Source organism: Calliopsis andreniformis, chromosome 9 (genome assembly GCF_051401765.1).
Source record: "Calliopsis andreniformis isolate RMS-2024a chromosome 9, iyCalAndr_principal, whole genome shotgun sequence".
Taxonomy (NCBI): domain Eukaryota; kingdom Metazoa; phylum Arthropoda; class Insecta; order Hymenoptera; family Andrenidae; genus Calliopsis; species Calliopsis andreniformis.
In genome coordinates, this window is record NC_135070.1 from 7,207,277 (window position 1) to 7,279,365 (window position 72,089).

A 72,089-nucleotide genomic window follows, 5' to 3' on the forward strand; every position below is an offset into this window, starting at 1 on the left:
GGAACTCGTTGAATAGTTACGCGAAGATCACGATTATTTCGAGCGAATCTTCCCAAGTAGGTTCGCGTTGACGAGGTCAGGGAACAAAGTAAACGTGCGCCTGGTGCAATTAATAGCTCAGAGAATAGCTGAGCTCTACTTGGAGGCTTTTACGCGCTCCACGAAGACTGTTGTGTGGAACGGTTCATTCAAACATTTTTCTTCGTGATATTGTTCTTTCTAAACTCTAAAATTTATGGAACTCGAAGGTACATGTTTTGGGATAAACGAAAAACTATTTATGAGCTTTGAAGAGAATTATTTAATATTATTGATTAAGAGAATACAATTACCTGACGAAAGCTATCTTAATTGAATGACTTGTTTGAAGAATAGTTATTTGTTATTTGCAATAAATTTTGTCGATATTATTCTAATGTTTCGTTTATATTTGAAGACTTCTTTGAGTAGGCTCTGCAATTTCGAAATTCAATTAGTAAAATTTTTACGATGAATAAAGGTGTATCTTTCTGAGTATAACTCGTTAATTACGTTTTTTGGGTCACTGAATCACAGTGAAAAGGAAATTTTCAATTTGCAGTGTGACTACAATTCAGAGCTACTCTGAGCCAGAGTATGCATGTATATGGGTCATGGCAAGAGGAGGGAAATTCGAAACCAATAAAAAGAGGCACCAAGTGGCAGAGATCAAGAAATGATATAATTACTCTTATTAGTTACTTTACGAATGAGAACATTTTCTTTCTTTCAACTATAAAGGACCTCAGAAGCACTTTTGCATTGTTTTTCCAATATTCTTATGTAATATGCCTCTTCCTATTGTATTGTCACCACACGATCATCTCTTTATGCACGACTCAACAAGGCGTCTCTTGTGGCGAGCCGATCAGCTGCGTTTTGAGAAGGCGTTCATCCGGAGGAATCGCAAACAGTGTTACATAAATGCTGTGACACGTGCTCGAGAGCTCGTGTGCTCGTTTGTGACGTACGGTTCTCGCACACGTTATCACGCGAATGGAACCAACGCCCATGCACGAATTCAGCGACACTGAGGCGATTATAAAATTGCTACGTCCTGATCTTCCAAACTATTTCGGTCAACGAAATCGTCGCGTCGAGATATTCGTGGAAACGGGTTCTCTGCTAGTTCGTAAATAAATTGATAGTAGACGACTGCGATGTTATCAGCAGTTTCAAAGTTTCAGGTATTACAGCGGATGTAGAAACTTGGGAACTCCTGTCAGAACTCTTTTTATATTATCATAGCCAAGCATATCATAGCTTTTTATATTATCATATCGTAGCAAAACTTGAAAAGAATTCTTATTTTCATATTTTCGCAAAATATGATACAGTGGTAACTTTATTTTTAAATTTCTGAAAGCTAATTGAAGCAGTGATACAAGACTACTGAAGCAGTAATTCAACTGTCAACTCTCAGTAATAAGATCTAGAGGTATTATGAATATTTCAATATCTAATTTGCAACTAATAGATAAAAAATATCAATGAGAGACAAGAGAAGCGATGAAGAAGACTATCGATCGTTTGTAATTATCGATTCTAGAGACTTGGATTCGTGGCTCTATTCCAAAGGGGAGCTTGCAAGGCTTCCATCGTTGTGGATTACACAGTAATCTTCGACCAGACGCATCACTGCTTGGAGCAGTACAAAAAAAATGGTATTTCCTTTCTTATTCGTCGGGGGCTAAGTCAAGTTCAATAACTCTTTATTTCTTGCTCTGTGAGTCGAAAGGAGAAAGTATTCCCTTCAATTTCAATTCTATCGTAAAAAGAATAAGGGTAGTTTTATTTTGTTTCTGTAGTTTTAAGCTTCTTCATCAATATGGCAGCAGGAAGTAATCTTTTAATAATCAAATTAAAGGATTCCCAATTTGTCACGAAATCAATACTTCACTTCCTGTGATACGATTTTCCGCCAGGTGATAAGTCTGTCTGGCTGCGCCTTGTCTGTGCATGAAGCGACTAATCTACTGTCGATATTCCGGCACTCGTTTTTCTCGGTCGGTACATAGACCTTCAAAATAATTAAGATAAAATATTTACAAAGCTTTTGACACAAATACGAGAGACTACAGACTTAGATCAGTTTTTACATATTCGAAAAAATCGTGAATCAGTTTATCGTTTTTACGTCACATTCAACGTTATCGATTTTAGTGGTGGTATAAGGTTACAACGCTGCTAGTGGTAGGATTTAAAACTATGTATGCGAAAATTCAATTTTGTGCTCACTCTAAGGGTAGCAAATTTTTTGATTCCAGGTAAGGGGTGCAAACGACCTATTTTCGGACCAAGAAGAATCTCTGCAAATTTGAAGCGAAATCTCCATCGATTGAAATGCTCTGGTAAAGAACGATCTTGACAGAGTTTCTACATTAATTTAATTATATTTAAGTAGTATGAATTGAAACTATAGAGACTGCTCAAGTCAACTGATCTAACAAAACTTCAAATGATTATTTTCAGAAAAAAATTGAGAATTTAATCTGTTTCCATAAAAAACTAATACTAGTTTAGTTAAGTACTTTATTCGAACAGCTACCCAAATCATAAACGAAATCTGTATTAAAACTTATACATTGATCATATCAGAAGCATGAATAGATTGATTACAGAAACAAATTAGACTTGAAACTTCCAAGTAAATAATAAAATATTCACATAATAAAAGGACAAAAAACAGCAAAGAAAATATATTTCATTGTAATTCGAATCTCTTGTTAAAAACGAGTATCTATAATTCATATTACAAGTATATACGTAACTTCTCAGTTACGCAATTTTCCTATCAATTACAACAACGCCTATACCTTTTCTACCACTGACGTTGACTTCATGAATACCACTTTGAAATTTTCCAACAAACAGTATCCAGATTTCTAAACCAAAATTTTAAGGGATGTCAAAAACATTCTCAACCCTTTCTGTCAGATTCTCTTGTCTCTAAAACATCAACGCATAGGTCGTCTGAATGCTTGCTGTCTCAACGACGTTGACTAAGGGAAAACCAGGAGTTCTACATAATTTATCAATAGATTGTTTCGTAAGAACCAGACGTCGCGTGTGTGCGGGTCGGTTATCGAGTGAGTTGGGTTAGGTTGTCTCGTCGGGTGGTTGGGCGTCGGGGCGCAGGAGTAGAGCGTGCCAGGACAAACAGACAGACGTAGTCAGACGGACGTACCTTACCGTGGAAGGACTTCGGTCTTGACGAAGGCTAGTCCCTCGCGAGACACTGAACGACAGACAACGCAAAAATCGTGTTCCATAGTTCTCGCCACGAACCACCCCACGATTTCACACCTGGTAAGAGAAATCAACGTTCAAGCAACATCCACCTTCGCTTTTCGACGTCCAAGTGCTCCGAATCCCAAGGATTTTGGGCTGCCTCCAACGTCGAGGCTGCACACTCGACGGGATTCGCGGAAAAGTGATAGCTTCTTTTGAAAATTTCGACGTGGATCGCGAACCGAATAATCGACGATAAGATCTGTAATTTATGTTCCGTGTTGTCATTTTGATTTTACTCGGTTTTGTGCCAAGGAAGAGTCTAGATTCTTTGACCCAGATCCAGGGTAGATGAGTCGGTAAGAATGTTCAATGCTCGAATTTTTTCTATGTGATTTTTTAATGTGATTCAGTCGAGAGATGTTTGACTTTTCGAGAATTTTATGAATTTTCAGTTCGCGTGGTCTTTTGTGTGTACGATTTTTTATGTTGTCTTTCTGCTGAGATGATACAGTGATACAGTATTGAGTTACGTTATACAAGAACGTCGTAGAATTTACAACACTGAATTTTTAAATATGAATTTTTAACTGTGAGAGATTTTATAAAGAAGAAAATAATTGTAACTATTATTGGTCGAATATTCAGCTGTTGCAAGGATGAATGGCACTGCTTATGCAATCCGTAGTTCGAGCTACAATTCTAACATTTTAAAGAGTTTCAGTGTGTAGATTGAAAGTATGAGATCATTCACTCGTAATAATAATTAATGTAGAAATCTGTAGACATTATATATTTGCACAATGTAAGTTGCACACTTTGGAGTGCACTTCATCTAGCTCACTTGACACATCTTCGTGGATAATCGTTTAATGAATATTTAAAGAATAGGTACAGTAAATGGGGTATCAATATTTGCCACAAGTAGAATAACCAACTCGAGCAAAATATTATTCAGTTTTTAGAAATACAAACACTTTTAGGAATTCTATGCCGAGGGTGTGAAAGAACACAATTATTTCTAACGATTCTTCATTGAGCATTTGCTCGATAATTCTGGTACAGAGTGGTCTGAAAAATATCGAACCATACTACTACTGATGTATCACTGTGACCAATGATGCGTAGTTGAAATCATCTAGAATTAGTTCTACGCATATTCGGCTACACATCATTCATCAATCAAAAAATGTGTTTATGGTTGTAGGACAAGATGTATTTTTTATTTCTTTAGTAACTTAAATGACACTGACCCTATGATGTACAATATTTTACAATTATATGCACTGTGTAAGGGATTATTTCATGGATTATTTAGCACACATTGTGTGATAGTGTGAGAGAGCCTTTAAGAAACTGTGTCTATTTTTTAACACAGAATTTGGAACGTCGATCGTGATTGATTATCGATTATACCATCCATTCTGTTGGCACTCGCATCACCTTCAATCTCGACTTTCTTACGTGACTGTCGAAAATTTACGGATAACTTGTGCTATCGTCACACATAGGCGCCCTAAATCGTTAAACGAACAAACCTTCCTAAAATTCTCTTTTCACGATAAGTGAATAAATGACCTTACAAAAATTCGAATCTTGCACAAGATCATAGAAGTATTAACATTCATTAGGGAAGCCCCCATTTTATTTCCAATAAAATTTTCATGCTTGAAAATTTTTAATCATGGTGTCTTTCTCGATTTTACTGATTTAAAAGCCAGTTCACGTTACACTTTCTGCTCATAACTTATTTTTAATTCATATCACGTTATTTCCCATTGCGTCACGTTGTACAACCTCTGAATCATGCCGCACCCCTTCAAAACTGGGGTAAAAAAAACACGCAACAAATACTTAAATTTTATCAACTCTTTTTGTCGCTCACAGAAGTAAATAGGTTAATATCCAGGAAGCATCGATGCGTTCCCGATAACTATGCACACGTGACAATTGCACATCGCCACTGCAGGTGCTTCGAAGATGTTACTCTAGGATAAAGCAGTATTGCCTGTTCATATGCTGTCACGGTTGTTGTTATCAGTCATTGCTCCCGATCTATCTACTCGTTTCGTTCGCAACAATGTCGTGAATATCCAAGTTACACATAAGAAATGTCCAACAGAAAGCACACCATTAGTTTTTCGAAGCAAATTATTTGCTTTAATTTCTTCTACTGTGAAATAAAATCGAATGCATTGGGAACAAAATTTCGAGGGAACTTAAAGAAAAGAAAATATGTAATACCTTGATCTTAGAATAGAATAAATATTTTTGGAGAAGGTATAGTTCTAAGTTTTTATTTCTTCTTGTACAATAAAATTCGAGGTGAGGTTGTTGTGCTTTACAGAGCACTGACTGCTGCGTTTATGTTAGCGATTTCTCGAGCTTCAGTCGCGCTGAAAGGGTTTTTTATCCTCGAAAAAAAGATAGACAATGAAAGCCAGTGGAATGCCAAACTAACCAGCTGCCTGATTTCTTGTTCCCAAGTTCATTAAACTAGAGGAGTCATTTTTTTCAAGACGACTTCTACAGATTTGTTAAATTCTCAGATACAATCCTAAAACGATTTTTAGTTAATATGTATGTACTTACAACTCATTCCTGAAACTGTCATTTGGTACATACAAAGTATTTCAAAATTGTAGGTCGATCAAATAAAAATTGATAAGGGGTGAAACATTAAAAAATCCTTCTTCCTTGATTTAAAAAATGTTTAAAAAACTTTGAAGTGCCAAGATTTCGAATGACAAAGTAATACTAATTATTTCCAGAATTTTAGTCATGGAACAGTATGCAATAATTCCTTCGTAAAATTATTGACTCAAAATCTTATCTACAAAACTTTATGAAAATATGAACCCAAAACCCATTAATCTTTAAATTATTCTTCAATGGATCTCTTACTCTAATTCGCTCTGTACTATGTTTTTTATGAATAAGATAAATGCCCTAGTAGTTAAATATGACCTAATACCTAAGCACTCACGTTAATTTCATTCAATTTTAGGCTTGAATTCTGATGTATCAGGTAATCTAATTAAAAATAAAAACTAGTGTCATAAAATAGTATGCTCATAATTAAAGTATCAGGACATACAGTTTTATGTTGCTTCCTTACTGGGACGTTTGACATCTTCAGCATTTAAGTATTAGGACATTTACCTTACGACCATTTCTTTGACTAAAAATGTTACTGAAATTTTATAGAAACATAAACCTAAACCCCATTATATTGGTTATAATTTTTAAAGTATTTCATAATATTTGAATTATTAAATCCATCATTTTTAAACTATTCTTCAATTAATCTATTCGTCCAGCTCATGCTGTACTATTGTCTTCCATGAATATCATCATTTATATAGCTCACAATTTTCATAAAAATACTTAAACCAGGCACAGCCATCATTAACCTAGAGTAGACACGAGCGTCAAATCGTTTTTCAGACCGTCCTGGCGTAAAACAGTTCGAACCCGCTGATAATCCGCGTGACGCGAAGGTGTCGCAAGCTTTGACAACACGTGCACTCATTAGGGAGTTAACTTAGCCGTGTTACACGATGTACATCCACGTGCATATAAATGTCGGAGTCGAACACGCTCACCAAGTCGGATCAATAACTTCAGAAATGGGCACTTGCCGAGTCATACAGGCACGCTGTGCACGACCTGTTTCTGGCTCTCCCTAGAAAATGAGAATGGAAGTCTTTGACGTGCTTGTGGTCGTCATTTCAAAGTCTTCCCCGATCATCTTTCGCGAATTAAGCTAACGAACCCGATTTTAATAAACACTGACACTTGCTGGCTAAAGCTGACTCGAGATCAAATCGATCAGCTGTAAACGAAGCTGCCATTCGGATTTTCTTTTATTTTCCTAACAAGTTCCTGATTCACATTACTTCCATATAATATTCATGAGCTGTTACAAGTTTCGTTTCCATTTTCTTGGAATAAGAATCGATATAGCATGAGCAAAAGAAATAAAACTAAAATGGTTGACAGAGTCACGGTTGCGTGTGGGTTTCTGATAATTAAACTAAAAGGCATAAAAAATTTAATTTTCTGGAGATAAATTTCTAGTGTAGCTAATGTATGCATTATTAAATGACTTGTCCCTTGATAATAATATAGAAATTACTACGTGGAAATATTTTTTTAGAATATTCGGAACGTTGTTATTTCATTTCTATATTTGTCTCGTAAACACCAAGCTTCTAAATGTAACAAAAACACCGATGGGAAATTGATAAGTAGATGGTTAAAAGCTTCCCTCGTCGAGAAGGTAATGATCCAGATCGGCACGAAGCAATTGCGATAGAGGGGTGCAGTTATTTCTAACCAGACGGTATTCAAATCGTTTGTTCATTGAAGCGATATTCACACGAAATCCCATCTAGGTATAGATTTCTATCATGAGAAAGGTCGAGTCGGTGGAACAGGTGAATAGAAACCTGCCAATAATGTTTCTAGCCAGTTTCGCGTGTACATCGGAGAAACAACAAAAAAACTTGCGAACATTTCTCCGAATAAAGCGTCTGGAGGTTACACGAAGGTTACGCACAGTATTAGCGAAATACGAACGATAAATTACCCTTCTATCTCAAATCAGTCTTAATCTTATCGTTAACTCGCAAACACTATACTTTATTTCTTTCTCATTCGATTGAACTTGCCTTTACAACAGTTGGCGTGGCTAGATAAAAACCCTTACGAAAAACGTCGCGTTTAGAATGAACCGCGATAATTTCTTGGGGTTTGAAAAATGCTAAAAGAACTCTCAGTGTTCTCGTGTCACCGCCCTTGTTATCGGGAATCGGAATTTAGGCGTCACAGAGGTAGACTCATTTGTACCCTGGCATGTTCGAATCGGTCACGACAGTAGTAGCACCAAGAAAACACATGGCAAGCAGATTGATGCTAATTTCAATGCTGTAATCATGTTAGCACATACTTCTGGGCACGTACAAGCAGGTGGTAATTCGTAATTGGAGGTTGATGTTGTTGCACGCATTCTAGGCATTTGCTCCAACAAGTAGTTCGAACGAATCGGGCAGTCTCTTCGTACGATATTTCAGTCTCAACATTTTGACAGAACTCGAATGCAGCCTGTTGCAACCGATTAATTACCTTAGCGACAATGACATCATTAATCGTGCTTAATCGAACATCTGTATTCGAGTACGATGACTCACGCATCGTAAAGGGTAGTGGTTTGTTCATTCAGTGCAGCTCACCGATCACAATGTAGGCCTGTTCGGCGTTCATTCGCCATCACGCAGAACTTTCTAATTTCTTTGACGCAATTACCGTCGCTGACACGCAACAGGTTCGCGAAGAAATATTTTGTCAGGGGCGAAGGGAGACCCTCGATTCAGCTAATTGTGTAACAAACGTACTCTGAATGGACGCGCAAGAGACTGCAGGCAATGCAGCCAAGTCTGCTTCGGACCATGGAAGAAACATGGTAAGCTTCAAATTTCAGGTGGTATTCAATATTGCCAGGTAACCATTTACAAAAATTGTTCTTCGTTTAAAATTTCATATGCACAGAGTGTCAAAAAAGAGTGATTTAGGATTTATATGATACTTATCCAGTTGAGAACTTTCTTGTTAGTAAATAATAGTAAGTCAACTGTCCCTTATTATAGAAATGATTAGTATTGATATTAATACGTATATGTATAGTAATCTCGTGGTACGTGTGATACTTGTAACTGATACATCTCGATAAACCACATGATCAGTTCAGTGACAGAAATACAGAGATAAAAGATATTTTAATCTCGAGGTCAATCCCGAGAATGAACCCAGGTCGATACCATACCAAGATGCAATCAGATTCTATGAAAGTAGAAGCTACTTCATGCTATTTGGAAAATTCTTTCTATGATACATTCACGCAAACAACGTTGCAATCCCTTCGAATTGATGAGTTCCGTGGAGAAACGAAGGGAAATAGCGGTTCACCCTAAAGAGGAGCTACTGCTGTAGGTCACGCCAACCTAAAATGCTTCGAAATTGCGATAGATGTCGATGGCGCACTATAATCATTCGTGGCTTAATCCCATAACGAAGGGAAAGTCGAACGGTGGCAGGCACGGTATAGATCCTCGAGACATCATCGTTCTGTATTATCGAATGATCAATGGGCTCAGGGCCAACGTCAAGATACAAATTTCCCTTGCACACTTCTACTATCATTTCCGCATCGTGTAAATCGATTCTTTAAATACGATGTGGGCTGCACACCATTTACGCCAAACGAGATAGGAAATGTACAGCAATTAAACAAATGATCCTCCTAACAAGTAGTTCAAACTGCCTTCCATCAACACCTGCGATTTCAAATTTCAGATATATTCATACTTCAAAATTTTCCAAATCTTCGAAACTCCAAATTTCTAAACATTTTTATTTATTTTTTATCAGAACTTACACATAAACCTGTGTTATTATATCTTAAATCTGATTACATACTTAACATGTTGCAATAATAAAAACTTCGTCGCTGTAATAACTACTCTTCAAATGCCCATATTCTAAACTTTCAAAAATTGTACTTTCCAAGAATACAACAATATTACACTGATATAAATCCCAATTTACATAAACGTATTTTACCAGATATTCCATTCATCGTTTATTTTCACAACTTATTATTCCATAGGTAAAATCAAATCCACTATTACCACCTGGCTTTCGGGCGCGACCGCAAGGTCCACCTGGATCACCGAGACACCCCCTAAATAATGGTCCTGTAGGGCAATCGCGACCCGAAGGACAGCCCCATCAAATTGGATACGAAGCTCGCCCGCCTTTCGGGCCACCGAGTTCGGCCCAATTCGCGCAACACGGACCTCACGAGGGTCCAAGACCGCTTGGAAGTCTATCGCCTCAGAGACCGCCGCAGCAAGGTCAAAATTCGCCTATTCTCTTAAACCCACGCTTCCCTGGGTCGCCACCTACCAGAATCAACCCTCAGCAGAGGCCAAGACTACTGAATCCCGCGAACTACCAGGCGCAACAGTATCAGAGGAACTTGCAACAGGCTCACAAAACAGGGCCCGAGCACCAGAACGTCCCACCGGAAGTGCGAGCTCCCGAGGGCTTCGTTCGGCCGCCGCCGATCGCGCAGAGGCAATTGCAACGAAATGAATCGTTGTTGAACATACCTCGACCACGTTTGCCATTTAAGGAAGAGAAAACATCTGCGCTTCCGCGTATAATAGTCGAGAGAATGGCCGACGTTGACAGCGTGAAGAGGCCTCAGCAGGTTGAGAACTTTAGGGACAAGATGAGGGAGCACTCGGAGAACGACGACGATGACGATGTCGTGATAGATGGGAAAAAGTCGCCACGTCCTGGGAGTGGTGTTGGGAATCAGAAAGAGTTGACTGATGCAAAGTCGCCGAAGAAAGAGGATATGCAGGGTAAAGATGGGACGAAGAGAGGTGAAGTGACTGTAACTGATGGGACAGTGGACAAGGCGAAGGGTTCTGTTTTGGAGAAAGTCAGTGATGCTACTGTGAATCATCAGTTTGATAAATCGGAGAGTCAAGTGCAGGAAACTGTTAAAGGGTCTGATAGTAGGTTACCTTCGGCTAAGGCTGATGAGAAAGCACACGCAGAAGCGATTGATAAGGGAGTAGAGGAGAAGGTAAATAATAAGTCAGACAAGCCTGTGGAGAAGCCAGTGGAAGATAAAAATGCTACTGAAAAGGTGGACTTAATTAAAGATTGTGTAACGAAACCAGCGGCGCCGAAGGAAACGAGTTCATCAGTTCCTGCTTCCGCGGAAGACAAATCTAACAAACCAGATTCCAGTGCATCCAATCTACCCAGCAAAGAGCTTTCAAATGAACAAAGTTTAAAGACAGAGTCTCAAAGTAAAACAGAATCGTCGTTGGAACAGAATGAAAGACAGAATGAACTGGAGTCGAAGGTATTACCCAAGTCTCCAGGTAAATCAGAAAAAGGAGAAGAATCAGAGACAGGCACGAGTACCTTGATAGAAATACATCAAGTTCAGCAAGATCTAAAGGTGCCAGGAAAATCACCAGAAGAATCGGGGTCAAGTTCGCCAGCAGGAAGCAATGTGGTTAAAAATGAAGAGGAACTCCAGGTGCCCTCCAAGTCACCTGATCGATCAGCTGTGAGCACGCCAGAAATGAAGCAAAGTCAAAATGAGAAAGAAGGGAAAGGTAGAGACATGTCTGCGGAGAAATCTCGTCAGGAACAGGGCACAAAGGACGAACAAGCGAAGCAGGAGGCAAAAGTGGATTCTAAAACTGAATCTAAAGAGGAACAAGTAACTAGTGTAGAGAAATCACGTGAAAAGACACCGACGAATCTTAATGGTTCTTCGAAGGAGAAGGAATCGAAGGATTCCATCGCAGTATCAACTGAAAAAATTAGCACAGATGCTATTACAGTAGAGACGAAAATTTCTGAAGAGAATGTCACTCAGAAACCGCAGCAGGTTACACCTATAATCACGACAGAAACAACGAACGAATTATCGGTGACAGAATCAGTGTCTCCCGTGAAATCCCCTGATAGTGTAAAAGGTTTCGATAACGGCCAAGAGAGATCGTTATCAATGGAACTTTCTCCTCGTAGTTCTCGGTCACCAACTTCCCCGATGTCGCCTAATCGTAGTGAAAAAGAAGAGAAAGAGGAGACGAAGAAGGCTACTTTTGACGAAAATTCAATCGATCGGAAATCACCCGCACCTAAAACTCAACGAACACCTACGCCAGCTAAGTTGGATGAGATTTTAAAGAAGAATTCAGCGAGGCCAGGTTTTTATGTATATTTTAAACGAATTCTGAGGGAATTGATAAAGGAAAAAATAATAGTATTATAGGAGTGAAAATATCCGTGGAGAGAATAATAGTGTTATATGTAAACGAATATATGATTTTGCTCTTATTCATCTTAAAATTTGTAGATAATTTTATATTGAATATAAAGAGATAGGGTTTCTAAAAAATTAGTTCGAGATTTTGCTTCAAACTTGCAGAATGATATTTTTACGATATCTATTATACCTCCAAGTTAACCGAACAATTGCAATACATAATTGTTTGTTTTCACAGAAAATGGCAGTGCAACGAATGGTATGGAGCATATCGATACGGTAAATATTTTCACAGAAATGTGTGTTGATACATTTACTTTAAATATTTTTATTTAAATAAATTTATTTTAAGAAATCGTTGAAACAGCACATTCATTTTCACAGACCCCAACCACAAACGGAGTGTCGGATTTATCAATGAAGAAATCGCCGTCTAAATCAAAGGACAGTGATAAAAGGTCAACAGCTGGTTCACCCGTGAAATCGCCCAGTAAATCTGTGAAATCATTGCCAAGGACCCCAGAAACACCTTCATCGACAGGTGCCCAAGAAAAGAAAAGTGAGAGTCAAAAAATTCATCGTTCGACCAATTTAACGTGACAATGCTTTTTCTACTCCTACGAAAAGTTTCGTACGATAATACGCCTGCGCTCATTTACGCACAAAGGAACACACATACACAGTTCTTTTATAAACTGCACGCCTACGTTAACGAAAATATGTGGCTTGGTGTGAAAAGACAAAGTTGACTTTGAAATCTCTGAAGCACCCTTACCTTGAATATACACGTGTCGCACCGATCGTCTATAAATATACGCAGTTCAAAATAATTACTAAACTATAGGAAAAGAACTTGCTACAATCATAAATGAGTTTTAAAAGATTTATGAGATTCTATGCTGTATCTTGATTCATATTATGCGTCTCGTACATAATTGATCCGCTGTAAGTAGATCGAGATCGTTTTTGGTCAGCCACGACGCAGAGCGAGGGGAAGCGTCTGACTATAAAAGTAGATACAGCATCGGTGGAGTTATTGACCAGATCTCCTTACGTTTACTTAATTTAATACTCGCAAAGGTTCGTTGGGTCTTTTTCGACTCAGAAATTTTATTTTTATCACCTAATTCTATATAATGAATATTTTTAATGCAACATTTTTTTAAATAGTGTGCTTCAGAATATTACAATGTAGATTTCAATTAATTATTTAGAAATGAAAAAGTAAGTGAGTAAGAATTAAAATTTTGTAACCTAATTTTTTTCTAATAAATATTTCTAATACAAAATTTAAAAACATGGTGTGCTTCAGAATATTACAATGTAGATCTCAGTTAATTATTCAGAAATGAAAAAGTGAGTCAGTATTTTTTATGTAAATATTAGCATAAAAAATCAGGGTCTAAAAAGACTTTTGTTACCGATAGCCCTGCGAGTGTTAACTATTGTCGTATTTAAAAACATTCTCATTGAAAGTAAATCCTAGTAAATATGATGCTTTTATTTCTCCTTTGCGTATAACTTATCTTAGCGCCATCAAAAATTGTCATGGGCTTGGCAGTTTTCCAAATATGACCGCATTTACTTAACTCTATTTCATATAAATAATACTTTCTGTTACTTATCTGTTTTAGAGAATATTTAACATTCTTACTAATAACAACGCTTTTAATTTCTGTCGAACCGTATAGAATTGCCTATGAACAAAATCCAAGTGGGTGCAGCACCTTCTCCAAATCTGAAGACAGTACGATCGAAAATTGGCTCACTGGAGAACGCGAGTTACAAGCCTGGCGGTGGGAAAGTGAAGATAGAGAATAGGAAACTAGACTTCAGCAAGGCGCAGCCGAAGATCGCTGCGAAAAATGAGAAGTACACGCCCAGTGGTGGTGATAAGAAGGTTCGCTGTTCTCAATTTCCTACATCCATTGGTTTTTACATGAGCGTTAGAAGTAGAGGAAAAGAAAAATAGAAACACAAAAATAGCACTCCATTAATTTTTAAATTTTCATCGACTAGCTTACAGAAATAGAAAACTTTGCATGCATATTTATGAGTGACACTACTAGCGGACAATAGCTGAAAATAGTTGAAGATGATAAGATCGATAGTTGACGTGCATCATCTGCCATTGAAAACTTCAAAATTTATATTTCTCATTAGACCCAATACAGTTTGACGTTACTTAAAATAGAATGTAATCGCAGAGTGGTCGTATTTGATAGTATCGATAACACTTTAATAAAGTTCCATAAATAGTACACATCTCTAAATCTCTATTAGTAGATAACACATTTTGCATTTTAATCTTCAATTTACTGATACCTTCAGATTACCAATTGAAGGAAAACAATATTTCTATTTTACCTTGTAAAAAATCTCCAGCTGAAGAAGTACTGCAAATAAACTTTGTAAATTCCACTTGCTGCTATTTTTACACATATAAAAAAAACTATGCGTCATAGTCTAGATAATAAGAATTGGGTATTAGGACTCATTCTTGTATACACATAAAAATCTGTACCTCTGGGGAACTAAGAAAAAAAGAGTTCTTCAAGAAAAAAGTATTTCAGTTGAGAGAGTCAACTTTGACCAGTTTATGCTTCATGTAATAGTGCTACTAGAAATTATTCCTTAGTATTACTCTATACTATTATATTATACTATTATATTAGTATATTTAAAGATACCTATTTTTTATATTTTCAGAAACCAAAGAATACGTTGTGCTATCTTTTTGTTCCTAGCTTATTTGACGTTGAATATACTGATTTTTTTCATGTACCTCTTATATCAAATGGTACAATATTTTTGTATGTATTTTCTTGGGAAACATGCAGATCGCGCAAGTTAAGCTTCAATGGAATGCAAAACCGAAAGTTGGATCACTGGAGAACGCGACGTACAAGCCTGGCGGTGGCGATAAAAAAATAGAAACCGTGAAACTTGACTTCAAGGATAAGGCGAAGCCGAAAGTCGGTTCCAAAGATAACGCTAAACATGTTCCTGGCGGTGGTGGCGTAAAAGTAAGAATTTCATTTATAGTATACGTGAAATTTTCCTACAAATAACATTTTTTCTTCTTGAATGCTAAGTAGATTTAGAAGATTAGATATTCTTAATAGAAATTTCATTCGTAAATTGAATTTATTCTGAGAGTTTATTCTCGTAGCATAAATAACAATATTCGATTATTATTCATAAATTTTTGTACGTCTATTTTTTATGCAATCGTTTTTAAAAAATAATCAAATTTACTAACGGCAATCATCTTCATGGCTAGATAAGTGAAAGAAGTGATTAAACTACAGACATGAATACATCAACATATTTAGCGCATTTTGCATATTTAAACGTGCTTCTCTAAATTATTAATTATTTGTTGTATATTCCGAACAATTCGTTTAAAATTATGCAAGCTCTTAGAGTATATGTTATTGTGGCGATAAGACATTTTTCTTAAATGTGTGCTTTCTGTTTTTAGATACTTACCCATTTGTTGTAGTAACGTAATGCTTGCTTCATTTATACGCCATAAAAACATTCAGAAATTAGACAAATTAGAACATGAATTATGAACAAACTGCATCGTTGCATGTAGAATGTTAACGTAAATCTGCATTTACGCTATACATTTCTATTACTGATTCATACTGTCAATTATAAAATTAAGGTCCTAGAAGATCACAGAAAACGAGAGTCCTAGCATCAAGAGATCTAATTAGCGTCTAACTTATTAGCATTTCAATATTTAAAAAAATTCCTATTTCTTTCAAAAGTTTTACTATATTTTTTTGATACATAACTCGTGCAAAACTTGTATGAAATAGGTAGTTACGAACACTAGATTTCTTTGACATTAGTTTCTCTTGATGCTAAAATACCGAATGTGTAAAATGAAGCATCTCTTTCGAATATGGACACGAGGACTCCATAATCAGCAATGAAAGTCCTGGTGTACGATCAGCGAAAAACCTTGTATGCATGCATTGCCACCCATCATTATTAACAAGTCATTATTGTTTGTTGGTGTTCAGTCATCGGCTACACCGCCAAAGACGCCGCAGGATGCGACCAACGACGTAAGTATGTCAAGCAATTTCATGAAATATTCTTCTATTCACCTTTACCGCAAACACATATATTTGTCATCCAACATTGATGCTATTTCCGCACAACTACATCAAAATTTAAATTGTTAAATAACTATATCAAAAACTAATATCGTGTGAGATCGAACTAACGTTTGTTCTTACTTTTTTTTTTTTTTTTAAATTAACTATATTTAAAAAACGTAAAGATTTATGTGTCACTGTATAAGATGTAAAATGTATTTGTAACTACTGGAATGAACACCGATTGAGTAAGTAAATTCAGTCCCAGGAAAAGTGAAGCATGCCTCTGCATGTTTTAAAATTATTTGCGTGTTCGTTTTGAATAGACGAAGTTATACATTATATGTACGTTGACACAGATTTCTAGTTATTACTACAATCTTAGAGAAAGATTGATAGATTAGTAAATTTTCTCTATTGGCAAAGTCTATTCTAATTAAGGAATTGTAATGTTGTCTTGTATATTAATAAAAAAGCAAATACAGCAAGGTAATTATATTTTTGCATGGAAAATAATTCGTGTTCCCCCGCTACTTTCAGATTCAGACACAGAAACTCGATATCAAAGCTGAGAGCAAAATTGGATCCTTGGACAACGTGAAGCATAAGCCAGGCGGTGGTGACAAAAAGATTTTCAACGACAAAGACTACCTTCGACAGACTGGTTCAAACGTAGAAAGTCTCGGCGGTAGTGGATCACAGGTATTGCTTGTTTAAAATAAATCAATTTCACGTATCCAGTAACTGCTCAGCTATGAGTAAAACGACACTATTTGGAAATTCCCGTTTCAAATCGTTTACTAGATGTGACAGGGCGATAAGTGAAATAGTAATCAAGGAAAATTTGCCTTAAATTAACATGGCTTTAGAATTGCACTTTTGTCGAAATTCTTTGTCGTGTCACTTGTATTTACGTTATTACTTCGCTAAAAGGCTTCAAAACACTCATCGCATGTCTCGCACTCGTTAAGTTCCACTTTAATATTTCAGCACTTTGGCGACGCAAATTAAGTAGTTTAACGTAAAGCTTACACGTTAGGAAATCGATCGACAGTGTGTCGCATAAACTAGTCATTTCGAAGTGAGACATCTTTAATCGGTTTTCCAATGAAACTTTCTCGAGTTAAAAATAGTATACGTATACTTCGTTAGCCCGAAATTTTCCCTGAAACATAAATTTTTTAATTATGTACCTACATTTCAAGATAGCAATTTTCAGAAACACCGAAAGAAAATGTAAAATGGCCAAAATTAATTTTCTTTAAAGTGTCTGAATGTAAGCAACCCCTTGCCAAACGAATTTTATAATCTGCAAACATTTTTGTTAAGGATAGCTATTTAAGAAGATATACAGCTGGGGAGGCTGAAACAATAAATACAGCTTTTCAATTTTTTAAGAAAACTATTTTCGATGCTCACATCTGGTTCAACAGATATTACTTAAATATAAAATACGAATTACTTTTCTGAATTATACTAACAAATACTCTTTCTGACCTAAAAGATTCTTCACCACATGTGTAATTTTTTTATTCTATAAAAACTGAAAACTTTCGTACCCATAAATAGAAACTTTCATTCTAAAGGCAATCGTTTACTCCAAATTGAACTGTCTAAAAAATGGTTATATCAACTAGTGAAAAATCAAATACAATAATATTACACTTTGCTAAAAAAAATAAGAAAGATCGCCAATACTGCCGCCTCTCCAGCAGTATATCTCTTCTTAAAGGGGAAGTAGCCAGCCAATGGCTAAAACTGCTAAAACAGGTGTATCACACCGCGCAAAAGCCTAAGGCTCGAAGGGGTTGCCACGACACAAAGTATCGTAACCTTGCGCGGCCATAAAGCGATGGGTAAGGTCACCATAATCCTGACACGTGTGTTATGCCCGCAGAGCCCTGTGCCCCCTAACACGGTCACCGCTGGCAAGAACGGTCTGCCTACTTCGGACGAGAACCTCAACCAGGAATGCTAGATCACGAAAGCCCGACTATTAGACCCGCTTTCCGTGTCACTTGCGTCCAACTAATCACTCGTACGTTTCTTCCCTCCCCATTATTCAATTGATGGCCAGAGTTCATTCGTTTTGTACGCGTATGGGGACGAAAAAAGGCCGCGAATGAATTTCATTTATGCGCAACGCCAGAAACTATACTCTAAAAGCGACGAGCGGCAATCGACATGATTTCACGTTCTTACTGTTTTATATCGACGATCGTTGCATAGTATCAGCGCGCTACGTGGAGAAACTTTTTTCGTACCGAGTTGTGAACCTGAATTAGAGAGAGAACGATAGGAGAGATTGAAGGGACCTCCTTCCTCGTACGTGTGCGCCCTTTCGATCGATAATCCGTAGGTGTGTCTAGCGTGCACAACTGGTGGCCGACGGGCGGGGGTGCCCGCAGATGCTCTGGGCGAGGCGATGGCCCGAGCTGCGGGTAAATGACGCGAATGAGAAGTGGGGAACAGCTTGTACGTCTTCCTGACGTCCGCTGGTAATCGTGACAGATCTGCGTTTACGGAACACCCCACAGGGAACTGGCCACAAAGGTGTGGTTCCCTGACCATTGGAGGCGTTCTTGCCCACCGAGATCTGTGTGTGTAAGCACTGCTGGGAGGTGAAAAGTTGGCAGTTGGAATGTCAGCTACAAGCGTGAAGTAGTAGATGACCATTTGTCTAGTAAAGGGAAATTTAAGTGTCTTTATGTGTTTTCTGTGGACTTTCAGAGCTGACTTATCTCAACTCCCATCAGTAATTACCAGTGTGTAATATTGAAAGCTCCCAGTTGCGACGAGTTGTGCATGCCTATCCTAGCGTGGCACAGTAATCATTTATGAAACGACAAATCAGTTTCTCGTCCTATTTATTATTTGCAAAGTTCTCGTTACTGTATCGTTGGTTTGCAATCGCTTATTCTTAAGTATGGAGGTTGCGCGAAGAGAGAAGCCAAATCTAGGGAAGAGAATGTAGGATTGACGAAACGACTGCTGAGAGAATATTGTTAGAATGGAAAGGGATACGCGACACTTGTTCAGATTGAAAAAATGCATTTAAGGTTTCGCGTATGGATAAGCAAACACCATTCATCTCACTGTACCTTTTTGCAACACAGCCAGTGACTGTTTAATATTGTAAAGATAGTTTTCCAAGTTTTTATAAGGATGATATTAGTCGAGGATTTAAAGACTAAGGGAGAAAATATTTACAAAAAAAGTTTGTTCTTTTTTATCATTTGAGAATCGAGCGTTTTCGATGGCATTTTTCCGATCTGAAAAGGAGGCGCGGTAACGTGATACGCTTAGGATAAAAAAAGCATATTCTCATCTCTTGTGATCGACTAGGAACGACCGTGACCCGACAAAATAAATATAAATCTAATGTATGCAACGTACGAATCGCATAGTAACCGATTCGATATTCAAATCGATTAGTAATGTGATTCATAGCCCGAAAGTAGGCGTACATTTGCTAAAATGTAATGGAATCTCTGGACTATTTCGAAACTATTAGCGAAACACTTGATAAACGCTTTGAATGTGCTGTAACACAATAAAAGAGAGAAATAAAAAGAATGTGATGCTAAACGAACGAATAATTTAAAGATAACAGTAGATAACAGTAACTTAAGGCGGCTGTTTCGATAAATTGAAATAAACTCAACTTGTCTGCGATGCATTTGTGAACACGTTTAGTATACCTATAATGTATAAATACATTTGCAATATCCTTTATTCGTAATAATAAAAAAAAAATTGAAAAACACGAAATTGTAGTAGATCGATAACTTTATAAAAATTAATCTATAGAATAACAAAATGATAATATATTTGAATAAAGGATGTAGACAAAGTTATTAAAGAGCAAGCATAATTAATAACAAGATAATATTATAAATTTGCTAGTATCCGTGAGAAATATAATATACAACCGATTCGTTGATACAGAACGAAGAAATGATTTAAAATTAACCGTAGATAAGTGGCAAATTATTAAGATTATATTGTAATACTAAACAGAACGTTGAATAATTAAATGCTGTAAATGCAATGATACTTGATCGATGATACAAAAGGTTTTTCAACCTGAACTCGCCTACTTCCGGGATAGAACCAACCATTTCATTTAGGATAGCTCACAGATATGAAGAAGACACATAAGACGGTGATGCACAAACTTTTCAGTTACCATTGCGATAATTTCATTTTTCTCATTTATATTTCCCGTAATTTAGATAATGACGATTAAATTCTATGAAAAATTATAAACCTAAATCTTTTTGTGCATCGCTGCTAATGAAGAATACGTGCGGAGTGTACTATGCGAGTCGAACCACAGTGCCGAATGAAATCCAAAGTGTACACATAAAAATATTATAATAAATATCATCACAATAGAATTATCTCTATTTAATTAAAAAAAAAAAAAAAAAAAAAACGATTTGAGTACACTCCGCGCATGATATACTTGAATAATTTTCCCGTTTTTCACTATTCATCACACTCGCGGAATGAACTGGTGTTAACTCTTGAAGTACCAAAATAAAATCAATTTTAAACTTTTAATCATTTTTTCTAATTGTGTTACATCTATAATAATATTTACTTTCTGTTTATAAAATGTCACTCTTTATATTCTACATTAAAATGAATACAAATTACAATATACACTGTAATAAATTCAAATTATTTAATATTCATAGTACACTCACATAACTATTGACTATCATTTTGCTATTCCAAGAGTTAATTCAAGCAAGACGTTATCTTTTGTCAGACTATCATTTTCGACGAGACGATCTTCCCATCGAAATGTCGTACAATGTATAATAGTATAAATTACACTTTCGACTCGAATAATATGCCAACAGAAAGTTCTCTGTTAATAACCAAAAGTATACGCCAGTCATATTTGCACCCACTGATTTATTTCCGAAGATGATGAAGAGGTGCGAACTAAAATGAGCTTAAAAGCGACTAAACTGGAGTTAGCTAAGCTTGATCACGAGAACGTTTCTAATGGATAATCCTTTATAGGACGTTGAGCGTCGATTCACTCCAAAATCCTGTGGAATAAATTCCTTTCATCTACGTAGATCAATAAAGGTTCCATTTAAACTTCAGAAATAAAGGAGAACACTCGTAGTATCACAACGCGCAATCAATATTCGATGCGTCGACGATAAAAGTCACATCGCAGAGGCTGCATCGAATATGTCGTCTCATATTATATTTAAATAGTAGATTAAGACAATTTGTAGATATACGAGCTACCTTTATTTGTTGCACCCACGAAGAGGCGGAAAGTGAGAGTTGACAAGGAAAATGAAATCGATGGAGGAAGAAACGGAATAACTAAAATCGTGAAAATGTATCAGAGACGTATCTCCATCGCGTTACTTTTGAATGATTCGTGCAACTTACACTAGAAGAGTATATAATACACGTTGCATATAGTTTATTGCTTCCATATTAATTATTACGCAGAGTGTTTCAGAGAGGGTGAAACAATCGGGTAGGGGAAATAGAGTGAAATCTTTTTCACGTGAAATTTCCCTTTTGAGAAAATCGAATTTCAAAAATGTAACCGTATAGTGGGGAAGAGACTAAAATGAAGTTTGTTAAGCCGTGAATTAGAAAAGCGTATGCAATGAAGTTTCAAATTCGATTTTTTCGAAAACGAAGTTTCGTGGGAAAAAATTTAACTCTATATTCTTTTATTTATTTTTACACGTAGAATTCACTCGATTTCGATACCTACCTTGAAACATTCTATACATATACATATTTCTATTCGACTAATCATCCGATATTCGGTAATAAAGTATCGAGTAACATTCAATCGTTGCAACTATCATTAATAATCACTTCGTATTTGCATAACATCGGGCATTCCTGCCAAAGACATATAACACTCTTTGCAATAATACTTTCGTTTTTAAATATACATTCCAATCATTTTCATTGAACTTATTTAATTCTTTTTAGTTTCAATATTTAATAATACTTTTTGAGTTTTAATTAACGAAAGATTGAAGAAAGATTTAAATATATTCGTTATGCAAGTAGTTAAATAAGATTATTATTATATTATTGTCTGTAAAACACGATCTGAAATAAATGTATACACTTATTAATACGTATAGAAGGTAAATAGAGCATCTAAAAGTATATGTTTGGATATTTCTGTTGTATTTAAATTTATAGAAAAATGGCTAGAAGTGAATATTCATTTTGACAAATTTTTCTTTCAAAATGAATATTTTTTTACTATCATCACTTTCTAGTAAGTTAAAACACAACAGAGTTATTTAAGTGTATACTTCTATATACTCCTACCTGCATATACAATTTGGGACTTTAATAAAAGTATACAAAAGTATATAATGTTCACTATTACTAGAAAATTTATGCACTTACCAACAAATGTATACTAAATAAACATTTTTCGATGAAAACTGAAAATTTTCAGATAAAAGTTATGAAATAAATCGCATATTAGTAGGAAACTATTACTTTTAAAATGATCACATATTAGAAATCGTATTGTTGCGTACGAATTCTACGAATATCATTCAGTTTCGGATCTTAAATTTTTCTAAAATGGAAAACTAATTCAATTAGCATCATTTTGATGCACAGTTATATTATATTATAACTGTTTTCAATAATATAATGAGTAGTATTTGTGGCACATAACATGCTATTCACGAGCACAGAACATTAATGTTAAATTTAGTTTCAAAGCTGATGTTTAAATACTAGGTAGGAACAAGTGCATTTCAACTCCTGAAGTACATATTAGACATAATACTTAGTGAGTTTACTTTAGTTTTTTGGATTAATTGGCACAGCGTATACTAAATCCTTGCACATCACATACTACACAGTGGACACAGAAGCTCGCTGCTACTCATCAGCTCGATAAATCAAGGTCAGTTTGCACATACTTTGTGATTCTTGAATAAAACTACGAATCATCACTCAAGTTTGAAAATAAATTAGGAATATTTCCTTTAATTTTCATTCGAATTATTTTATTTTCCAGGTTGACGGCACTCAAGGGATGACGTCTTCTACTGAGCAACCAAAAAAAGATGTGCCACAACCCCCGCCAACTACTCCAATAAAAGCACAGAAACTAGTATCGCCTACTTCTGCAATGATTCCTAAAGCAGTTAACAATTTAGCTAATGGAACCTCGAAGGGCTTAAATTTGGAAGATAATAAAAATATGACACAAAATAAAAGAATGAAATTATCGAATACTTCCAAGAATACGTCCGCAAAAAAATTACGTCTTCCAAAATTAGTATCGACTACACCACAAGAAATTGCTCCCACTTCTAAAGTACAGTCCAACGTTATTTTACCGAAATTAATCGAACCATCTAGTGAAGTAGCTCGCGTTGCACACTGAATTATTCATTTTTATTAACATATGGTTATTAATTTATTATTGTATAAAATTAATTTTTGCTTGAAAATAATTAATTTTCTAACTGTAATACATATAGAAATATAAAAGATATCCATGTGTTAATAACCTATGTATTGTATACAGTTTCACAAAAATATGGATTTGTTTGGTACAGTATAAAAAATGTTACATCTACATTTAATCTTTAAAATCAATAATGCATATTTTTGTAGACAAGGAATAGGATTAGTAAGCGAAATAATACATGCTAAAAATATGTATAAACGGCTTTTAATGTACATAGCAAAATATATCTCCATTACATAAATGCTTTCAATATGTCAAAGTTAGAAGAGATCGTTGATTAAATCTACGATACGTCATATTTTATTAATTGAAAATATAATCCTGAGATAATTCGTCTTTTTTTATCAGCTAACGTATTAGTGCATTATTTGCTTAATTTTTTGAAATATGGTGTTTACAAAAAGAAACTGAAACGTTTATGGAAACAAGGTTCACAAAAAATGTGAAGCCTAATATGTTAATAGGAGATTCTAAAATACTTGATTGTAACAATTATATTATTGGCAGTTTTATGCTGTCATAAAAAAGAACTATGAAATACAGTAAATTAGAATATCTAGATTACATCTAGATTAATTTTTCTTTGGCAGTGGTGGTGGAACTAATCTAACTCCAGTAAAGTAAGGATGATTCAATCCCTTTCTTGCTGTTATCCTTTGATTAGGATCATAAGTTAGAAGTTTCTATAAAAATAAGAATTGTTAATATTAATATCAAACCATACCTAAATATTAACTAATTAATTACTACTGAAGCACAATCCTTACCAACAGCAAATCTTTGGCATCAGAATCAAAAGAAGGCACAACTTCATCTAAACATCGAGGTTCCCAATTTGGAAACATAGAAGTATAATTAGTTAATTGTGTTACACCTGGCCAGATACTTTCATCAGGTGTGCCTAATGTACGAAATATCCTGAAAAGTTGATCTATTTCCGAATCTCCTGGAAATAAGGCTCTCCTGGTTGCCTATAAAAACAACTATTACTATTTTTGAAAGTTTAGATTAATATAAAGTAAACAATGTTTTAACATTAATCATTTCTGTCTCATACAACAATGATATATTATTAGCATCAAAATTATACCATCTCTGCAAATATACAACCAAGGCTCCAAATGTCCACTGCAATAGAATATAATTTAGTTCCTAAAAGTATTTCTGGTGCTCTGTACCAAAGAGTTACTATTTCATGTGTATATGTTCGGACAGGAACACCAAATGTTCTAGCCAACCCAAAATCTGCCAATTTTATGTAGCCCTCACGATCTATTAACAGATTCTGTGGTTTTAAATCTCTGTGTAAAATGCAATGAAGATGGCAGAAGGAAATTGCTTTCAATAACTGATATAGATAGCTCTGTAAAAATAACAGACTTGTCTTTGAACAATGCATGCACCTACTTTTAACAGCGATTATTTTTCAGAGCAATACCTTTACAAGGGCTTGATCTAATCCTCCTTTAACAGAATCTAATAATTTTTTCAAATCCTGTTGCAAGAATTCAAAAACAAGATAAAGATGTTTGTCTCCATCTACCACATCAAACAACTGAACAATATTTGGATGAGCAAGTTCTCTTAACAAAGATATTTCTCGAATTGCAGTGGATGGAACACCTTCACTTTCCCTAATGTAAATTAATATTATTTTATTAGACATATATACATACTAATTGCATGATCATAAAACAGTTTATATTAGACTTATTTTGTTCTTTCAAGTAAAAATATACAAATATAAAGTAAGTTTTCAAATCTTGAAATATTATGTATTTACAACAGTAAAAAATATTGTAACTAAAACAATTTAAAGAAATATAATTGATGAGTATGTTTCATTGATTTGATGGTTAATATAAACACTGTACTACAACTAAGTACCACTAAAGGAGAAACTTATAGTGGAAATCCCAGTGATAGCATTTGTACTCATGATGAATTAATTAAAAGATATAAAATTAAAAACCAGGCGTGCATGACACAATGGGACAAGCTGAATAATGTGGTGCTACGAAAATTTAGTGTACCGTGGCCCCTGCAGATTCAGCTGACCCCAATGTGCAAGTTAGCAGATGTGTTAGCAATACATATAAGCAAAAATTCAGCCAATTTGGTAACCATTTTGGTCGTTGATAGAAATATTTTAATAATCCCTAATATATGCAAATTACTAAGACATTTATAATATTATTGGATAATAGATTATTAGCGCAAAGAAATAAAAGTTTTCTAAATATTTAAAAACTATACAATTTTAACAAAATATTGTTAAAATTAATAGAGATTTATTATATTCATGAAATATTAAGTATAGTGTGAAATATAAATTTAAAATACCTTAAATTACGTTAGTACATACGAAACAATAAAAATCATCTAACAAACTTATATTTTTTTAGGTGTATATACATGAATAAAAGATACTATTAATAATAAAGTTTCATTTCATTTTGTTAAGAATACCAAAACCAGATTCTACAGTATGTATTTAATATTCTTAGATTATTCTTTTTAGTAAAACTTTGATAGCCTTGAGTTAGTATTAAAGATATTCCCGCGTTTATTCTGCGATTAGGACATGTTCGACATTTTAATATAAATTAAAAGTTTAAAAAGTATGTATAAAAATTATAGTCGACGTACGTCTCAAGACGAATTTTCTTAAGTGCCACCAGTTTCCCAGTCAATTTATCTTTCGCTTTATAAACCACCCCATAGGTCCCTTCCCCTATTTTTTCGATCTTGACAAAGTTGTCCATAACCTCAACGTCAGTCTTGACGTTGTCGCTAGTATTTTGACACTCCGCCGTAATTGTGAATTTTTTATCACTTTCTGGATCTTAAGTGAAATTTCGTGTTTGTATAACATAGACGAACGATAAAACTTCCAATAAATAACTCTGTTAAAGGTATTTTATCGAAATTCTTTGTTTATCAACACCGCAAAACCACTTGACATGCGTACCCCATAGTAGCCATTTTTGTTAAGAGGGTTAGAATAATCGATTCGAGAAATCGATGGAATCGAACGATTATTCATACTATTAAATAATCATAACGTAACAGGTGAGTGACCCCAATAATGACCACTCTGTTTATTCGATTGTTTAACGCGTCAATTCATTAACGATAATTTTATTGAATTCTATTTGAAAACTGAAAAGATTTTATTTTATAACTGTCTTATATTTTAACTTTCTATAATTCAATCTGCTATAGATGATCAATATGTCTGGGATTTTTGATTAATTATTTTTCGTTGTTAATCCTTACTCAGACATTTGTAGTTTGAATCATTTGCCAACAGCGCATTCCAATAAGTAGAGATATACGTTCAACACTTATCATGTCTAACGCAGTTTACTTTCGGTAATTTAATGTAATCTAACGAGAACCGAGTGCTTTCTGCGTAGCAAATATCGTTGATAGAACAGTTACTTATCAACACAAATAAATTATAAAATGATCTCTAAGAAATCAAGGACAACGTATCGTGAAGTTCGAATTTCCCGCTGTCAAACGTATTATCGTAGGGCGTGGGACAAATGGCATACCCCCACTATGACCTATCATCGTCTCCTACTCTACTTTCATCGAACTTCACACTCCCATAAAACCTACTCCTGCCTGTGAGTACGCTACCTGTTCGATGCGAGCCACTAGTCATAATTCTCGTTTTCTAACTCCAAGCGCATGGCCGTAATTGAAAGATAGAATCAGTTTCTGATGCAACAGCTTTAAAAGTTATTTTTAATTGACCCAAAACTTTACTTCTTACCCTTTTCAACCGAATGAAGCATTAGAAAATATTACTTTCCCATGCATTTTCAAAACTCCACGTTGCTTCAGATGCCAAGATCCCCATTCGGGGTCATAACTTAAATAAAAAGGTACAATGTGTTCTTAATTTCAGTCAGACTGCTACCTCAGACTCAGACCAATATATTTAGACAAAATATTAGATTAATACCTAATTTTTAACACTTGGTCAAAATGAAGGTAATGCTTAATGCTTAACAACCTGTAACTTCGGCTTTCGGCGAAAATGAAAGTATCAGCAGAACATGATACCATAGGAGGTATCCTGATTTCTCAATACTTACCATTATGTAACTCTGGCTTTTGTCGAAATTAAAGGTAAGTATCAGGAGAACATGATACCATAGGAGGTATCCCGATTTCTCAATACTTACCAATATGCAACTTCAGAATTTGGCAAAATTAAAGGTAAGTATCAGGACAACATAATATCATAGGAGGTATCTGGAGTTCTCAATACTTACTAATATGTAACTTTGCCTTTTGGCAAAATTAAAGATATGTATCAGGAGAACATAATATCATAGGAGGTATCCCGATTTCTCAATACCTACCAATATGTAACTTTGGCTTTTGTCGAAATTAAAGGTAAGTATCAGGAGAACATGATACCCTAGGAGGTATCCTGATTTCTCAATACTTACCAATATGTAACTCTGGCTTTTGTCGAAATTAAAGGTGAGTATCAGGAGAACATGATACCATAGGAGGTATCTCGAATTCTCAATACTTACCAATATGCAACTTCCGAATTTGGCAAAATTAAAGGTAAGTATCAGGAGAACATAATAACATAGGAGGTATCTGGAGTTCTCAATACTTACTAATATGTAACTTTGCCTTTTGGCAAAATTAAAGATATGTATCAGGAGAACATAATATCATAGGAGGTATCCCGATTTCTCAATACCTACCAATATGTAACTTTGGCTTTTGTCGAAATTAAAGGTAAGTATCAGGAGAACATGATACCCTAGGAGGTATCCTGATTTCTCAATACTTACCAATATGTAACTCTGGCTTTTGTCGAAATTAAAGGTGAGTATCAGGAGAACATGATAGCATAGGAGGTATCACGATTTCTCAATACTTACCAATATGTAGCTCTGGCGATTGTCGAAATTAAAGGTAAGTATCAGGAGAACATGATACCATAGGAGGTATCCCGATTTCTCAATACTTACCAATATGTAACTCTGGCTTTTGTCGAAATTAAAGGTAAGTATCAGGAGAACATGATACCATAGGAGGTATCTCGAATTCTCAATACTTACCAATACGGAACTACAGAATTTGGAAAAATTAAAGGAAAGTATCAGGAGAACATGATACCATAGGAGGTATCCCGATTTCTCAATACTTACCAATATGCAACTTCAGAATTTGGCAAAATTAAAGGTAAGTATCAGGAGAACATAATATCATAGGAGGTATCTGGAATTCTCAATACTTACTAATATGTAACTCTGGCTTTTGTCGAAATTAAAGGTAAGTATCAGGAGAACATGATACCATAGGAGGTATCCCGATTTCTCAATACTTACCAATATGTAACTCTGGCGATTGTCGAAATTAAAGGTAAGTATCAGGAGAACATGATAGCATAGGAGGTATCACGATTTCTCAATACTTACCAATATGTAGCTCTGGCGATTGTCGAAATTAAAGGTAAGTATCAGGAGAACATGATACCATAGGAGGTATCCCGATTTCTCAATACTTACCAATATGTAACTCTGGCTTTTGTCGAAATTAAAGGTAAGTATCAGGAGAACATGATACCATAGGAGGTATCTCGAATTCTCAATACTTACCAATACGGAACTACTGAATTTGGAAAAATTAAAGGAAAGTATCAGGAGAACATGATACCCTAGGAGGTATCCTGATTTCTCAGTACTTACCAATATGTAACTCTGGCTTTTGTCGAAATTAAAGGTAAGTATCAGGAGAACATGATACCATAGGAGGTATCTCGAATTCTCAATACTTACCAATATGCAACTTCAGAATTTGGCAAAATTAAAGGTAAGTATCAGGAGAACATGATACCATAGGAGGTATCCCGATTTCTCAATACTTACCAATATGTAACTCTGGCTTTTGTCGAAATTAAAGGTAAGTATCAGGAGAACATGATACCATAGGAGGTATCTCGAATTCTCAATACTTACCAATACGGAACTACAGAATTTGGAAAAATTAAAGGAAAGTATCAGGAGAACATGATACCATAGGAGGTATCCCGATTTCTCAATACTTACCAATATGCAACTTCAGAATTTGGCAAAATTAAAGGTAAGTATCAGGAGAACATAATATCATAGGAGGTATCTGGAATTCTCAATACTTACTAATATGTAACTTTGGCTTTTGGCAAAATTAAAGATATGTATCAGGAGAACATAATATCATAGGAGGTATCCCGATTTCTCAATACCTACCAATATGTAACTTTGGCTTTTGTCGAAATTAAAGGTAAGTATCAGGAGAACATGATACCATAGGAGGTATCCCGATTTCTCAATACTTACCAATATGTAACTCTGGCTTTTGTCGAAATTAAAGGTAAGTATCAGGAGAACATGATACCATAGGAGGTATCCCGATTTCTCAATACTTACAAATATGTAGCTCTGGCGATTGTCGAAATTAAAGGTAAGTATCAGGAGAACATGATACCATAGGAGGTATCCCGATTTCTCAATACTTACCAATATGTAACTCTGGCTTTTGTCGAAATTAAAGGTAAGTATCAGGAGAACATGATACCATAGGAGGTATCTCGAATTCTCAATACTTACCAATACGGAACTACAGAATTTGGAAAAATTAAAGGAAAGTATCAGGAGAACATGATACCATAGGAGGTATCCCGATTTCTCAATACTTACCAATATGCAACTTCAGAATTTGGCAAAATTAAAGGTAAGTATCAGGAGAACATAATATCATAGGAGGTATCTGGAATTCTCAATACTTACTAATATGTAACTTTGGCTTTTGGCAAAATTAAAGATATGTATCAGGAGAACATAATATCATAGGAGGTATCCCGATTTCTCAATACCTACCAATATGTAACTTTGGCTTTTGTCGAAATTAAAGGTAAGTATCAGGAGAACATGATACCATAGGAGGTATCCCGATTTCTCAATACTTACCAATATGTAACTCTGGCTTTTGTCGAAATTAAAGGTAAGTATCAGGAGAACATGATACCATAGGAGGTATCCCGATTTCTCAATACTTACAAATATGTAGCTCTGGCGATTGTCGAAATTAAAGGTAAGTATCAGGAGAACATGATACCATAGGAGGTATCCCGATTTCTCAATACTTACCAATATGTAACTCTGGCTTTTGTCGAAATTAAAGGTAAGTATCAGGAGAACATGATACCATAGGAGGTATCTCGAATTCTCAATACTTACCAATACGGAACTACAGAATTTGGAAAAATTAAAGGAAAGTATCAGGAGAACATGATACCATAGGAGGTATCCCGATTTCTCATTACTTACCAATATGCAACTTCAGAATTTGGCAAAATTAAAGGTAAGTATCAGGAGAACATAATATCATAGGAGGTATCTGGAATTCTCAATACTTACTAATATGTAACTTTGGCTTTTGGCAAAATTAAAGATATGTATCAGGAGAACATAATATCATAGGAGGTATCCCGATTTCTCAATACCTACCAATATGTAACTTTGGCTTTTGTCGAAATTAAAGGTAAGTATCAGGAGAACATGATACCATAGGAGGTATCCCGATTTCTCAATACTTACCAATATGTAACTCTGGCTTTTGTCGAAATTAAAGGTAAGTATCAGGAGAACATGATACCATAGGAGGTATCCCGATTTCTCAATACTTACAAATATGTAGCTCTGGCGATTGTCGAAATTAAAGGTAAGTATCAGGAGAACATGATACCATAAGAGGTATCTCGAATTCTCAATACTTACCTTTATTTTCGCCAAAACCCAAAGTTATATGTTGGTAGGTACCAGGAGAACATGATACCACTAGAAGTATTTAGAGTTCTCAATACTTACCATCGTGTAGCTTTGGCTTTTGTGGAAAATATAGATAAGTATCAGGAGAAGATGGTACCAAAAGAGGCATTTCGAGTTCTTAATTGTGGTTAATGTGTAACAATAGCTTTTGTGCAACACGTGCTGAAGTATGAGGATAACATGATGTGATAGAGTGTATCTTGGAGTTTTAACGAAGTTACTAAAAATGCCAAGTTTCAATAATAAACGTAATATCTTTGGACAGAGAAGGAGGAACGTGACAGGTGTGGTGTGTAAGTAATGTAGAAACGTTCGGTGTTTGTACAATGACTTTTACTCTTATAAATTGTTTAAGAATATTTCATACAATTGTAATGTACAATTTTTTGAACATAATAATAGGAAAGTCCAATGAGTCTTGTACATAGATCATGAAATGTAATGCGCACTTTTCGGAAGTTCTGGAACGACTGAAGAACACGCTGGCTGTGCAAGGTATTTATGCCTTGTTGATTTGATGCAAAACAGGTAAACTGGGCAATAAAGATTAATGCATCATTAGGATTGCCATATGCTGGGACAAGACGTTTTCCTTTGACGTCATAATGTAAAAAAGTGATGGTGTACCGCAGGCAATGTAGTCGTTATATGACTCCTTGAATAAAAGGCTGAGAAGAATGCAATTGAATACAACGTTTTATTTCATTATCATTGTATATAAAATATTTTAAATAAATTTTAAAATCTTTATCATGCAAGAATATTTGTAAATATGATGATTATATTTATTATAATAAATTAACATACAATCTCTAATACATATATAATTTATATTTTATTTTGCATCACTGTAGTTTATATAATTTTCTTTCATGACTGATACATACATTTACATATTGTAGAGTGATTTATTTTGCTTTCCTAATGTTTAAAATAATTTCATGCACAAATTATTATTATCCTCATTTGAGATACATTATGTACTTATAAACTATAGCTGTTATACACTGTTGTGTTAATATGATGCATAATTAATAAGCATATGTATTATTTTGTGAATTAATTATAAATATTGGAATGTAGCATAATATAATTGTGGTATGTACTAATCCCTTATTGCATGGTCCAAATTCAGCACACACAAATGTGTGCATAAAGTTTATTTTAATATCTAATATATTAGATGCTCTGTTTTTCCGTAGCTTTGTTTGTAGTTTACTCATAAAATTGTTTCATAAATTTAATCCTCTTTACTGTTTCAATTATTTAAAAAATGTTTTCATGTAATAAAGGGTTAATATATTAAAATCCAAGAGTACTATAAAGTAGATGCACCATAAGATAAAAGGAAACATTTTAATACATCAACTATGTCAGAGTAAGTATCTCCTGCATGGTTGAAAATATTTGCATTTATTCAGCATAAATGCAACACTGATATGGAATATTAACATGCATAATTAAATATATTTTATGCTGTTTATTTCATAATGAATATGCAATATGTATTTCAGATATAATGGTCATAATTTGTTGATATAAGAATCAATTAGATAAAATTAAATCAAATGGCTTCAAGCACGAGAATTATAATTTAATACAGTTACTGCAATTATAACGAAGCAGTATAGTCATTGTGAAACAATATAAAATGATTCCAGGTTTTAATAATGCAACTACCATGTTATCATGAAAGCATTTTAAACAATATAGATACCAAATTTTAATAAAAAGAAAGTAAATGTAAAAATCATAAGAAAGAAATCATTAATTAAAAAACTGTGAACATGACAATTATGGCATTATTATAATATGTGGCAGTATTACGATAACACACAATAAATGTTTTTGTATACGTTAATAATCATATTAATTATCATTATAGAATAAATGTTTGATTCATTACTAAGATACCACTAATATGTTAGAGCTAATAATAAATTGCTTTAAATTAGAATAAAAGTGAGTAAAATTGTTTTAAGTTAAAATCCAAAAAAATCAGCTTATTTTTTAAATTTACATTTGACTACATAAATTAGAACTAAATATGTTCTACCAATACTTATATACATTGTATACATTATTAAAACAATGAAATTACAGAATCCTACTTAAATTAGAAAAAATTAGGTAATAAACAAAAAATTATATATCTCATAAAGGTCCATACAGATACATTTTTTGAAAGGTTTTTCTTTTGACAAGAAATGAGTTTACTAAGGATAGTAAATAATGAATCGTATTCACAAAATGTTCCTTATACGTAAATAAAGCAAGTGTCATACAAATACACCCGCGTAAATGTATCTAAATATTACACTACAAGGCGCATTGAGTCTTAGTACAATTGTTCTAAATGGATGACTAGAGCACACATTTCGGCTGTTGATTATCTAATCTGTGCTAAGATCTATGATGGCCCATTTTCAAATTATGTCAGATTTTCTTGTTAAGCATTATCAACTGCAGTGAGATAAATAGTTCATTGGAAATTATATTATATGTTAAATTGTGTATTGTAAAGTAAAATTAATTAGTTTTTTCGTCTCCAAGTAATCAATCATTTTTAAATAATATAATACCAAAGAGCAAGTAAAATTGGGCCTCTCATCCATATGTTATTAAAATCTAGCGTTCCTGTTAAAAAGTAAAAGTTAGTAGACTTAAAAATTATGAATTATTTCAATGGAAATAATCGTGTCAAGAAAAAACAGCTTTTTGATGTGGGTTTAATTGATTCCTGTAACGTCGTGCTATGAAAGCAGCAATCACCTGGAAGAGAATAAATAAACACAATTTAAAATGAGCTGAGTGGACATTACTGAAACTACTGATATATATTAAGCTCTTCAAATGTTGTATGATGTTGTGTTGTACATAAAACGTGTGAGTGACAGAAATTGCCTTTCTTAATATCAGTGTGATAATGTGTCAAATAAAAAACCACAACATGAAACCACCCACCATTTATTAGGAGGATCATATGAGGCAACAGAGGACATAGCGATGGTGTTAGACTAGAGGAAAGCACTAGGATTAGCTCGTGGATCTTTCTGATTCCTGTACCGGACGGTCAACCAAACACCAATGAACTGTAATGGGTATATAGCATTAACTAAATAATACTGTTCATTGCAACAGACTGAAACATTTCACAAATATAACATATTTTCTAAGCAACATATGCAATGTTCACAATGGTCCTTTAAAATGAATGTAAAAATATATTAATTAAAAAATATTATAGAGAATAGTAATATTAATAACATTTTACCTCAGTAAAACTGAAGAATAATCCTATGCTGCCACACAATTTGAATGCATAATCAATCGTAGATTGTAGCTTTTGCATACATGATGTACACGCACATCCTGGATCTGTAGTATACTGGCAACAAATTTTCTAAAACAGATATGATAAAATTGTGACAATTTTTAGACATTGCATGTGACTTAACATGTACTTATAACTATTTACATTGACAGCTTTGCAAGACAATGGATGCTGTTCATCTAAAATGTCAGTCACAGTGCTGTTAAATCCACAGCAATTAAAAGTAGTTTGTACTTTTCCTCTCAAATCATCTGCAACATGCCTCCAACCCTAAAAATGTTCAAGTTATCTTTGGTTTTGAAAAATAATCATACATTGAATAATGATTCAAGCATATTTATAATACCTGCTCTGCTAGTTGTTCTTGTTGTTTGGTGTTAACAGCAAGACACGCACAAGCAATACTGAATTGAATCAGAAACAGTAAGAACAAAATAAGCATGTACTATACAAATTTGATTAAGGATTATATTAATACAACATTATGAATATATTGTTAAACTATTGAACAACTTAATTATTATTGTTTTATTCTTGCTTGATTATAAACTTTGAAAAGGATACAAAGAATAATAAAACTTGATGATGCTTAACAGCACCAATAAGCCCTATTATTGAAATCAGAATTAATATTACACCACATGCTAAGATTCCTCCAATTATAGGAAGATTTGTGACTAATGCAGAAGCCCTTCCGTAGACAGCAACACCAATTAAAATAAATGCAACAACCTAAAATGTTGAAATACATGTTAATATAACTTTCATGGATATCGATTTACATCAAGGAACAATTTTATGCATATTTATGCAATTCAAAAATATTAAAGGAAACTTGCCCTATTTTTAATGATTACTTTCACTTACTGATTGTCTACAATATCTATCAAGTATTCAAATGAGGTCAGAAAATACTTTCCAACAAAGTGCATTAAATAGTGTTTACCCAGTGAAAATAGGAGATAAATAGTGAACTTGTGATCAAAGATAATGAGGGAAAAATGGAGCATTAATGTTTTGTACTATAGAGAAGCATATGAAGATTAAAGTAAAATATGAATAAAGTCAAAGGTATTATATTCGAAGTAATCTATACGCTAATAATCTCAGAAGTTTTGCTTACAATATAAAGGATGTTTAGTGCCGTTAATGCATTTTTCGAGCACGTAAAGCCGCCACACATCTTCGTATATGAGTCTTTTTCCTCACGACGTGTTTACTCACGAGTATAAATTCTCAATTTATTCAATCACAGTATTCTAAGAATTTGCACTTTGTTTTGGATATAAAGAATTAAAGAGAGAAATCCATGTACACCAATTAAGAGGCTGAATAAATTGGAATAAATGTCTCAGCACCCCTATACTGACGGCAGCAACTTACGACTGCTTGCACTGCACATTTCGAGTAAATTCGAACGAGTTCGATCTCTCGATGCACTATGGCGCGCGAACTTCAAATTCTTAAAAGAAACGACTTATTTGAGTTAACTGTGCTTTCGTCAATTTTTAATGAGATACTATACGTTTTGAGTAATACTAATAGTAATTTCATTATTTTTAGTTATTTTTAATGTGATATTTCTAAATTTTTTACGAGTACGACAACTTAAGTTACCTGAACAAAATCAAATAGATGTGAAAATATATCGATCGTAAATTGTGAAAGATTCTTATTCTTCTAGCTGGATGGTTTAATTATAATAATACGATTTAAAAAATAGTTTTCAGCATTGTAGTAGATATATAGGGTGTTTCATAACATGTGGGACCCACTTCGGAAATTGCTTGTATGTTTAAAAACAATGGAAAAAAGTCATATAAACACATGTCCTATCTATCTTCGTTTATGAGATATAATGAATTTTACAAACAGAGCAAACTCTCTGTTCGGCCTGGACACGTATTTATATGACTTTTCTTCATTGTTCTTAGGCATACAATTGATACTTACAATACAGTGTGTCCCACATGTTATGAATCACCCTGTACATCTAGGATGTAAAGAAAACGAAAATGAAATGTTTCTACCATTCATAAGTAGGATACCAATAACATACTTTTTTTAAGTTATACAATTCTATAATATTGAAGATCATTTGAGTGCATCAATTTCAGTGTAAAATTCGGTGCGAAATTTTCCTCGTTCTTTTAAAGATCACTCAATTCTCGCAATAAAAATAGATACCATAAATACAGCGCGATAACAAGTGTAAAGATTAAACAGTCAACATACGAAATTCCAATTAACTGTACGAGATAACGTGTAAGAGTGTTGTGTGTCTATTGGATACAAGATTTATTCAAAATAATGAATGTTTAATATCATAAATCGTAATACGTACAGTTTTCCGGTATATCTACCTCTTTGTGAAGAGTTTCCTTTGATGTGCATTTAATAGAAAATATGCATTTATAAGAAAATAATTTTCTTATTGAATTGAATATGCCATTGCAAATTAAAAAATAAAATTAAAAAGAGGGTAAATATGCGAAAAACATTTGAATATGTGTATAGAAACCCTGCGTACAGTTTCTAAACAGAAATTCTTATAATAAGATACATTGTACATGAACATGCAATTACTTACGTAATCAAGTACCTTCTAAACAAAACAGTATCATTGTATTAAATACACAAGTATTGTTACACGCACTGATACACGTGACATCTCCAATATTTTGTTTCGCTTCTTCCGGTGGAGCGATTTCAAATGATCAAATTTTCAAAATTTAAAACTAACTTATAATTGAGTACCTCTGTACCGAACAATGTTCGTACTTCTGTTTGAAACAATTAGTTCGTCTCAATAAATATTATCCTCGTTCACAGACTTCTGTATCAGCTTTAAACGTCTTCTCGCTTTGTTAATGTTTTAGATATACGACATCTGTCTGGAAATTTCATCATATGAATTAATGTTTACCAAATGCTAAAAACAAGAGAATGTCACTTGTTTAAAATTGCTTCTTTTGGTACCTCCATTCCATTGAATAATTTTATCGACTACTTCTTTGTACTGTGATAAATTATATGGCACAAGTGTTTAAAATTATAAAGTTGCAATATTCTATACTTCTTGTAGCTACTACCGAGTAAATTTAGCGTTCGCGTTTAGTGCGATAGATAATTCTAATGTGCATATTTTCATATGGTGCGTGTTTGCAATACTCTGCATTTGCCATAATTGGTACACGTGTTATCATGTTATCTATAACCTTGGTAATTACATCTCGTTCTATTTCTATCATTACTTTCAGGATATGAATTAAAATGTGCATACTATGTATGTATTTCTAAAGACAATATCAGAATATTTTAATCCATCTGTTCACGTAATTTGATAAAATAGTGAAAGGTAAATAGGACCTGTTATAAACAAAATATTTTGAAAACAGAGAACAGAACTACAATTCAGTGTTAACTACATTGTAATTACAGTGTTATTAATTAAAACTGTATAATCAACACTGTAATTACAGTGTAATTCATTATTAACACTGATTTCATTATTAACATATTAATTAACACTGAATTGTAATTATAGTTACTGTTCTCTGTTTTAAAAATATTTTGTTTATAACAGAACCTATTTGAATTATCTTTTACTATTTTATCACATTACGTGTAACAAATGAATTAAAATATTCTGATATTGTCTTTAGAAATACATGCATAATATGCACATTTAATTCATATCCTGAAAGTAATGATAGAAATAGAGCGAGATGTAAGTACCAAGGTTATAGATAATATGATAACACGTGTACTAATTATGGCAAATGCAGAGTGTTAATGCAAAGTGTTAATTACACTGTAATTAACACTGTAGAATCTGATTTCAAATTAAAAATAGTAATGTTGGAGATCCTGTAATTAATTGCATCACCGAATATTAATTCAAAGAAATTATTTTATTCCTAGTTTTAGATTTCAGAGTATTCTAGAAATTCATTCTGTTTGTTTTCGCTACCTCAAAGGTAGTAGTGATTTTTACTAATGGAAAAGTGGGGATTGCCCGAAATTCGATTGTGATAACAGATTCACTGATAAACTGATATATAAAATGTAGTACACCGTCATTAGGCTCTCACATTATCTACTTAGAATGCAGTGAAAAGAGGCACGAAGAACATCAAACGTCGTTCATCCTGGTGGCATTGTCTCGTTTCATCACTATCTCTGTAAGCAACATTACTAAGCAGACTTACATTCAATTACCATTTAATAGAATTTTCCTATGTTTTACCATCGTAAAGAAATCTCAAATTAAAATAATATTTCGATTGTGTAATCGTAAATATTCAATTGACGCTAACAAATAAAAAATTAAAAATGTTCTAAAAGTTCTGAAGTTGGATAATAGTTTACAAAATAATTTCCTAATAATTGGTCTCAATTATTCCAGTCCAGTAAAAGAAGAAATAAGAAGTATGAACGAATCGCGCATCAAATGGTGGCCGCAGTATTTAGCAGCGATTACAGGTAATTTTAGAGCAAGTGACCTAAATCGTAGGAAACCTAATTCTCGTCTAACGAGAATCCAGCCCTTTAGTCATACAGATAGAACTATAAGTTTAACGAGCTCTAAAGTCTATTTTTAGAATGAATGTAACTAAAATTCTAGAAACTACTATGTATCTTGTATAGGACAGATAAGACCATTAACGTACCATTAGCTACGAATTATCCAAACTTATTGATTTTGCATGGTTTCATAGAATATTCATAATTCAATCAGAGCGCTTATAGGAGAGAAATCACCTTATATGATCCTGTTAGGAACGTGATTACTCTTTTATAACCATGCTGTAGCTACCTTGATTCAATTTTAAGGAACATAAAATATACATAAATTTACTATTTCAAAGACGATAATCGACCTCATGTCTTCATCGACAACCTGATCTTTTCTCTATCTCTAACTAAACAGTCCTTTATGATGCAATATAATACAGGGTATCCCAGAACTGGTGATATAAACGAAAAAAGGTTGAATAAAAATTGTTGATATCATATTTCGTTTTCAAAAAAATTGACTTCGAATTTTAACCGAGTACAAGTATACCGAATTACTTACAGTTTTAATCGTTTGAGGAGTAAACAGAAAAAGAGGAATGCTTCTAGCGTACAGTAGAGACAGTCAGTAGTCAGACCGAGTATCCCCCTTACCCCGTCTACTCTTCAAGCACCCAAACCTGTACTTCCGTATGTTTGTACCCAACCATAATTCAAACTCAATTTTCTCGAAAATGAAGCACGATACCAAAAAGCTTATTCTATATTTTCGACTTGTTTTTTCATATAAAATCACTGGCTCTTCGCTTGTGCCATCAGTTCTGGGACACCCTGTTATTATTATCTCTATATTACTGTCTTCTCATTCTCATATTTCTCATAATATATTCTTCACTTCCCCCTTCCCAAAACAGCCACCTTGTCGATGGCAACGTCAGGCTCTCACATAGGCTGGACGTCCCCGATCCTACCAAAGCTGAAGTCTCCAGACTCTCAACTACACCTTACCTCGGATGACGCTTCATGGATCGCCTCATTCACTCTCCTCGGCTCGATCCCTGGCAACGTACTCGCAGCACTATTAGTAGACCGCATCGGTCGCAAAATCTGCCTTCTGGTAGGAGTGGTGCCACTCGCCATTGGTTGGGTCCTAATAATCACAGCCTGGAACCCGTACGTCCTCTACGTGTCAAGGTTCACCAGCGGGATCGGCCTCGGCGTGGCGTACGTCGTCTGTCCCATGTACATCGGCGAGATCGCTGATAAAGAAATCAGAGGTTCCATGGGGTCCTTTATCAAGCTAATGGTAACATTCGGCGAGCTCTACGCGCACGTGATTGGCCCCTTCGTCTCGTACGAATGCCTGGCCTACAGTTGCGCTCTAATCCCCGTAGTCTTCTTTCTAACATTCACCTGGATGCCAGAGTCCCCTTACTATTTATTAATGAGGAATCGCGAGAAGGACGCGGTGAAAAGTTTGAAGCGCCTGAAGAGGCACGCTTCAGAGAACCAGCTGGAGGAGGACCTGGAGCAAATGCAGAAGACAGTGATCCGTGACCTGAGCGACAAGGGACACTTCTGGGACCTCTTCAACACCACTGGGAACAGGAAGGCTGTGCTGGTCAGCTTTGGCCTCCAGCTGATCCTTCAGTTCAGCGGCATAGCCGCCATAGAATCGTACACGCAAGAGATTCTCGAGGAGGCTGACACGGGATTGTCTGCTGCGATTGCAGTGATCATTCTGAGCGTTCTTCAACTAGTTGCTGGCGTGGGGGCTGCAGCTTTGGTGGACCAGCTAGGGAGGAGACCCTTGCTCCTGGTCACCACTCTGCTCGGCGGGCTGTCCTTGACCGTTGCTGGAGCGTTTTACTTATTAAAGTTCCAGATGCTAGTGGATATGACCGACTTTGGTTGGATTCTTCATGCCTCTGTAATATTTTACGAGCTTATTATCGCGTTAGGCTTAAACCCATTGCCCTACATGATGCTGGGAGAGCTTTTCCCGACGAACGTGAAAGGGGCTGCCGTGTCCTTGGCGAACATATGGGGTTCCCTTTTAGCATTTATCGTTTCGAAGATGTACCAAGTTGTATCGGATTCTTGGGGGGTTTACGCTTCATTTGGTTGGTTCGCGGCTACCTGTTACCTTGGGATCATCTTTATCTTTTTCATGGTCCCGGAAACGAAAGGGAAGTCGCTGTTGGAGATACAGGAGGAATTGAACTGTAGGAAGAAAACGAAGAAGCAAGATATAAAGAAAAATGAGAGGGATATTCGTGTAAGTACCATAGTTTAAACTAGGCACTAAATGAAAAGTCCTACTTTATTTTCGTAATTTTTATAGATAGCGTTTTATTCGATAGAAAATGATAGACTATTGATTAGTACTTACAACGAAATCTCTTACTAGAGGTAATTAGACTTATAGGTTGTTTTGTTATTGAAGTTGAATCTACGAGGCGATAATTATTACCATTTTTCACGTCTTTGAAATTCTGAGGATAAAAGAAGTATTTGATCTTACCAAAGTAAAATTTCAGCAAAGATATTAAAGATGGTAATGTTTATCGTCTCACTTAAAAAAAATTCAAACATAAAAATATTCAATATCAGGAACAGAAAGAAAGTATTTACTATTTTAAAATGAGAAGATTTTTTAAATGAATACTTGCCAAGCTTTGATCTAAATACCAAAGTCTAATTATCAAACGTTTAAGCGTTAGGAACAACTGTTTATTCCTTAAATGTGGGCCCTTATATGTATAATTCATTTGCATGAATTTGCTTCGGTTGAGATGACCAGTTTATTCTTTTTTGACTAAGTTTTTATGATTGATTATTGAAGAATACGTATCATACAGTTTCTTTTATATATCATCTTCACTAGTGAAGATAAGTGTAGATTTGTTAATTTTCAAAATAACTGACTGAGAGTAGCACGAAGCAGCGAGAAGGTAATATGAACAATTCAAATCTTTATATACATGTAATTATTCTTTTACATTTTTTATGCAATGCACAAATAATCAGTATTTCTCAACGATACATCGTGTATGTAATCAAGGGTAGTGTTATCAACCGAAGCGATTCTAACAAAGGATAACGTAAATTCGTTTTGATAGAAGACCATCAAATGAATCTTTCGAAAATCGTGCGAAAGTGTACACGTGTGCGACTATAGGGCCCCGATCGTGTGAAGAGCAAATTCGCATGACCATCTTCTGTCCCTTTCAGGCAGGGTTAAACGTTGAGACTGATAGATATTAATTAATCGTAAACTATATATTTATTTATCGTCGAACAATGTCGCAGAATGCATATTACAGAACTGATTTAACGTGTGGTCAATGGTAATGAAGTTATTTAATCCGCGGATCACCAAAGTATTAATAATTGAACAGGGTAATTTGATGAAACGAAGAGACCCTAATTACCAATCATGAACTTATGAAGAGGATTAACGTGAAAAGGGTTGAATTAATTTTGAAACAAATGAACAGACTGAAAGTACGACGAAATGATTATAACAGGCATGTGTTAATATGTGATCCACGGATTAAATATAAACAAAATTTGAAGGGTGAATGTTTTTTTCTGCGATTAGATCGACGATTAGGAACATCTTTTATCCCTTTGAGGCAGGGTGCAAGAAAACATAATTGATACAACGATTACGATTAAACGTTATCAAAGCGCGCCGCGCACCGTCGCGGATGTTGAAAATTGCGCGCGTTAATGGCCCTGATGCAAGAAGGATTTAGGTGAGCACCATAGCATGACCATTTATCCTTTATTTATCCCTTTTAGGCAGGGTGAAACCTAGCAGTATGAGAAGTGCAAAATATAATTGGCCCGATTATAATTAACTATTTCTTATTGTATTATTATACATATATCCTGTTATTACTCAATGAACAACAAATGTGTATCATATATCATGCTGCACACGGCACGGTTCAATCTTACATTGATTATGATTGCTCAATCTGATTAATTATGGATAATCAATTAAGATTAATCAAGACTTTTACGTCGCGTTAGATCTATCGTGAATTAAGTACTACGATTGAAATATTATGAATCAAGTTTCTGCGATCTGTCTGCAGCATGATGTATTCGTAAAATATGTTTTGATCTGAGTATCAAATATACATATGTTCACGCAATTGCACGACTCTCTACAAGTCCCTTTTAGGCAGGGTGTAAGACTATTGAAATGTGTCCTGTACAGATTTCTACCATGTAGAAGTTTGCAATTTACGTTAACAATAAACTGTATCGTTTAAATGAAACTTCAATTACCTGATTTTTCATTTATAATGTAAACCTCTTGTATGAGTACTCCACTTACTTAGGAAGCATGTTTATTTTTCTCCTATTATTCTCCTCTTTCATTACTCAATATTTTCAACTATGTGTTACTAACCATTCAAGGTAAGTAAAAGGTTCCATTGAATTTGACAACTAATATGTATATTTTTTTTGCGTAATAGTAACCGGTATACATAAATGTTATTACAATATAGAAACATAAACCTTAATATCTCATTCGTTAACATCTTACAACGTCGTCGGTATGATGTACATATCTCGTAATCGAGATCACGATTGCGATCTTTGGCGATAGAACTTTGTCGCTTAGGTTTTATATTGAATATTTGCTTCCAATTGGAGCCGAGCTGCTCGGTTAACGCTACTGAAATCATTTCAGATAAACTAATCGCACGTCAGACTTAAACGAGCGCATTTTAATTCGTACGAAGTCACTCATTTCTTACCTAATCACGAACTTGTCCTCTAATCCATATTTAATTGGAAAAGTATACCATAAGTTCTCCTAATATGTATACAATATTAGTGCTTTCTTTTCGGGTACTCTAAGCGTGGAAAAAATTATGGCGACATTATTGCAATTCTTCTAAGTCAACGACACTTGCTTATTAAATGAAGGATTCACTCGATGCTAAAAGAAGAATTTCAGAATGAATAGTTTGAAAAAAAGAAGAATTTTATTATGTAATATAACTAAGCAAATGTGAAAGAAAACAATTATTTTTTATGTAATTTCAAATTCTTAAAAAAAAAACTTTCTTCCTTCTATTATGTTTTGCATAAATCTATCCTTAATGGAAGACACAGGGGAGAGAAGAAAAAGCATGAAAATCAATCACTTCGCAATTTAGAGGCATTAGAGACAGTTCCTGCTTTTCATTCTCACATACAGTTTTCTTTTTCTTCTGCAGCACATCATTCATCAAGCATTCTGAACGATAAATCAGCGTGCCATCGATTTCGAATATCCATTCAACCCGCACTGCATTTTGATTATCGATGGAAATAGGTGACGCTTTGAACAATTTTATTTCAATACAGCAGTATTTTTCTTCTTTGTCGCTTTGGCATACATATCGTCTCTGTATAGCTTAAACTATTTCATCGAAAGACTGTAACGACTAGGTTCAGTACTTCTATAAAGTATCTTAGCTTTGCTTCTGTCGCAAATTCTTCGGCAACGTAGGAACGGCACGTGAAAACCATTCGGACCTCTTTCACTATTATCATTCCATTAAGCATAGCACGATATTTAAATCATGCAAATTATTATGCAAAAATGATTGCCCAACGTTCCTCCTCAGTGTTCATTTTCATTTCGCTTCTTCATTTCGTTCCAATACGAATTTTTAAAAGCATGCACAGACACGCATATAGATATGTAATTTGTAATCGCGTTTCACGTGCAAGTATTTCCCACGTGTTTACACTTTACACGGTTCTATCCCTTTTATTTGTAGCGATTTTAACCCTTTTACTGTCCATGACCCAGTTTCAATTTCCCTATCTATAAATAACTAAATTGAGTAGTACAACGTAGGAGCGGGCAATCAGCTGCGTTGTTTTTAAAGCTTGTCAACTTCTCATCACGCGATCTTTTATTTGCCAATCCTACGCTCGGTCGTTCTGCGCTCTTATCTGCGTTGATCTCTGGCTGAAACAAACTTCTCGAATTCCGGTGTGCAGCACGTGAGCGACACTCGCTGCGATAAGACCGAACAACGAAAGGGTTAAAAAAAAGTATCGTGTGCCATCGGCGTTGTCCCCTGTTCACGAATATCGTTCCTACGTCACTGTATTGAACACATGTGAATCCATAAAGCCGCTTTGAGAATAGTACACGACGAGCTAGCAGCGTATTATCTCATCCTCTATTTACAGGTCCACTCACTGGAAGAAAAGATTAGCGGCAGAGACTACTCGCGTTAGGCCAAACGATATTGCGCCTCCGCGATTCTCTTCAACCGAGAACGCTCAGAGTGCGTTCAGAGGATCAATTTCACATTCGAATCGTTCTCGTACATCACACGTGTCAAGATGATTTTTCGCGGCAAACATGTCATGTCTCGACTGGACTGAATTTCTCTCTCGATTGGGAAAGGACTGCTGGCAGCGGCCTGATAACGCTGTCCGCAGTAGTGCATGAACGAATCTGGTCAGACGAATAAGGAATTCATGTGATTCGATGGTGTAAGATATACGGGGTGTCTCAGGAGGAAACTGAATACCTTCTGCAGTATTTTTGGTGGGTTATTTTAAACGAAAAACGTCGTGCACGTTATCGGTCTTGATTCATTCATTATTGATGTATCTCGAACAAAAAAGATTCTATATGGGTATACGTGTAGAGCAATAGTTAATTTTTCATTATTTGATGGCTTCTTTTACTTATATATTCTTTTCGAGTGCTCTAAGCGTGGACAAAATTATGTATATTTAGTAGAAACAAATCTTAGAAGTGACGATCTTCATTCATAAACATAAATTTATTCAACTTCCTAATGAATGTCTAATAATACTAGCAATTTAGAAATAGAGACAGTCTGCTGCTCATCAAAGCTTCAGAATGACTTACTAAACAAACATGTTAATAAAGTTATTTCAATTTCCTGCTAGGCCACCCTGTATAGTAGACAGAGAATTCAATTTTACGTTTACTTTCGAAACTAATAGTGCATGATATGTAAGAGTTCAGTTGTCTTAGGCATAAGTAATTTATGGACAGAGAAAAATTGTATTTCTAGAAAGGATACTTAATTTAGCGACAAACTTTGTTGACTAGTCACTTATACTCCAATTACGTGTATATAATTTTTTTTAATAGAGTACGTCATGCATTTTTGTAGAATATTATCAATGAATTTACACCACAAGTAATTTCGAATCATGCGTGTCGTGTTGCTAGAAAGCAAATCGAATTTGTAAAGTTACAACAGTAGATGTACTGAACGATTCCGCGTAGAAAAGTGAGATTCACATATCCACCTTAGAAACTACGCGATAAATGTTTGCGATTCGGCGACATAATTAGATATGTCGATTACGAACTCATACCTTGACAATACTGAACGAGAAGTACCAACAAACCGCCTACAATTACAATTGTAGTCTATGTATATCTAGTACAAGTACCCAGCGATTTCCACCGTGATCGTAACGATAATTATCCTCGATCTAATAGAGTGCAACGAGTTATTGAGTTGTCAGTCGTCGCAACTTGATAGCTTTTATGTGAAGAGGTACAAATAAAAATCATCTCTTATAAGATTAGCGTTTCCTTTCTTCTCGAGATAAAAATTTATACTTACACGAGATATATTTGAAAAGAAGGTCTGTCGAACGATGTCGACAGTGGATTGTGCGACGCAAATTCATTTTAGAAATCTATTTAAAGTAAATCGCCTATCATATACGCGTTTTTATGCAGCTTTTATAAGAATACTATATTCTTTCTAATATGTTCGCCAGACAAACTTTTCATCAGTTTCAACGACGAGAAAGGAGAGCGACAAAAATCCTGTTCAGAGTACGTTGTTGTGCATGCGAAAAGCAATCATCATTCTTTGAAATTCAAATCCAACAGGAGTTCGATATCAAAAGCTTGAGCAACTTGAAATTGTTTTTATTATATTGAAACTAGGTCCCTGTAATCGAAATTAAAAGTAATAAAAAACTGTTTGTAATGAAAAATAGTTTAGGAATAGCGATGAACACAATTATGTCAAAGCTTTGGTCACTATGTGAAATGGAAATACACAGTGACCAGATTTTAGTAATTGTTATTCAAATTCATTCATATTTCTTAATACCAATCGACACTGTGTTTGAGAACCATTTTCCCCAAAGTAAAGACTCATAAAGATAAATGTTGCATGACACATACCTGTAAAGTAGCTGATACGATTAAATTGGCTTCACTGTCTGTGAAGATTGCATGCAGCAGTGGAGAAAAAAAATGTGTGGTTTCAGCGTTTCTAGTGTCGCCTAAAAGCATCAATGATATTTCATGGATTACAAATTTTAGATATCTGAAATCTTTGATGTCATTTTTCGCTATTATAGTACCTACACATACATAAAAAGATACAATAGAAAAGAATTATTTTAATTTTCACCAACATTCTCTGAATAGGATTTTTCGTCTTGAAAGACCTCGTGATAAAGTCGCTGTGTAAAGAGAAGGTTGACGTTTCTCGAGGACGGCTGTCTTTAGAATAATAAGGGAAATAGTACGTCAGCGTAATTGATAATTCGGCGCAGCAAATACGAGAATCGAGATAGAAATTGCTTGAGCGTCGATGCATAAAACGATTCGTTTACTCAATTATCATTCAATTAGCGTTCCATATGACTGACTGCTAACATCACTAAACAATTGTTCAGCGTACACTGTTAATACCTAACGATGTGCATTAATATTTCCATTCATCTTACAAAGATTATATCAATTGTGATCTAACAATCATTAACTCTCACGATATTCTTAATATATCTTTTCTCTTTTATACAACAACTTTTCATGTTTCAGCTCTCACTATTACCATGTCCATCGATACTCGATTTTCGTCTATAGAAAATGCACTATCGAAAAACATTTTGTCATCTATACATCGAAGCCGACTCATTTCAACGTACCTTGAGACGATAATCTTACGTTAACATATTTAAATTGAGCGAAGCTTTAATTGTTATTGTTACACTTGTTACCTCTAAAAAATACAAACTTCTTTTTGACTCAATACAAACACACCTTTACTGTCCCAGGTGAATAATTAATCACTTCTCCCTAAAAAGCTTTTCGTTCGTTCACTGTTTCGATAATTAATTAAGCGTTCTTTATATCCAAAATTTTCTGTACTGACGAACTAGTTAGCAGATTCTAAAAATTACCTTTCCTTTTCAAAGAGTATAGGTTTCTAAAAGACGATGTCCTGGATACCGCTACTGACATGACGAAACCTACTTATTGATAACTAAATCCGAGGAAAAAATGATTTCAGAATGCACAGTCATACGTAGCCGCATCGAAACACATTCTAATAAGATAAATGTGACGGTTGTTGCAAACGATTATTCGAATAATATTGTTACATAATTATAGATGAAGATTGAATCTGACGTATACGCGAGCACGAGACATTCCACGCAAAAGTCGAAAAGTGACGCGACATCAATCTCATTGTCAGCCATCGAAATAGTTTCCACGTTTGTGCAAACATACGTGTGTATCGATGATCGAAACACTCTCGCATGGCGATATCAAATATTGTCAGTGTCCACTGAATGGAACCGTCTGATGGTCGTCCGACCAACACTGTACAATACCACTGAAGAGTGTCTCGATAGACAGCTGACAGACAGTTGACGCGCGCTTGCTTGCCGCTGGCTAGATGGAATGGAAGGAGAAAATGAACAGACTGTTCGGAGCCAGCGAGTTCTGCTTTTGTATTTCTGAAGACGAAGGAAAATTAGGGCGAGGGCGATTAAGTTCGTCACTAGCTCGAGCCACGAGCTTAGAATGAAAATATACTACACGCGTCAAGAAAGATGAATTATCAACAAATACCGCAAGTGTTCCAAAAAGTATTTGAATCGGTATTTTGTAAGCGGAACACCTCGCACCCGAGTACACGATTTATGTTATACGTAATGCTTGTTAAACAAGTCCAATATTTCTTAATGAAAATACTAATTGACGTCAGTACTATGTGAAGCTTAAAAGATTGGCGAAATACTGATTAGGTTGCAATTGTATAGTAAAATAAGAAAGATACACCTTTACTTTCATATTAACTCGATCTAACTGATTGAATCGAATTTAGATGTTAATATTTTATAATAGAAAAACGATGCGTTCGCGACAATTCTTTTAGTGTGCAAAATTTTACACATGCCTGTTTCTTCCTTCCTTACAATGGACTAGAGTAATATAATTTCATAGTTAACGTTCTCCCTTCCATCTTAAAATAGATTGTATTTTACAAACAACCGTTAACGATATTTACTCTGACTACTCTTCTAAAAATCGATGTTCGACAATAAGTACTTTACAAGGATTCACGCGTCACCGTGTAGCACAATAGGAAACGAACATTTCCTTGGGAAAGAGAGTCAAATAATTTGTTCTCTTCATCGCTTTCAGCTATATTAATCTCCTCTCAAAGTGGAAGACTTTCGTGAAGAAAATCATATGCGTAGATTTATTTTTACAAGTGGGAAGCTTGCGATGGAATCCTTAATAGAAGCACCTATCAATTTTTTTTACCGACATTTCAAGACCTAAAATATTTATTTCAAGATACTCATTTACGTTTTAAGTAATTATTTTCAATTCAATTTTTGTTTAGAATTAAATAAGCACAAATTCAAAGAAATTGAATAAATCCCTTGCGCCTGCAAAACTGCATCTTCTAGTATCTCGAATGTTTCAATAGAATCACCCTTTAAACAAACATTCGTGCTCATACAACATGGAGGAAACATCCTCATATTAGCAATAAAATCTCGACCTCTTTTTCCAACAAGGATTCGTATCGAATTTCACGATCGTGTTTCAAATATATCTATTTCTTATCCTCGATTTCTGCCTTGCAGAACGCATCAAACTACACACTCACTTGCAGCAAAGCTTTCCAGCGAGTATGGAATATAATTTCGTATCATCGTAACAAGTCTTATACAACCATCGACTTGACCAACAACAATAACGAGTTAACGAAGGCGACGTACAGTCGCCATAAATATCCTTACAAGGATTCGTCTCTGATTCTTTCGTTACAATACGATTCGCTCGACTTCTCTAGGAAATGTCCTTCGTGTTACGTGGATCAATGAAAAAGGGAACTTAGGCGTGTCTCTGGAGCAATGGGGACAAATTTGTAACGCTATCTCTATGGGCCTTGTCCGTAGGTCTAATTACATGTTCGTACTACTGGCGAAGTCGATAAATTGGTCGTGTACCGCGACGACCTCGTTAAATGAGATCTTTTCCACTGTATCTAAAAACGTCTTGGACACAGTCATAAATACAACTGTTGGCAAGCGTCGCTTTCGAAAAGCGACCATCAATTCTTATGCTTCGAAAGGAAATTCCCACCGCGATTTCTGCTCGATCATCTCGCTCGATAAACGTATACCTTTCTGTGTTTCCTCTTCTTGGCAAACAATTTTCCAAGACGCGGCAAAACAAGATACACTTGTAGCAATGGAGCATGCTCTTAGGAACCTGCCGTTGTGTTCTCCACCGTGTAATCCTTGTTGAGGGAATTTAACAGTTCCTCGTTCTCCTTGCGCACTGAAAAAATAAACAGCTTGTTAGTAGATCGTTGACGCAGACATTAATTGCACTTAGCTATTCGTTGACTTTGCAATACATTATTTATTCAAGGGTAAATGGACTAGGAGTAGTTACTATTTCTGGTTCAACTCTGCTAGTACTGGTTAACAAGCTGAGATAAGTAACATTTGGCAGATTGACAAAAATATGTCAGAAAAATTTTATGTTTTTTGTATTTTTCATTACAAAAGATTATTTCTTATTTACAAAGTCGTAACAATTTTAACCGAAGATGATTAATTACTACAATACACGAAAATGTTTGAAAATTGAATTAACGAGAATGATTCAATGGAAACTATTTTAAGTGATTGTTTACGTGTGAATCGATGCTCAGCAAGTTCCTTAGAGCCTACAGCGGGGCTCAAGAAGCTGCTGTGCGTTAAAGTGACCACAACAGCTAGAATCGACGTCGCCAAGAGGAAAAGGAACGTTCCCAGGACAGCCATAGTAATTCTTCGATGACGCCTTGCTTGCTCCAAATCCTCAGTGTCCTCCACAAGCTTACTTGCATCTTTCACGTCGGCCTTCACTGGTCGAACTGAATCCTTTCTACGAGCAGTACTTGCTCTTCGTGAATTCGCTGCTCTGCTCGTGCTACTTCTTCTATCGTCTGCAGATTTATTCCCTAGTCATAATCATTATCCTCTTACGTCTATAAACTTCAATTCTTCGACCTTAACTTCTTTAGTTAAGCAATTGTTTGCTTCTGCATGAAATATGACAAAAATAAATTTCAAAAAGTTTCATCATAAACACAAAACTTAACACAAAATTTACTGTAATATTCATGAACTTCGATTGCCAGTTTGCTAACGGAGAAGTTTAACTTCAACGAGTTTAACGAATTCGATTAGTCATTAATCTGTGCCAGGTGTTTCGAAGCGAACACTCAAAACGTAACTGGCAACCAGAACACACAAAAAAACGAGCAAATAAATCTGACGACCCAATTGTCTCCTACCTAACGGTGTTTGCCTGTTGCGATTCATTCTCGAGCGATTGGCCTGCATGCTGCAACGACGACTGGCTCGTTGATCGAATTCCGAACAATTTCTGATCCGTTTCAGGCTTCTGGCTTTCGAGCGCGCACAGATGTTTTGTTGTGCCTCTTCTTCAGGGCTTGGCAAATAGAGAACCGCGTGATCGTCCATCTGTGGCGGAACTGTATTTTGGTTCGATGGCCAGATAGACGGGTGATTCTCCAAAGGGTACGTGTAGTGGTTCGATAATCGTCGAGAGATATCTGGAGACGACTTTAGAGGGGTTTCCAGCGACAGATCATCCATGTAAAATGTTGTACGCTCGGATGACGAGACGGACAATTGGTGGCTTGAGTCGTTCCTTTGTGAAAATTCTGCTTGATCAGACATTTTTGGAGAATCCTTTTCACTTTTAATCACAAGTCGAGTTCACTTCATACATTTATTATACTGTTGAATAGTTTCTTTAAAAAATTTCACTTCATACTTTTAAAGAGCTTTGAGAAAACAATGTTTTCAGTTTAAGCATAATTTACTGCGTATTCTCGAAATGAGGTAGACAGTTTTTAAAATAAGATAAGTAATATTGTATAGTACTATTTTGTTAAAATTATTTTTTTTCTTTCACTTTATTGTCCTTTGTAATGTTTCCAGAAGAATTGCACTTGCTGAACCAAAAAGATATTTTGTATTTCTGAAATTTATCATATTTTTCATCACATTTTATATGTTTGCTTTAAATCCTATCTGTTAACTGTAGTGCGCTTAAAATTGTTTAGAGATAACTAAAAACAAAAATAAAATTTTATTTCGTTCTATCTGTTCTAGACACCCTGACCTAGCTCCATATTTTTTCATTTTCTATTCCAGCTTTGGCTCTAAATTTTTCTTACGAATGAGTTTATTTTACCGAGTGCCATGAAACGTTCAAATAACATTTTAACCAGTTTTCCACAGTTCGCAGATTAAAGTATCCAGAAATTGCTATGTACTGCATAAGTTTCCCTCCTAACTCCAGCTCGCGATTGCTCAGAGGTGCTTTTATTGACTCTACACGTGAAATTTATCACATTTTTTATCACACTTTCTATAAAATTTCGCTTTAAATCCTGTCTGTTAACTGTAGTCCACTTAAAATTGTTTAGACACAATTAGAAACAAGAAATAAAATTTTATTTCGTTCTATCTATTCTAGACACCCTAACCTAACTCCATATTTTCTCATTTCGTATTCCAGCCTTAACACCGAATTTTTCTTACGAATCAGTTTATTTTACCGAGCGCCATGAAACGTTCAAATAACATTTTAACCTGTTTTCCCCAGTTCGCAGATTAAAGTATCCAGAATCTGCTATGTACTGCATAAGTTTCCCTCCTAACCCCAGCTCGCGATTGCTCAGAGGTGCTTTCATCGTCTCTAAACGTGAAATACCGAACGAGCTCAGTCGCGTTTATTAAAGTCCATTTCTGCGAAATAAAATAACACAGAAAGAAAGTGGAGCGCACACGAACGTTTCACGAGATACAGATGCAAAACTGTGTTGTGCTGAGTCCACAAACGGTCCAACACTCTGCCTGGGTCGTGCCTGGCCTGTGTCTTCTCAGTGTTAATATCCTACCGTTTATTTAAAAACATTAGTTATAAAATACTAGACGGAGGTACGCTGTAATATATCAGAGGCAAGACTCGCCTAATTTAACGATCAATTTTACGAAACAGTTCTGCGGTGATATTTCCTTCCAAACAGAAACAGGTGGTAGAGTCTCTACAGCGCACCTAATAAAAGTGGCGTGACTTCGGCCGACAATATTACCAGCAGCGTAGTCGTAAAAAAAACTTTAGAACATATTTCGTTCCATGCCCTTCCTGACGGCTCATAATTTCTGCGGCTAATTTTCAAGTACTTCGTAATTCTCCCCCAGCGAAGCGTATTTACATTTCAGGGGGTTACGTTCGTATATTGCTGTGTCAGCCGCAGCCACTTTTGCGTCACGCGTGTCCCACGGTTCGCTAAAAATCTCTGCAGCTGGTGCACAAAAGATTCAAATCGACGCGAAAGAGGTCTTTTTTAAATGGCAACTCGAAAGAAGGAGAATGAAAGTATAACTAAGGGCAGCTAAATATGTCGTGTCTATGTGGTGGACGTCACCCTTGAGTTTATTGCGACGTGTATTTTTAGCGACGGATCTAGCAGGCTAGCTATCCGCTTTTCATGTCTCTTTCCTCCCCTCAACCCTCCTCCTTGTATACGGCTGCGTCCGTGTCTGTGCTCGTGCCTGTGAAATTGCTCGTACGTATGTAGGCGCTACGAACATGTCGATAAACATACTCGGCCAAATATTTAGAAAATCCACGCCCACCACCATTGGGTCCCAATCATTTCAATTCGCGTGATGCTGGAACGCGTAGCATGAAGGACTGCGGCTATATTTTATATTTGTGACGGTAATAAAACTCATCGTGCTAATAAAAAGGCATTTTTCGAGTCGTAATTTCAATCGTTTTCCTTTATATTGTCAGCTATCCTATATAGACGGAGAAATTACGCTTTTCATTGGAACAGATGTCCTCACGAAATAATGTATCGATTTTGAAGAAACCTCGTCCGAATGACGTCGCGTTTGGTCTCATTTTCAACCAGAAAATCTCATTGTTGGGAAATCAGTGATTATGTTCTCGTGGAGATTCGACGAGACGCATCGTAAATACTTGTTCGGTGCATTGAATTGTTTCATTGAATAAATTTATTCAATGTTCCTCCTTCAATCAGTGATTGCATTTGAATTTAGTAGGAATTTGCAATTTATGAAATATACTTATTATTTTATAATCTACTATTCAAAAATGTGAATAATATATAAAAATCAAAACAAAAAATAAAGATACATAATTCAGAAGAAAAAGTCGTTTAGATCAAAACGTTTCTCACATTCTTTCTGTGGATTTCTTATATTCCCTTAGAGACTATAATCCCTATTTTATCACAGTGAACTTCATAATCTTTTATCAATTCTGTGAATATCTTTAATCATACCCAGAAAGTGTTAAAAATCTGTTAAATTTCACGGCACCTTATTTCAACGGCCTGCATATCGATTGAAGAAGTGTACATAGTACTCTGTCCTTCTGCATTGCATTGAGGATGCATTAAGTGTCTCAATGACATTCGCTGTGCATGCATGAACTGGATCGAATACGCACCCACAGACCCAGACGGCGTATACATATTGAGAAGCGGCCCGAAGTTTTTGTCTGATTAGTATATTACTCGGCGATCCTTCTTATTGTACAAGTCAGATATCGATAATCGATGATACTCGTGTATTCGTGACCAATATTAGCGCATAAGAGCTCACGTTGTTGTATGAACATTCGCATAATAGTGTCAACGATGTTCCAGAAATGGGGACAGCGGAGCGACAAGTATAGCAGGTGATACAACCGCATGGAATGCAACTGGAAATACATTGACTAGAGCTATCCTATTAATAACCACGGTTATCTATTCTAAAATCGAATGATATATCAGTTTATTGGGAAATGATTTAATATAGAATAGGTCCTGTGTACCAAGCTATTAAATTTTTCATATTTTCTACAGTTTTGAAAGTATGAAAAATTTAATAACTTGGTACACAGGACCTAGAACAATTTTCTACAGTTTTGAAATTTCTTGTATATAGAATCGATTTCTGTGTGATATAGCCTCGCTGTTACTCCACCATATTTTGGTTCCACGCGGAGTCAGTAGTGACACTTTCATCTCTCTGATACAGAAGGAACGAAAGTTGCTGGAATACGACAGAAGATATCTAAAGCTTATAAACTTGGCTAGTGGGGTGGAGATATTATGACTCCACTCACTGCCAAATTTATCATTTGAATACCACGTAACTCTCGAGCAATTGAACTGGCACTGATGCACGAAATTACCTACAGAAGCTGATAACCATCACACACATCTGGTCACTAATATACGTTAATAATATATAACCTACCACACACCTGCTGAGAGTAAATTTTTAATTAGCAAAATTTCCAGCATCTACCACAAATATCCCTATCGATCGATAAAGGATCGTTCGCTCTCATGTAACTTCAGGTACGAAGACAGACGACACGCAAGTTTCGACGATTCTAAAAGAGTAGGATACCGAAAAAGTATCTGAAACGATAGGAACAAAGGTTCTCCAGTGAACAATTCTGAAAATTTTATCCAGGACATACGCTTTCGCTGAACTGTAAACTAGTGGTATATGTTTCTGGCGTGCAATGTGCGTCAACGGAAGTAATGTCGAGAAGCATGGAAACTTGAGGAACAGGCCCACGATACATGATCCAGTTGGAATCAATGGTGTGGTTTCTGCCAAAAGCTTGTCGATGACGATCAGGTTATATTCGTTCTTTTATTGATGCACACTAACACAAAACGGGATATGTACAGACTTGACCTGCTTGTCGAGAGCGCATAATGATGTAAATGCGTCACAAAAGAGCGTCGAACGTTGCGTGAGGAACTCGTCACAAGAGTGATCACAAGACTTCTATTGATACCAGCAGCAAACGTATCCCCCTTTTGTAACTATTTACTACGTCCCTTGCTTAGTACGTGCTACTTTTGCCTATCTTCCACTGAAAGAGACGTTGTTTCTCTTGAATGGACCAGCATGTTCTTAATATAGCCCCAAAGCGGTTAATGTGTAACATGATTGATCGATAGCGTATACCGAAAATTATAATTCACTGGTTACAGATAAGACATTCAGCTGACTCCTAATGATACAATATCAATAAGCCAATGGTTCTTTGATTTATGTTTCAACGATATTTTATTACTAGGTTTACTTCAGCCTGCTGAATCGTATAGGTTTTCTTGAAAATTGTCTATTAGTTTTAGGGAAACCGATACGTTTGAGGTGTCTCTACAAGCTTTGTTAAACTGTACCTAATTACAGGAAATATTCATTGCTTAAAGAGAAAACGATGTTATAAAGAGAAGCAGTTTAGAGTAGCACTGTTTGACACGACCGTAACTTGAAAGGAAACACTGTTTAATTGCTATTCGAGCACTCGTGGTTTGTCCGTCACTTTGAATAGCAAATGCTGAAAACTTCGAACGATTAATTCTAGAATCAAGTCCCGGCATGGTTTCACCGCGAAAATCCGACGACTGACTGGAGGATTTGCAGACGTGCGCCTTTAATTTAAAGGCACGAACCACCTTCGAGCTCGGATGTTGCATACGCTTACTTCTGTTTAATGTATGTGTACGTGCTTGCTCATGGTACACAAATCTCAAACAGAAGTGCTTTTTCACTCTGAACACTTGCAACGGCACGATCGACTGTCACACCATCCCACTGGTTAATTGGGGAAAGGTCGTGACATCCACTTGCGCGAATAAATCTAGCACGTTTAAGGGACTGTCGAGCTTGCCCCAAAGCTCATTTCTCTGACCTAAGCGACTGGATTTTTAATCTAAACTACGATATTTTTTATTTTTATCTGTTTCACGAAAGAATTATACTGACTTTATAATCCTACCTGAATCTCGTAAGAAGTAGATAGAATCTTACAAAATTAGGTTTTTAACTTTTATTACTGTTTTAATTATTCAAATAATATCTCGAAATGAAATACTTGATACGATCGCTGTACAGAACTTCTGATTATATCAAATCTTTTCATATAACGAGGGTTACGTGATAGTTAAAAAACTACGAGTACGTATTACTATTACTTTAAGGTAACGTTTTTCAAGTACCATAAATTTTTGAAGCAACGAAACACTTCACTGGTGGTTCAATAATTATCTATATAAAACAACTGAGAAATTGAAAATATTCAATGTCCCTGACACTTAAAGCTCGCGTCACTTCTTTGATCTATTATCAAAAACTTCTAACTTTGCCACCCCTCTGACTTACTCCACCCTTTGCACGCAAGGGTCGCCAAAAAGCATTCGCTAAACTTTGAAAAGACAAATATTTCGAAGTTCATAACTCACCCATGTCGTCTATAATCGGTGCCATTCTGAGCGTGACCCCGACCAACAGCAAAGACATAGCGAGAAGGAGGCAAGCAGTCGCGACGATCGTCCAACGTGCGCGCGGAGGAAGTTCTTCAGGATCGACGAGCTCTTCTCGAGGGCCCACGTTATTAACTTTCCGCCGTTTTTGTTTTCGCTTTCTGCGGGGCCGATGATACTTCTGTCGAGGTTCCACGATCTTCTCGCCGCCGCTTAACGTCTCCTCCTCTTCTAACTCGTCCGCTATGTTTAACGCCAGATAATCATCGTCGTCGTAGTGAAGTTTTCTGCGAGCACAAACATCGCGAATTTTCACTCATTTATAATAGACAACACGAGTTGCAAAATCGATGAAGCGCTATCACCGATAATAGCTAGCTTCGATGCCTGACAGTCAACTGATGTGATTCTCTTTGGACTTCTATATGACCAGGTATGAAATATTATGGTATGGTATGGTATATTGTTATCGAAGGTTTTGCGTAGTATTCACGGGCTACTTTATGACCTCGATAACATTTTTTATTTGAGTGCAAAGGGATCGCCTGAAAAGGTCGGCTCTACCTGTTTGTATTAATATTTCAATTTTATGGCTTTGAACTAGCTTGGGAATACTTCTGTGATGTTTTTCATAATTTTTGGGTTACTTCAATTATGTAAGAATTTTTCCACCTTCCTTTTCTTGAATTATGCCATTTGAATATCTAAAGAAGACAGTGTGCCAAAATGGCTTTAATAGAAAGTCATTTTAGAAACAGACTGGACGAAGTATGTTATTGGATTCTTCGATAGAAATTCAATTTTGTGTGATTAAAACAACCTTTCTCAATTTTTCACATATTCTAGAACTGTCTTTTTTAAGTATGGAGTAATTTATTTTTCTTTACTTTAATAGTAAAAGAATTTCTAATTTTGATGAAAAAGTAGAAATATCGTACAGTATTCGAGGTTTTCGGATACAGTGAGTGTCTCAACGTTATCGTCAGCATTGCAGCTAGCTTTATCAGGGCGAGATGACGCGTTGATTGGCTATACTCACAATTGAGCTGTACTTTGGGAAAAGTAGCAGGCACTTCGGTGCAACTGCGGATATTCGCAGGAGTCGCTAAGAGTTTCTCGAGCCCTTTCGAAGTTGATCAATGCGAGATCCTGATCGGCATCTATCCCGAGGAGTTCGAAACGTGAATCGCGGCCAGTTTGAACGTCCTGAACTACGCTGTGAAGGATGTGCGGACTTTTCGAGTGTTTGCGCTTCTTTTTAGGACGTCGTGGACTCTCCGATGCTCTTCGTCTTCCTTTACCTGCAGCCATACACGTTTCCTTTATACGTGATTAGAAATACGTGTTAAATTTATACCGCGTATTAATTAAATTCCTTTCATCTCGTATCCTTTGCATGGGCTTCAGTGTGCGACCTTATTAAATGTTTTCTAAGTGGGGGACGCTTCGTGAACCACTACTACGAGCAGAAAAATTCACTTGCCAGAGGTAGCAATTTATCAGTTCTTTTTTAAACTTCCTTTAACCACGATCTAAATATTTTCTTATTGCGCCGACAGTCGTAAACAATTGAAAAGTATATTTTTAGAATTAAAACATGGCGAGTTATTATGTTCCAGAGCTGGTTATATTGCATGTTTTCTATCTCTGTTTATTCTGTATTCCTGGCGTAATTTGAAAAGTTGTAACACAGGTGAGGTACAAGCATAGATCTATTATCCGATGTAGGTATTTTCGTGGCCTGGTTCCCTGAGGCTCTAGAGTCCCATTACCATTTCTGTGTCACCCGAAATGTCACAGGCAAACTAACAAGACAGTTCAGACAATTTGAAAAATTTCAGTAATACGACCCAGTTGAATGATAACAATTCTAGATATAATTTTTAAGTAATTTTTAGATGAGGTGTTAAACTTGAGACAAATCTGTTCTAATTTACTAATATAATGAATGAAGTCAATATAAAGGTTTATGGGACTGAAAAGATTGAAGAACAATCCAGTTAGTTTGATGAATAATAGGTATAGTTATTTAATTACTAAAACCAATAATTAACAAAAACGTTATTTGTAGAAAAGTAAAATTTCTGGAAAATGAATTTATAAAATATATAGCCCCAAAGTAGAACAAAAAGACCCAGATGCATTTACGTAATATGAACATATGCGAGTTTGCAAGTTCGAGAAAGTATGATGCAAATGGGGATTCACAGTGTGCATATTGAGAAACTCTTTAGAGGTAGGTGTATGGAGATTGATAAGTTTGAAAGGATCCCTACAGTAAGAGAACAGTTTTCCCCTCATGTATTCTCATACGTTCACCTGTTATGTCAGTTCCTTGACAGTAACATTCCATATGCTATTTCATCTCAAATCCCATTATCCTATCATTCTTAATAACATTCTGACGTTGAGGTGGTATTAGGAGATTAACTTCTGTGATCCGTGAACTATTCAATTTAAATAGATTTAAATTACTTTTGAACAATTTAGATTAAATGCAAAGGCTTGACTAAATTCGTGCACTGCTTTGATTAAAAATTCATTCAAAGTTTTGCTATCTAATCCATATTAATCGTATCGGTACGCTTTATTCACAGCACAAAGGATTTTAATATATCGTGAATTGTATATATAGTGTCAATTATAGATATTCACTTAATATGAATAATTATTTATTAAGTCAATCTTCTGCATACTATAAATCTCTTGCTTAGACAAATTTTCGTCTTTGACTCTTTAAGAACCAGATATATCAATTTATTTCTACCTACGCTTCGAAGACTCCTGTCACAGATTCTTATCATTTCAATTTCCTATTCACAGTATTGTCACTTTAATTTCAAATTACCATAATCCACATTAGACACCGATTGTAGTATAATTCAAAGAACATTGAACCGAAAACCAAAGTATACCTTCTTGCTCCAAAACACATCCCCTCAAAAAGTCAGAATTCCCCAGCTACCCCCAGCAATTATTCCCTCAAAATCTACATATGAACCGAAAACCAAAGTACACCTTTTTGCTCCAAAACACATCCCCTCAAAAAGTCAGAATTCCCCAGCTACCCCCAGCAATTATACCCTCAAAATCTACATATGAACCGAAAACCAAAGTACACCTTTTTGCTCCAAAACACATCCCCTCGAAAAGTCAGAATTCCCCAGCTACCCCCAGCAATTATTCCCTCAAAATTTACATATGAACCGAAAACCAAAGTACACCTTTTTGCTCCAAAACACATCCCCTCGAAAAGTCAGAATTCCCCAGCTACCCACAGCAATTATACCCTCAAAATTTATATACTCTAAAACCCTCCTTACCATGATGCAAATTGTGCTGATGATGCTCGGTGTCCTCGATGTACTCATCGCAGGGCGCCGAGTCGTGCCTCCTGCGACGGTGATGGTGATGATGATGGTGATGGTGGTGGCAATGGTGGTGATGCGGCTGGCTCTTCCTTCGATGCTGGTGATGACAGTAGTGGTGGTTCAGCGATGAGGAGGCAGTCGAGGTGGAAGTCAGCCTGAGCCGTCGGGGGCTGGCAGGCGCGCTGCCCGATCGTTTGCTCAAAGTCGAGGATGCTTTGATCGCCTCCACCTTCGTTTCCACCAGAGCAGCGAGGACGGCTTCGAGACGTGCCACCTCCATTCCGCTGCCACAATCGTCCGTCGACACTGCCTTGTCAGCGACATCGGACGTAGACGGAGTCACCGTCATCTCTTCACCTACAGTTGTCACATCACGCCCACCATCTTCGATGGTGGTCACTTTGCGGCAAGACTCGTCGCGGGACTCACCGTGAGCCCGCTGACCGATCGGTCACGAAACCTCCTTGCGCCTCGGCTCCCCCTCCCCCGCGCCCCTATCCTCCGCGATGTTATCCACTGACAGGTTGCGGATAGACCGGGACAGCATGAATCCAATTATCTAACAGTGTCTCGCGGCCTCGCTTTCATCTTTCGCGCGACAGGAAATTGTTCTTTCACCGACCGTCGCTTTGATCTTCTTGATTACGATGATTTCAGCGGATGAGGGAAAACCGTGAAATTTAACGGGTCAATGTTTTTAGACTTGGCAGGGGTCCGTGGCCAATGGGGTTCGAGACGATTGTTGATGTATTTTAGAGAGGCTGTCTTTCTTCCCAGCCTTTTTCCTCTACGTCGTTTGCTCGAACATCTTTGTCGAAGTGAATGAAGCGTAAGTAGATTTTCTGCAATTTCTGAGATGGCCTCTTGCTTTCGTTAGGCAGATGTTTCATCGAGTTGTTTTTTTTAAAGATGTTTTTTCTTGCTCGTTCAGCTTGACGCAAGTGAATGAAAATAATTGCAAATATTTTTCTATTTTTTTTTCTTTTGGAGTTATTGTACACCATAGGAGCGAAGCGAAAAACGAATTTTATTTAAAACGAGGGAGGCAGTATGGTGACACTCTGTCAGAATCATTTTTGTTCTTCCACCTGCTTACTCCCGTATCAAAATGTTATTTTCAGAAAATTCTAATCCTTGTCATTTCTCAGTGCACAAATCCAGCTAAGCTTCATGCACTATTGGAATAAGCTTATCTTGATTGAAGATCCTTTTACGTTTAAATGAAGAGCTTGAATCTTTAACAAGCGTTTCTCTTGAAGTCACTCTTCAGCTTTTATCAATCGATGACCCATCACACGGATTATCTAACAACAGTTATCAAAAGGATCGTGCTATCTGACAACTCAGTCCATTCTGATTGAATCTGACAAGCGTGCTTTAGTATATCTCGTTCGACTTCCATCTTGATCGTCGATTACTGCAAATTATTCTTCCATTTCTCCTGTGGATTAACTAATCCTTCGAAGACACGTCGGAACAGCACATAGTTCGTTTTTTCATATAAACTTCAAAGAGTCCCCAACACCGTTTTTCAATTTTCGCGTCGTTCAAGCGAATAACCACTGAAAGTTCATTCACTCGTTCACTGTGTCCTCTCAGTTGGTTTAACTCGAATTAGTACCATTTTAAATCATCTCGCAAAACAATGTTTATACACAATTCACGAGGATTCAATGTGATTAATTGTACCTAACAGAGCGTTTATATTTTTCACCACTTCAGGGTCGTTCCACCCCGCGCAAAAGTTCCAAGCGGTCATTCGAGCAACGAAACAATTGCTTCCCAGCTTTTCAATGGATTCTCGAGCAACGCGGTACACGAGGTCGCAATTCGCGAAACTAAGTAGTAGAGCTCGACGACGTATCGACGGGATATAGAGCTACGAGCAATCGTCCAGCGTAGTGGTCGTTCGAAATAAAAGAATGGTTTCTACGAGAGTAGCGCGGTAATTTATTCTCGCGTGGCCAGCTTCCCTCGACCCTTCCTGATTTCTCGCGCACCTAATGACCTCGTTCTTTTGTGAAGTGTAAAACAAAGGTTGGGCGAAACGCGTAGCCATGTCAGCCAGCGTTCACTTTGAAACAGAGACGGTTGTTCGTGTCAAGTGTGCTTTCAAAAATTCGAAAAGAAGTTGGGAGAGGTAAAGGTCGAGGGAAGCTACCACCTTAAATGATCGCTAAAAATACGGGCCAAGACTTACGCGATAAATAAATGACGCACACCGTTCGCGCTACGCTCCGTCGTTCGAACGAGTGTTTCATTAATCGATTTCATTAACTTTGTGCAAAAGGGTCGACAAGAGACGAAGATCAATACGCGAGAAAAGAAATCTGTTAGCGGTGCTTTATCGATGCGACAGACGGATATTTAATTCAACCGCTTGCTGGATTCAGCTGCAACGATGCAGCTTGATAATGCGGTCAGCGTCTGCGACCCTTTCATCACAGAGTTTTCAACAGTTCAGAATAACTTCGTCAATTTATAACTTTCTCTTCGCTCGACGTTCATCTATTCCTATTCATTTGCCACCGTTGATTAATTACGTGTCTGTCGGAAGCGTGTAGTTCGAATAAAGTGTGTTAAACTCGTGTATCACTGATTGCACGAGAACATCCTCGCTGTAGCCCCCTCGACGAACTGTTCGACAGGGTTTTCAGAAAGAAAAGGAGCGCAAATGGGTAGTCGACAGGAGTGCCTCGCTGTTTGCAAAACTCTCTTTCCTTTAATCAGCCATAAATATGCTTCGACGTTAAGCAGGCAAGTAGACGTACTCAAACACGATAACCACGAGAGTCTGACACATAAAGGAACGATCTCCTTCCAGAGACCACGTGAAACTAAACCACCCCAACGATCTCAATATACCTCCATACAAATGTCCTCAAAATCACGCTTCTATTCTCTCCAAAAATACCACCACCTGCTTCTCCTCCAAAGCACAGCGAAATTACAAAACCATCATGTATTCCACCGACCATACAACGCGTGTACATCCACCTCTCTCGTCCAGCCTACAACATCCACTCTCGCGTTAGCTCATCAACGAGACTCGAGATGCTGCAGAGTCAGCCACGTCTGTGGTATCTCGCAGGACTTTCAGGGGTACTCGTGGGATACCAACACAATGACTCCCGGCGGATCCATAGTTCAGGCAATGGTGGCGTTACGGACGGATGGACGATAACAACGTTGCTCTCGTTCGCGCATCTGGATCCAGCGGGTCCTGGGCGGAGGTGCACGTGCACCGACGACGGGACGAACACCGAGGACACTTACACGGTGTAACGAACGTCAGGTCGAACACGCTGCTGTCGTTGCACGAGCACGTACGTTCAGTAGTACGAATCGAGTCGACGCGATGGCGCGTTCAACGCACATCCCCGACCGAAAGGATCTGCGTGCGCGAGTGCTAGGCGATCGCTCGAATACTGGGAAGCGTCGTGGAGCAGACAGGGTTGGTAGGCAGGTGGCCGGTCTGGCAGGGATGCGTTTCGCCCTACCCCCTTCTATAGCGATCCCGCTACAACCGTCGTTCGCTTCTCCCCCTTGCGCCGCCACCATCCTCGGCATCGTTCGCCTCCAGCGACCTCCCCGTCCTGGCCTTAGCGCGGGCACCCTCGCCTCTGTCGGGACGGTAGTGGGGATGTTGCGTTATTTGAGGATCTTTCGATTATTTTGTGTTCTGCCGTTTGATTGATATGTACGGGATAGCTTCGTCGGGATATCTTTGACGTAGATTGGATGGAAGATGGAACGTTTTGATAGGGTATTGGAATTTCGATTATGCCTGCCAGAGAGATTGATGGGTCGAAGGATTGAATGTTTTGGATCTCGCTACGTCTTCGTGAAATATTCTAGGGTTTACTTTTCGTTTTGGTTTTCGATTTGGTGAGACAGACTCCGAGTTCGTTTCGTGGTAATACCCTGGGCGCTAGATAAGTTGAAGTTTGAAGGAGCTGTATGAGGTGTTAGAAGTTTGAATATTATAAAAGATTTTGAAAGTTTGTGAAATTCTGTGATATTTTTAAAAATTCTAAAATACTAAAATGATTTGGAATTGTGTTTATTCGAATTGTGGGAGTTACACAATTTTGCAATATAGCATTCAGGCTTGTGCGAAGCAAAGAATATGTTACAAATCTGTGAAATCTTATCATCTATCAAATAGATGGAACCAAAGTCCATCGTGCTTTTTATATATCTGTCTCAAAATTTGAGATTGACATTGCCGATTTAGTAAGATACTGTTAAAACTCTTTCTACTTTATTTAAAAATTCGACGATTCGTCAGAACTACAAGAATGCAATCACTGAAGTTCGGTAAGTGAGCAATGGAAATAGTGTAATTATTTGTCACGCGTCTGTATGAGGAAAGCATACAGATTTATTCAAATAATGTTAATTTATGGTAATTATGTAAGTGGCATAATAGTAATAATTCACGTATGTTATCAACAAGAGAAATCACTAAAGTTTAGCACAAATTACTATGTATTACCGCAACCGATAGTAAATTACTATGAATTAAGTTGCTGTGTGCTAAATTACCCTAGATTACTGTAGACTATCATCAGCTACTATGAATGACAACTTGTTAAAATAAATGTCTATAATTTAATACAACCTACTATATCTTTTCGTCATTTTCTATTGCTTATAAATGATTACTAATCATTATTTTCTAATATCGAAGTATACCTAATTATTCAGAGAGATCAAGATTTAAAATCTTTCGATACATATTAAATTTTAATTCCTACTACTAGTGGCATTGTAATCTAGTTTTAGACTGAATCGATAACGTTGGATGTGATACGGAAATGATAAGGAGGCTCACACTTTGCGCGTGGCAAAGCTATATTAGATAGGCGTATTCCACACTCTACTAAATTATACTTAACAGGCTTAATAAATTTTCAGCAGCAATGAATATACACAATTTATCGAGCAGCTCACGAACGTTCGTGGCTGATGTTCTGAAATACCGACTTCTTGAAAAACCACTAGTTTTCGAGCGCCCTCTGCGATTTTCCCAAGTGGATGTAGAAAACATGTGTCTTCATCAATGATGCTGGTAGTGTTAGTAAACGAGAAAATATTTTAAAACGTAAAAGAATGAATTAAAAAGACCTCAAAGGCTCGTCTTATACAATGCATTGCAAATAAAGAGGCAATGAAAGCACATGACAGAACACAAAAACCGCTCAAGTAAAGGTGGTAAAGAAAAGTGATTAACAACATTAAAAGCTTCCACAGACCAAGACGAATGTTCCGCAGTGGCAACGAATTCGCGACAAATTGAGATAATAGGCACATAAATAAATACTGGTGCGGAGAGGATACCACGAAAACTTTGCCGCGAGTTCATTGCCGCTGGGGGAAAATTCGCGTTGGGCTGTGGCTGTGGGAGCTTTTAGGGTAGGTAGTACATGCCTACATGTCCCACGGAGACCTAGATGAAGATAGATGGAATCAAAGTCCCATCAATCTTCTTTTACAAAAACCTTAAAACCTAAAACCTAAACTAGCAAGCCAAAGACATGTGACCAACAGTCAAGGTGTACATTGACCAATGTGGTCCAGGGTAGCGCAGGGTAGACCAAGGAATTCCTCAGAGGATCGCCAGGACGACCCGCTGAAAACTCTGGAGTGAGTGATTTAAATTTTAAATTTATTTCTTTTATTGCCCCTCTTTTGCATGTAACTTGCCCCTCTCTTCTGCATCCCCTGTTCTATATGCACCAATCTCGGAACATAATGTTAAGCTGTCTGTCTTTATTACTATTCAGGTCTGGATTCAATAAAATATAATTAATATTTCTACTTCTAACACTTGTGTCTCATTCATGTCTTTGGCTTACTAACTTTAAGTTTAAACTATAAAATTTTTGTAAAGGAAGATCGATGGAACTTTGGTTCCATCTCAATAGTCATAAGATAGTATTAATAAGTATGTATAAATTTTCATTCCTGGTTAAACGCCGATTATGAATTTTCTAATTTTAGCGACTTTAGTCGTTGACATATATTTGGTTCCCAAAGCCATCGTCACAGATGGGTATACAGTATCACTGGAGAACTTTCATATGTAGCATCAAGTTATCCATAGAATAGGAAAGATTAGAATTGTCTGATTACATTTCATTTCTGACAGTAATTTATTAAGAAGCTAGTAGAAATTGTACGTTTTATATTAACTTCGTCAACCATTTGTCCATTTGACTTCCTGCAGATGCTTTATCAATTTGTTGTTAACTTATCAGGACACCCTGTATTTAATTTCACGATGGTATTATACTTTGAATTCTTACCACTATAGCGCTGCACTCTTATTTCATGCACAGTTGCTAACGTTGAGCGTGACACAAAAATGGTAATAGAGCTTTAAAACCCCACAAGCATGGGACAGAAAAAAGCATTGCTTATCCAGTCTATCCTTGTATTCCTGTATACTCGTATGTGATTGTAATTTGTAATCTTATGTTTATGCAAAATCGATAACATTGGATGTAACAAGCAAAGGGTAGATACTTAATTTCTAAACGTATCCGATAGATGGCTATACCATCATGTGGTCCGTTTTCACCGCTGATATTTAAAATATTTAATAAAGAATATACCACTAATATCACTAAATAACATCCTCTATTACAGTCTATATCGTAAATAATACCCAAAGTTCCTTAAATATATAAATAAATGAAAAGAAGTATCGTTACAGACTACGAATTAATATAGCGTAAAAACGAAAATCCGACTGCATATTAATAATCCATTAGTTCATAAGGTAAGGATAATTGCTATATAAAAATGTAATAAAGAATGCCCTATCTTCGACAAATCTTAAAATTAGCGTATGCTTATGTGTAATCTTCTTAATATCCTTCAACTGTGAACTACAAAATACTAGACATGCATACGTTCCAGCCACACTAAAATAACATTCGTGTTTCAGGTGGCATAATTAATGACGCTTTATCACAAGATCAAAACTCGGTTGATTGTGATTGCAACGGAGTGCAATGAAGATGCAATGAACTACACAAGCAAGAAGCGCGAGCGGCGCGCGGCCTTACTATTTCAAGCGAAGATCAAACGAGCCAGATTTGCGTGCCCATCGGCATTTCTGGAAGCACCGGCGGAAGAAAAAGAACCGGCTTATTATTCAGGAGATGGTGAATCGTTGCGCTTTGCATCGGCGGCGCTTCCCTCTTTCTTTGAGAAGCCGCGAAAGAACCAGCCGCGTTCTTTATTCCTCTCAGGATCTTTTCTAGCGTAGCTTTTTAAAATTATTTCGAAATAAGTAACACCTTTGATATTCCTCTGTATAAGTAATGAACTTTTCTATATATAGTTTTTAAAGATGTTAATACTACCACTGGCAAAAGGCTTTCGATCAAACATAAAAATACGAAATTATTTAAAAATATTGTACTTTTTGAAAATGTAAAACACTATCGTACCAAACTCATCTAATGCTTCTATATATTTTCTATTTATATAATATCATTTCATATTTAAAAAATTACAATATTTTTTAGTAACTTCATATTGTCGCGTTTAATCGAAAACTTTTCGCCAAGGGTAGTTATATGCCAACAAGTTTCCTATATTTCTATAGAATACCCATAAGTGAATAATGTAAAAAGAGTACACACGTATATTCTATTTGATATTTCTGAAAACTGAGAACTTGTAGAAATTGGAAACTCCGTGAAATATAAAAATTTGTAATACATTGTTTACAGCTCTAATTTGACATTGCAAACTAATTTCTTTGATTTTATAGAACAAGAGATTTCGTGAGGAAATGACGACGGTCTGCCTGGCAACAAGTGAATTTATAAACCGATGCACTTCGCTGCGCATTGCGATGCACTATTGCGGAAGAACAATTAACGAGTTCATTTAACCTGGATGCGTTGTTCCGCGGCTCTATTAACTGACTCCTCGCGGGGACTTCAAGAATCCCCGTTTCCCGAGGTATCCGAACGGAAAGCCGCACGTGTTTCGCCATCTTTTTTCTTCCTGACATTCCTCCGCTTCTTCTTGCGAATCGTGAGCGCGACGCTACTGTTTTGCGACTATCCGCAATCTATGCCCCGCAATTTAAAGTAATTGCTGGCATGTAGATGATAGATGTACCAGAAATTTAGAAATTCTTCAGATTCTCGATCAAAATTTCTATACAAAAATAACGCTAACTACTCGTAAACAAATTTTTTACAATTTTCTAAGTATTTTAGTTATAGATTCTTCCTAAAAGGAGACTTTAACCTTAGTACGACGAATGCAGGGTCGTTTTGATCCTAAATGTAGTACGTACAAAGTGTCAAAGCTGTAATAAATTTATTTATAAGAATCATTCAAAAAGACACTTATTTCATGCACCGAGTGTACAGAAAATTAAAAACAGTTATGTATATGGAGTTCAAACTATATTTTTTTATACAATTCTTCTCCAGAAAGTAGTTTGCTATAGACACTCTATTATGGGTCAAAATGACTCTGCATTTATCTTCAGCGTTCGCTGAAAACCTTTCGCCTTCCGAAGGTTAATTATTTCAAGTCGAACTAAAAGGAATATAACATGTGTAGACATGTTTAAAAAAGAAAAATGTTAGCTATTATGAAGTGGATTTAAGAATTAGTTAAAGTTCCCCAAGAAAGTATCATCCACAATTGAAATTATATAATTCCCTGGAAAAAGATCTCAAGAACAACTTGAAACTAAAACTCTAATACAGAAGGTTCAGTTTCTTATATTAAAATAAAATACATCTGTTATTATTTCTACACAAAATGGACAGAAATTCTGTGCTAATTGAAACGAATAATTCCCCAATTAAAGAAGCGGCTGGTGTATCATCTTCGTCTTCACATTCCCGACAGTTCTTTCGCGGGTCGTATGTTGAACACAACAGTGTCATTGGTCGTGGGTAATCCATCGTTCATAGTTTCCGTGTAATCGCGTGCCATGCGAGCGGCGCTCTATACGTGAGAAATGATCACCGCCTGAATTAAGGAGAAAAAGAGATCCAACTGACTCGGACGTGCGAGTTTGCTAGCTACAGCTCAGGATTGTAGTTCTTGCGTTTGAAATGCTGTGGATGCTGGGTACGTCCCCGAAGGAATTGAGTAAGCGCTACGTAGTACCTACTTACTTGGAACCGCCATAATTTCCTACCTTTCGCGGCGTTGATCAAAGAAAATTTCGTGGGAACGAGAAATAGAGAATGTCTTAGAAGAAGCATTGATACATTTCTTTTCGACGCTACACTTGAGACATTTTATTACGATAATCACTGCATTGAGCAAAAAATTGGAAAAACATATCCAAGAGAAAATAAAACGATATGGTTCCTGTTATCTATAAGCTCGATATTCGGTACAAGCAAAGAATTCGTGGGGAATAGGAAGTTAGTAATTTTTTGACTACAAATAAATGTGAAAAAGTAAGAGTTAAGAGTATTTATGAGAACGATCGATGTGACAAGTTTCACCAACCATCGTTACAACGACTCCGCCACGTATTATCTTTGATCAGATTTCCAGGAATCTGGTGAAACCAGCATCGACGAAGAAAAAAGCCGAGAGAAAATCGCGAATAAAAGTACATGAGCTTCTTGCTAGAATGAACGCCAGTTGGAAGGAGGATTTGGTTGAAGAAGGAAAACGTGTAAGCCGAGGCGCAAGAACGTCATACATTTTACAAATTGGACCCGTGAAGTATAATGTACCTACTCATAAAACTAGCAAAGAAATCAGCGGGGCGCAAGAAGAGTAAGTAAAGTGGATTCCGAAAAAGTACTAAAGAATGTAAGTACCTATACTCGTACTCGAAACTAAACAAAGAATTATGCTAAAAACGTGTTACTATCTTAAATAAAAATATGTCTACATGAAACGAAACGACATCTTGTTAATCACTTATCCCTTTACACTTAAAAGTTCCATAAAAATTATTTTACTCAAGAAGTGAATTCACTTAGCAGCAACTATTTGAAAAAAGTTGAATACAAGAAGAAACGCAAAAATTCTGCCAGTTCTAGAAGTTCCAGTTCTCATGGGATCTCAGTGAAGTTTCCTAAAATGTCGAAAACTCTCCCAAGTGTATATCAATTGAATTGATCAGAAGGCCTCGGAATCAACGCTGTACTTCATTGTCGAATGGAGGCACGTCGAGGGAACCTGGTCTTACACGCGTTGCACGCGTGTGGAGGCACATCCTTAGGCGGTTCTACTGGAAGAAAGAAGAAGGAGAAGGAAGAGGAACTTGGAACGGCGCATAAGAAGGCACGAGCGAAGTCGAAGGGGCGCGACAACACGTGTGGCGCCGCGAAGTGATCTGTCTCTAGTACAGGAAGAACACTTCGAGAACTTCATCTAGTTCAATAGATTTCGAGTGGTGCCGATTTCGAAATATCATCCAAAAAACGTGAACGATTTTTCGAATTCCGCCGCCTCGGCGAAGTGGCTCTCGAGCAACTTCCTCGAGTGCCAAAGCGCATTCCTCGAGGCGCCAACAGCCGCGTGAACTTTCCTCTTCGAGAAAATAAATGGCCTACGATTGGAACGCTCGAAATCCCTCTTTTTCTCCTTTTC

General features: G+C 36.1%; 6 protein-coding genes across 10 annotated transcripts; 3 read left to right on the forward strand and 3 right to left on the reverse strand.

Moving 5' to 3' along the window:
• The first annotated feature begins 2,995 nt into the window (after positions 1 to 2,995).
• On the forward strand, positions 2,996 to 20,285 carry Tau (microtubule-associated protein tau). Its single transcript, XM_076384855.1, has 10 exons — positions 2,996 to 3,067; positions 3,163 to 3,327; positions 9,917 to 12,050; positions 12,348 to 12,388; positions 12,494 to 12,668; positions 13,801 to 14,009; positions 14,950 to 15,135; positions 16,147 to 16,191; positions 16,765 to 16,926; positions 18,122 to 20,285. The coding sequence occupies exons 1-10, from the start codon at positions 2,996 to 2,998 to the stop codon at positions 18,200 to 18,202; spliced, it is 3,270 nt and encodes a 1,089-aa protein (XP_076240970.1). The 3' UTR covers positions 18,203 to 20,285.
• A 154-nt stretch (positions 20,286 to 20,439) lies between these two features.
• Positions 20,440 to 23,789, forward strand: LOC143184093 (uncharacterized). Its single transcript, XM_076386081.1, has 2 exons — positions 20,440 to 23,158; positions 23,273 to 23,789. Exon 2 carries the CDS (start codon positions 23,291 to 23,293, stop codon positions 23,642 to 23,644), a length of 354 nt encoding a protein of 117 aa, XP_076242196.1. The 5' UTR covers positions 20,440 to 23,158; positions 23,273 to 23,290; the 3' UTR covers positions 23,645 to 23,789.
• A 257-nt stretch (positions 23,790 to 24,046) lies between these two features.
• LOC143184092 (cyclin-dependent kinase 2) lies at positions 24,047 to 26,693 on the reverse strand. The gene is made up of 5 exons (XM_076386080.1): positions 26,381 to 26,693; positions 25,170 to 25,365; positions 24,822 to 25,094; positions 24,499 to 24,702; positions 24,047 to 24,414 (listed from the first exon to the last, which is right to left on the reverse strand). Exons 1-5 carry the CDS (start codon positions 26,494 to 26,496, stop codon positions 24,304 to 24,306), a joined length of 900 nt encoding a protein of 299 aa, XP_076242195.1. The 5' UTR covers positions 26,497 to 26,693; the 3' UTR covers positions 24,047 to 24,303.
• A 5,210-nt stretch (positions 26,694 to 31,903) lies between these two features.
• Tsp97e (Tetraspanin 97E) lies at positions 31,904 to 36,280 on the reverse strand. Of its 4 annotated transcripts, XR_013002534.1 has the most exons (7): positions 36,039 to 36,280; positions 35,480 to 35,647; positions 35,262 to 35,360; positions 35,060 to 35,185; positions 34,856 to 34,984; positions 34,546 to 34,673; positions 33,739 to 34,353 (listed from the first exon to the last, which is right to left on the reverse strand). XR_013002534.1 is itself a non-coding variant. In XM_076384220.1 (6 exons), the coding sequence occupies exons 1-6, from the start codon at positions 36,096 to 36,098 to the stop codon at positions 32,226 to 32,228; spliced, it is 606 nt and encodes a 201-aa protein (XP_076240335.1). In that variant the 5' UTR covers positions 36,099 to 36,280; the 3' UTR covers positions 31,904 to 32,225. The 4 variants fall into 4 exon arrangements, 3 of the variants coding, with proteins under 3 accessions (XP_076240335.1, XP_076240336.1, XP_076240334.1); XM_076384220.1 differs by lacking the exons at positions 33,739 to 34,353; positions 34,546 to 34,673 and adding an exon at positions 31,904 to 32,249; XM_076384221.1 differs by lacking the exon at positions 34,546 to 34,673.
• Positions 36,281 to 39,348: 3,068 nt separating this feature from the next.
• Positions 39,349 to 41,729, forward strand: LOC143183333 (facilitated trehalose transporter Tret1). Its single transcript, XM_076384856.1, has 2 exons — positions 39,349 to 39,400; positions 40,348 to 41,729. Exons 1-2 carry the CDS (start codon positions 39,349 to 39,351, stop codon positions 41,727 to 41,729), a joined length of 1,434 nt encoding a protein of 477 aa, XP_076240971.1.
• Positions 41,730 to 50,839: 9,110 nt separating this feature from the next.
• Positions 50,840 to 61,865, reverse strand: LOC143183184 (uncharacterized). 2 transcript variants are annotated; one of them, XM_076384656.1, is made up of 5 exons: positions 61,437 to 61,865; positions 59,153 to 59,414; positions 58,093 to 58,400; positions 51,421 to 51,729; positions 50,840 to 51,059 (listed from the first exon to the last, which is right to left on the reverse strand). In XM_076384656.1, exons 1-5 carry the CDS (start codon positions 61,831 to 61,833, stop codon positions 50,983 to 50,985), a joined length of 1,353 nt encoding a protein of 450 aa, XP_076240771.1. In that variant the 5' UTR covers positions 61,834 to 61,865; the 3' UTR covers positions 50,840 to 50,982. The 2 variants fall into 2 exon arrangements, with proteins under 2 accessions (XP_076240771.1, XP_076240770.1); XM_076384655.1 differs by lacking the exon at positions 51,421 to 51,729.
• Between the last annotated feature and the right edge of the window lie 10,224 nt (positions 61,866 to 72,089).

Excerpts from the sequence above, each read along its gene's own strand:
- Tau (XM_076384855.1), top strand. The coding sequence starts at position 2,996 with ATGCTTGCTGTCTCAACGACGTTGACTAAGGGAAAACCAGGAGTTCTA. Across the intron at positions 12,051-12,347 it reads GAAGAATTCAGCGAGGCCAG|AAAATGGCAGTGCAACGAAT; the intron begins GTTTTTATGTAT and ends TTGTTTTCACAG. Across the intron at positions 12,669-13,800 it reads AGGTGCCCAAGAAAAGAAAA|AATTGCCTATGAACAAAATC; the intron begins GTGAGAGTCAAA and ends CGAACCGTATAG.
- Tsp97e (XM_076384221.1), bottom strand. The coding sequence starts at position 36,098 with ATGTGTGGCGGCTTTACGTGCTCGAAAAATGCATTAACGGCACTAAAC. Across the intron at positions 35,361-35,479 it reads ATCAAGTTTTATTATTCTTT|TACATGCTTATTTTGTTCTT; the intron begins GTATCCTTTTCA and ends AAATTTGTATAG. Across the intron at positions 34,985-35,059 it reads TGTCTTGCAAAGCTGTCAAT|AAAATTTGTTGCCAGTATAC; the intron begins GTAAATAGTTAT and ends TATCTGTTTTAG.
- LOC143183184 (XM_076384656.1), bottom strand. The coding sequence starts at position 61,833 with ATGACGGTGACTCCGTCTACGTCCGATGTCGCTGACAAGGCAGTGTCG. Across the intron at positions 51,730-58,092 it reads ACCGATTATAGACGACATGG|GGAATAAATCTGCAGACGAT; the intron begins GTGAGTTATGAA and ends GATTATGACTAG. Across the intron at positions 51,060-51,420 it reads TGCTGAGCATCGATTCACAC|TGCGCAAGGAGAACGAGGAA; the intron begins GTAAACAATCAC and ends TTATTTTTTCAG.
- LOC143183333 (XM_076384856.1), top strand. The coding sequence starts at position 39,349 with ATGAACGAATCGCGCATCAAATGGTGGCCGCAGTATTTAGCAGCGATT. Across the intron at positions 39,401-40,347 it reads GTATTTAGCAGCGATTACAG|CCACCTTGTCGATGGCAACG; the intron begins GTAATTTTAGAG and ends TTCCCAAAACAG.
- LOC143184092 (XM_076386080.1), bottom strand. The coding sequence starts at position 26,496 with ATGGACAACTTTGTCAAGATCGAAAAAATAGGGGAAGGGACCTATGGG. Across the intron at positions 25,095-25,169 it reads TAGATCAAGCCCTTGTAAAG|AGCTATCTATATCAGTTATT; the intron begins GTATTGCTCTGA and ends TTATTTTTACAG. Across the intron at positions 24,703-24,821 it reads GTTGTATATTTGCAGAGATG|GCAACCAGGAGAGCCTTATT; the intron begins GTATAATTTTGA and ends TTGTTTTTATAG.
- LOC143184093 (XM_076386081.1), top strand. The coding sequence starts at position 23,291 with ATGACGTCTTCTACTGAGCAACCAAAAAAAGATGTGCCACAACCCCCG.